Source organism: Gigantopelta aegis, chromosome 10, assembly GCF_016097555.1.
Source record: "Gigantopelta aegis isolate Gae_Host chromosome 10, Gae_host_genome, whole genome shotgun sequence".
NCBI classification, from domain to species: domain Eukaryota; kingdom Metazoa; phylum Mollusca; class Gastropoda; order Neomphalida; family Peltospiridae; genus Gigantopelta; species Gigantopelta aegis.
This window is the reverse complement of record NC_054708.1, coordinates 30,520,869-30,576,781: the sequence shown is the minus strand read 5'-3', so window position 1 is coordinate 30,576,781 and position 55,913 is coordinate 30,520,869. Positions and strand designations below refer to the sequence as shown.

The 55,913-nt window shown below is 39.9% G+C and overlaps 1 protein-coding gene across 1 annotated transcript; it reads right to left on the bottom strand.

The window, feature by feature from the left end:
* Positions 1-33,224: 33,224 nt before the first annotated feature.
* LOC121384430 lies at positions 33,225-51,378 on the bottom strand. Its single transcript, XM_041514824.1, has 6 exons — positions 51,224-51,378; positions 44,109-44,312; positions 43,451-43,677; positions 41,310-41,547; positions 34,032-37,153; positions 33,225-33,479 (listed from the first exon to the last, which is right to left on the bottom strand). The coding sequence occupies exons 1-6, from the start codon at positions 51,321-51,323 to the stop codon at positions 33,240-33,242; spliced, it is 4,131 nt and encodes a 1,376-aa protein (XP_041370758.1). The 5' UTR covers positions 51,324-51,378; the 3' UTR covers positions 33,225-33,239.
* Positions 51,379-55,913: the final 4,535 nt, after the last annotated feature.

Sequence of the window (55,913 nt, the reverse complement as noted above, 5' to 3'; positions counted from 1 at the left end):
GTAATCTTCAAAGAAAACCCTCTACTTTTCACCCGTTAGCAGGAAGGGATCTTTTTCATCTTCTTTCCTCACATACCACTACCTTTGGAATAATCGTCGTGTGGCACTGGTTGGGACGGGAAAACACAATCAGAGAATGAGTCCATTGACGGGCATTGCTTGTGGGACCTAATGTTTACCGACTGGACCAACTCTAAAATTACAAATACAGAACACGTAATACTTTATCGCAGTTGAATATCTCCAGCCACCGAAAGTCCTGTTATTTATTTTCAGCATAAATTTTCATATCTTCTGAGCAAGTCCGACAGAGACACAGATTGTACTATAATTATTCGCGTAACTTATAATCATGTTGTCAGAATTGCTAATAATAGTTGTCTCTGATAAGCGACTTACGCGTGTGGCTTGTTTTCGTGACGATTCGCAATAAAGTATACCTGGACTTAAACTGATCCACATTGATCGTTGCGCTTGCTGTGAAGTGGTTAATTCCCGTGATAACCAGTGACCCACTAGTGGCACATTAAAGGCCGTGGTATGTGCTGTTCTGTCTAAGGGAAAGTATATGTAAAATATCCTTTGCTGCTAATGGAAAAATGTACCTCGTTTCCTATAAAACCTACCAGTCAAAATAATTAACAAATGTTTGACTTCCAATAGCTGATTATTAATAATAAATCAATGAGATCTAGTGGTGTCGTTAAACAAAATAAACTTAAACTTTGCAGTGGTTAAGCTATCATACTTAAGATTGGTAAGTATTGGATTCACATCCCGGTATCGGTAACGGTTCTTTGGAAAAAGAGGTGAGTCTTCTGTGACTAACAACTGATCATTAGCCCACTCCACTGTCCTGAGCAAGACTGTCCAGATAGCTGAGGTTTCTGCCCAGGACAGCTTGTTTCAACCTTAACTGATTTAGTTTATGTATAAAGGATTTTCCACTAATGGTACATTTATGACCTCAAGTACAACGACAAAATTGTTAACGCACTCATACACGAATGGCTCTATACAAAGTACACAGCAGTCCAATCTTACCGCTATCACACACCCCCCCCCCTCCCCCCCCCCCCTTCCCACCGCACGGTTATATCCTGACCCATTTCGACAAAATATACCATACCAACATATGCTTTGGTTTTTATTTGACATATTAGTCTGTTTCGTATTTTTCGTTGAGAACTTTCAACCATAGATATCAGTTCATACGATTCTGAAATTGTTTTTATTTAGGGATTTGTTTTAGCCTATTTTGTTGCTTTCAAAAACAGCTTTTCCCTTTTTTGTGGGCTATTTTGTTACTTTCAAAAACAGCTTTCTCCTTTTTTTGTGGTCTATTTTGTTACTTTCAAAAACAGCTTTCTCCTTTTTTTGTGGCCTATTTTGTTACTTTCAATAACAGCTTCTTCTTTTTTTTCTCTATCTCCTTTTTTTAATTCATGTCCAGCAATAGACGAAGTTAGTGTTGGTTACACACACCGGAACAAGCGATGTACAGTGAGCATTGTGGAGATACAAAATCGATGGCGCGTCGCTGGAGAACTCCAATACCTCGTGGAAGTCTGAATCCGAGACTGATGGCCAGACAGCTTGACAGATTGGTCTTCACCACGTCTCTCAGATAGTGGTCCTGTCGTTACGGATATTCTCGCTGTCTTCATCGTCTTAAAGATGCAATCTCTTGCCCCCATTTCCGGCCTCGGTGGTGTAGTGGTTAAAGCAGAAGACGTAATGCTGATAGGTACTGGGTTCGCCTCCAGGTACCGGCTCCCACCGACTTTCTCTCTCATATAACAACTAACCCACTGTCCTTCTTGACGGGCAGCCCAAATAGCTGAGGTGCATGCACAGGACAGCGTGCTTGAACCGTAATTAGATATAAGTACAAAAATAAGTATAAATGAATGAATTTGCCTTCATTTCCAGTCGTGGAGTGGGACATTGCCCACTGGTAAAGCACTCGCCTGGTGTGCTGTCGGTCTAGGATCGATCTCCGTCGGTGGGCCCTGTGAGCTATTTTTGGTTCCAATCAGTGCTTCTGAACTGGTGTAACAAAGATCGTGGTATGTACTATCCTGTCTGTGCGATCCAGTATATAAAAGATCCCTTGCTGCTAATTATCGGAAAGAGTAGCCCATTGCGTGGCGGTAGCGGGTTTCCTCTCTCGTTATCTGTATTGTCCTTAACCATATGTCCAAAGCCACATAACCGCATAATCGTATAACCGTAATTAAAATATACTGCGCGTGCGTCGTTAAATAAAAAAATTCTTCCTTCCTTCTTCCTTTCAATGGTTCACTAGCAAAGGAAGGGAAATATTTCTTTGACGACACCTCAAAACATTTTTAAACTGTGGCTGTTAGTGTCTAACCATATATAGTTATGTCGACATTTGGCTCTCTAACCCGCCATATAGCTTACTCCTACTAAAAGCAGCAAGGGATATTTTCCAGACATGACAGTACATACCACGAGCTTTGATGTACCAGTCACATGGTTTGATTGGGACGGAGATTCAGTGTACCTCAGGAAAGTGTCATACTAGTAAGCTTTACCTCCTCAATCATTCACTAATCGAAATATATATACAACTACAGTTTTAATAAACTGTTGTTGTTTTTGTTTTTGTTTGTTTTTTTGGGGGGCGGGATGTAGCCCAGTGGTAACGCGCTCGCTTGATGCGCGGGTAGGTCTGGGATCGATACCCATCAGTGGGCCCATTGGGCTATTTTTCCTCACAGCCAGTGCACCACACCTGGTATATCAAAGGCGGTGGTATGAGCTATCCTGTCTGTGGGACGGTGCATATTATAAAAGACCCCTTGCTACTAATGGAAACATGTAGCGGGTTTCCTCTTTATGACTTTGTCAAAATGACCATATGTTTGACATCCAATAGCCGATGATTAATAAATCAATGTGTTCTAGTGGTGTCGTTAAACAAAACAAACTTTTGCTTTCGCTGTTCTGCCAGGCTCAGGCTGTTAAGTTGTAATTTTCCCCAAATCCCGACTTAGACGGATGCGCTCCGATTAAAAATTAATGCTAGGCTGGCTCAGACTTGTTACTGTCAGCTTGTCAACGTTCTGCTGTCGCGACTTCCACGACGGTTCAGTTGCTAGTCTGAGCGCATTTACAACTCGATTCTCGCCGTGTAACCCATTAGTTGTTAATCTGAGCGCAACCGTCGAATGTCGAGAGTTGTGTAAATTATAACGCAACCAAGTTCGTCGTAACAGTTGACACTCTGAGTCTTGCATATTGGGTTATACGACGACAATCGAGTTGCAAGAGCGCTCAGGCTAGCAACGGAAGAGTCGTAGATGATGATGATGATGATGATGATGACTAGTTTAACGTGCCCATATACCCACTAGGGTTTCGAACACGCCCATCCCGAGTCCGACCTCCGATAAGATCCGGGGGGGGGGGGGGGGGTAGTGTTGACAATGGCCAGAATTTTTAAAATAGCAATTAGTAAAAAGGTTAATAGAATAAATAAAACAATTAAAAAGTTACGAGCCAAAAATAAAAAGAATTGACTGCTCGACCGAATATTTATATAATTTGGAGCATTTTAGAAGGACAGTCCTAAAATAAATAAGAGAAAGAAGAGATGATCGGACTATTTAATAATATTTTTAAAAAAGAAGTAATTTCGACATAAAATTTTGAACGAAGGTCTAAATATTTAAAGTCCGATCTATATGTCCACGTGAGTGGCCTCGATAAGGCCGTTAGGTTGCGGAGGTTGAGCCTACGGTGAGCTGAGGAGCGGTGTCACACTCAGGGACGGGAGCAGATGACGTCTCGTGGCCAAGTCTTGGAGGACGACTTCGTAGCCGGCGCCGCAGATGGTCTTGACGATTCGATGGATGGTGGTGTTGTCCATTTCTGTCAGTAGAATCGGTAGATCTTCTGGCGCCGGTGGGTCACGATGAGTCCCGTCCTGTTCTTTAGTAGGCTGAGTGTGTGGAGCTCATAGTGGCATCCGTCTGGTAATGGTTTGCAGTTCTGGTTGGAAAACCGGCCTCTCAGCTTCGCTGTATCCGTGGTGTCACCCTGCACTTCGTCGTGGAACTGAGCCTTGAGTTTCCCCAAGGCCAAGTTCCAGTCATCTTTGCGTGCAGGGGCGTGAGACTGTCGCGCTGGCTGGACTGAAGGAGATGTTGTCTTCCTCTTTCCAGCCGCCGTCGTACCAACAACATCCACATGCGGCTCAACGGGAGTGGTCTGTAAAGTCGACCACTGCACCGGAGCAGGCATGGGCGTAGAAGTCGACACATGGGGCGGCGGCGGCGACTGGGTCATGGCGGTGTCCAGCAGGCCTGCCGTAGCATCGAAGGAAGTCTCCACTTGAGTCGTAGAAGTCGTGACAGCAGAAAGTTGGCCAACTTTGTTAGCAGTTGGTAGTCTAAGCCTAGCATAACAACATATCAATATTTCGAAAACACGTCGCTAAATAGATCAATATCAAAATGAATTATACATGATTGTGATGGTACATGCTCTTAATTTGTTTTCGCCTGTGGCGATTTTAATTGTGTTAGAGGGCCGTGTGCAGTTTCATTGCACTTAAGCCCAGATGGGCAACTTGTTACGTAATACTTCTGCGCGACGGTCCTCGATCGGTACGCCTAATACACACCCAGCCAGGTGCGGAGGCCATGTGGCTAGTAGTTACGTAATATCTCCGGTAGTGCTGTTTATGGCCAGGAGATTGCTCGCGGTTGGCGACAGCCAGACTGACGATCAGAGAGAAATATACCGACTCTAGTAGAGTTGGAATATGAGATGATACGTGAGGTACCGCCTTGTACCCCCAGGCAAAATCCTGATTTATAATAAATAGCTAGTGTTTTAGAGATATCGAGAGAACGGAAAAGGAAGCTTCCTGGGAACGTTAGTCCGTTTGGACTTTGGTAAATATATTATTTCTGCTCTGTGTATAACCTTGATGTGATTGATGTGACTTTTAAACATTTTAATACTGTATTATACCAATATTCTTTAGACAGTGTCTTCGGTCATCTGACGAAGTAAATCGTAGACTTCTTGTTCTAACATTATATGAGTATTTGGTAATATGAAGCTTAGCCAGTCTTCCTAGACGACCTAGGTACACTGTAAGTTATTGTCTTTATTGTGATCGGTACCAGTATTAATTCTGTGTTACAAGGTTACTGAATGAGTAGTTAGGGGTAATTAAAAATTAACCCGTTAGGAATAGAGCTATAATTCCTTTATTAATTAAGTTCCCCTGGAAGCGTTCCTAAATTATCACACGTTACTGAACGAGTAGTAAGGGTTAATTAAAAATTAACCAGTTAGGAATGGTGTTGTAATTCCTTTATTAATTAACTTCTCCTGGAAGCGTTTCTCAATTATCACACGTGTGGTGTAACGGTGAAGTGATTCGCATATTGTGTAACTAGACACCTAGAGATTAACTAATTAAGTGATCAGTTCTGGGTTGTTATTATTGCTGTTATTAATTAACTACTACGGCTGTACATTTGTCAGCATAGGATAATACAGATTCCAAAGTGTATTGTGTTTTTGTTGTGTTTATAGAGAACTAACGTACTATAATAATATATACTTATATAAGATCTTATCTCTGATCATACCTAGAGACGAGCCATACTAGGGTTTAACCGCCTGTTACAGAGAGATCTAATAGATATACAGTTAGGAGAGATATTTTGATAATCGTGTTCTATTCAGTTACGGGAATTATAGAATCCCCGTGACAATGATATATAGGCTATATCGTCTCTACACACGAGTAATCGAAGAAATAGTTGAGGGGGGGGGGGGGGGGGGGGGTCTTTGTTTTTGATAAAAGCCGTGATATGAATAAGGTGCTTTTAGTAAATATAAACGGGTCGATGCATTATTTACATACACCTACAATACATAGCGACTTTGATATTTGATATATTTTTTGTTTGCATCTGTACATTTCTGTCTGTCCGTCTGTCTGTCTCTGGCGTGTACGTTCCTGTCTGTGGGACAATGCATATAACAGATCCGTTTCTGCATTAGGGAAAATGTAACGGGTTTCCTCTGATGACTACGTGTCAGAATTACCAAATGTTCGACATCCTATAACCGATGATTAATTAATCAATGTGCCCCAGTGGTGTCGTTAAACAAACTGCCTCTGCCTGTCTCTGTCTCCCTCCCTCTTTATCTCCCCCTCTCCCCCCCCCCTCTCTCTCTCTCTCTCTCTCTCTCTCTCTCTCCCTCCCTCTCCCTCTCTCAATCTCTCTCTCTCTCTCTCTCTCTCTCTCTCTCTCTCTCTCTCTCTCTCTCTCTCTCTCTCTCTCTCTCTCTCTCTCTCTCTCTCTCTCTCTCTCTCTCTCTCTCTCTCTCTCTCTCTCACACACACACGTACATTTGGCTCCAAGTTAAATAGCTTTCCTGAGAGTAATCTAGCATTAAGGGAAAAACGCAGTAAAAAAACGCTCTCTGCTCTTCAAACAGGAAGGACATGATGCAAATCAAAGTGCTGCATCTTTACTTTTCATTTATTTGAGATGGCCAAATGACAGTCATGATCCACTTCTGATAGGAAGCTGAATGACTTGCAAACTAAACCAATGAAGCATCTCTGCAGATAAAAAAAGAAGAAAAGGCTAGTGTTTATAGGCCACTTGAAAAGAACCTGATTGCAAAGATTCAAATGCGCCCAATATCGATAGAAAACGCCATAGCAGTAGACAAACTGAAAGCTTTCATTTTAGAGAATGCTCAACCTTCCGGGGCAATGGAACTCATACGGGCAAAGAACATGCTACTTTAGTTCCGATTCATATGAATCACGGTTCGGATCTTGTGAATAGAAACTGACGAAAATGTTTAAAGTTGTCTTTCCGCTGTCTTGATAGCATTAAATAAGAGAAGGAAGACGAATCAACGTTAATTATTTTACTCTTCTGACTTGGTAACAACACTGAAAGTGTTGCATCCTTATGAAATCTTGGCATGTCTTCATTTTTACAAGTAATCCATTGCCTTTCGGTAGAAATCCTACTATAATGTTGGCATGTCTTCATTTTTACAAGTAATCCATCGCTTTTCGGTAGAAATCCTACTGTAATGTTGGCATGTCTTAATTTTTACAAGTAATCCATCGCTTTTCGGTAGAAATCCTACTGTAATGTTGGCATGTCTTTATTTTTACAAGTAATCCATCGCTTTTCGGTAGAAATCCTACTGTAATGTTGGCATGTCTTAATTTTTACAAGTAATCCATCGCTTTTCGGTAGAAATCCTACTGTAATGTTGGCATGTCTTAATTTTTACAAGTAATCCATCGCTTTTCGGTAGAAATCCTACTGTAATGTTGTCATGTCTTTATTTTTACAAGTAATCCATCGCTTTTCGGTAGAAATCCTACTGTAATGTTGGCATGTCTTTATTTTTACAAGTAATCCATCGCTTTTCGGTAGAAATCCTACTGTAATGTTGGCATGTCTTAATTTTTACAAGTAATCCATCGCTTTTCGGTAGAAATCCTACTGTAATGTTGGCATGTCTTCATTTTTACAAGTAATCCATTGATTTTCGGTAGAAATAGCCTATGTGGGAGTCAAGTGTTAAAATAACTATATATTAGATACCAAATAACATGGGTGGTAAAGCGCTCGCTTGATGCGCGGTCGGTCTGGGATCGATCCCCGTCGGTGGGCCCATTGGACTATTTCTAGTTCCAGCCAGTGCACCACGATTGGTATATCAAAGACCGTGGTATGTACTACCCTGTCTGTGGGATGGTGCATTTAAAAATCCCTTGCTACTAATCGTAAAGGAAGGAAATGTTTTATTTAACGACGCACTCAACACATTTTATTTACGGTTATATGGCGTCAGACATATGGTTTAAGAACCAGCCAATATTGAGAGAGGAAACCCGCTGTCGCCACTTCATGGGCTACTCTTTATCGATTAGCAGCGAGAGATCTTTTATATGCACCATCCCACATACAGGATAGTACATGCCACGGCCTTTGTTACATGAGTTGTGGAACACTGGCTGGAACGAGAAATAGTCCAATGGGTCCACCGACGGGGATCGATCCTAGACGGACCGCGCATTAAGCGAACGCTTTACCACTGGGCTACGTCCCGCCCCCCTAGTCGAAAAGAGTAGCCCATGAAGTGGCGGGTTTCCTCTCGCAATATATGTGAGGCCCTTAACGATATAACAAAATGTGTTGAGATCGTCGTTGAACAAAATATTTCCTTCCTCTAAACATACAGGGACGGGATATAGCCCAGCTTGATACGCGGTTGGTCTGAGGATCGATCCCCGTCGGTGGGCCTATTGGGCTATATTTCGACTGGTACATGTATATCAAAGGCCGTGGTATGTGCTATCATGTCTGTGGGATGGTGCATATAAAAGATCCCTTGCTGCTAACGGACACAATGTAGCGGGTTTCGTCTCTAAGCATGTATGTCAAAATGTGATTAATATATCAATATGCTCTAGTGGTGTCTTTAAACAAAACAGACGTTACTTTATTACTTTAGTAATAACACTGAAACTGTTGCACCATACCGTGATCTTCGCATGTCTTCACATTTACAAGTAATCTATTGCTTTTCGGTATAAATAGCCTATGTGGGGGCTATGTGTTAAAATAACTATATATTAGATACCAAAATAACTTCTGAATGTCGTTAAACATACATTTAATTATTTTGTCTTTATATAAAGCTATATGATAAAAAAGAGAAGTCCATCAGTTCAATGAAGTAAAGTCTGGTTTGTTTAACGACACGACTAGAGCACATTTTCCCATTACTAGCAAGGGATGTTTTATATGCACCATCCCACAGAGAGAATAGCACATATTACGTATTTTAATATATCAGTCGTGGTGCACTGGCTGGAACGAGAAATAGCCCAATGGGCCTACCAACGGGGATCAATTCTAGACCAACTGCGCTTTACCAATGGACCACGTCCCGCCTCAGTTCTATGGTACATTTATGCATTATGTCGAAATGTATAAAGCACAACAAAAGAAACGCGAACATTAATTTACTTTTCTATTAATATATACTCTTCAAAAAAAGAAACGCAAAAGGGTACAAATGGGTTATAACTCCGATTTTATGTTTCCTACCGGTTCATGCTTTGTGAATATAAGGTCATTGCATGTCCCAAACACATTCCCACGGTTACATTCGATAAAACGCAGCTACTGTACAATAAAGTTCCAAAATGTGAATATTCGCAAAAACGCAGCCACGTGCAAACCATGTCACCACTGCACGTGCGTTGTCTGCACGTGCAACATGAACACCGACAGTATAAAAGTGCAGGGTGTTCGCTTGCCTGGCCTCTGTATCTGGCCGACAGTTGACAATCCAGGACATGCCACGTCTCAGTGAACCGCAGAGAAACAATGCCATCGGCCGACTAGACGCAGGCGAATCCAGAACGGCCGTTGCCAGGGCATTCCATGTGTCCCCAAGCACCATCTCCAGACTGTGGGACCGTTACCAGCAACATGGATCAACACGTGACCTCCCTAGATCCGGTCGACCACGGGTCACTACCCCCGGGCAGGACCGCTACATCCGGGTACGCCACCTTCGGGAACGATTGACTACTGCCACCTCCACAGCCGCAGCAATACCAGGTTTGCGCAGGATATCCGACCAGACCGTACGGAACCGCCTACGTGAGGTAGGAATTCGTGCCAGACGTCCAGTTCGAGGTGTCATCTTAACACCACAACACCGTCGACTCCGACTGCAGTGGTGCCAGATTCATCGACAATGGCCTCAACTGCGATGGAGACAGGTGTGGTTCAGTGACGAGTCCCAATTTCTGCTCCGACGTCATGATGGAAGATGTCGCGTGTATAGGCGTCGTGGCGAACGTTATGCGGCAAACTGCGTGCAGGAAGTGGACAGATTCGGCGGGGGTAGTGTCATGGTGTGGGCAGCCATCTCACACACTGGCAGAACTGACCTGGTCCACGTGCAGGACAACCTGAATGCACAGGGCTACATTGACCAGATCCTCCGGCCACACATCGTTCCAGTTATGGCCAACGCCAACGCAGTGTTCCAACATGACAACGCCAGGCCTCACACAGCACGTCTCACAACGGCTTTCCTACAGAACAACAACATTAATGTCCTTCCTTGGCCATCGATATCACCGGATTTGAACCCAATTGAGCATCTATGGGACGAGTTGGACCGACGCCTCCGACAGCGACACCCACAGCCCCAGACCCTGCCCGAGCTGGCAGCAGCCTTGCAGGCCGAGTGGGCCACCATCCCCCGGGACGTCATCCGTACTCTGGTTGCTTCAATGGGCAGGCGGTGCCAGGCAGTTGTCAACACACGCGGAGGCCAGACTCGATATTGACTCCAGATGACCTTGACCTTGGTGGTGTGTCCTATCACTTACTCACAATGGACTAGAGTGAATTGTGAACAATCCTGCAACATTTGGTAATTATCGGACTCACCATTCAATAATTAAATCAATTCTCCAAATGTTACGACAATGTGGTTTTGCGTTTCTTCTTTTGAAGAGTATATTTAAAATTATTCAGTTTGAATCTGAAAAAGTTTTGTGTCTTGTGGATGTTTCAGGCCGATTTTGGCACTTTGTACACCGAATAATGTAGGTGGGTTTTTTGTGGGGTTTTTTTTTATTATTATTATTTTTTTTTTTTTTTTTTTTTTACAATATTTGCATTTATTGTGTCGTTCGGTATACCTGTTGGTCCAGCATCATAGGGATATCAGGCAGGGGAGGGAATCCACATCCCTATCCGAGGAACTAAATATGGGCGTCAATCGACCTCGGTGGCGTCGTGGTTAAGTCATCGGACATACAAGTGGCAGGCACAGGGTTCGCAGCCCGGTACCGGCTCCCACCCAGAGCGAGTTTTAACGACTCCATGGGTAGGTGTAAGACCACTATACACCCTCTTCTCTCTGACTAACCACTAACAAGTAACTCACTGTCCTCGACAGACAGCTCAGATAGCTGATGTGTGTGCCCAGGATAACGCACTTGAACCTTAATTGGATATAAGCACGAAAATAAGTTGAAATGAAATGAAAAAAAATTATGGTCATTCGGGCATCTGTGTTAATCAGTTACTTAATGAACTTAGGACAGAATATGGATGACTAAATTTCATGCTACAAACTAGTTCGAGAAAATATGCATGCCCGTTTTTTTTATGTCATAACACTCGTACATATGAACATTATCGTCGAGTTTACATTATCGTCGAGAAAACTAGTTATCCTGAAATGGAATGTCCTGCATTCTACAAGCAGATTAATCTCTGCCTTGAGATTTACTACCGATAATATTTCTAATTCAGAATTATTGGGGCGTGGGGGTGGGGTGGGGCTACAGCCCCCTGCCCCCTGCTCCGCCGTGCCTGCTACATAGTCTCTGTTTACTATGCATTTGACGATCGTATACATGTGGCTGTTTATGGCAGGATATTATATAGAAATGGGGGCAAGTAATGACTATTGATTGATCTAAGATTCGTAAAACAATAACTGAATGTAGTCCATCTAAAGATTCTATAAAAAGAAGTCGAAATAACCTCGACTGGCTTGGGAATCTCAAAACGTATATAGTCTATATAATTACATGCATAGACTGATTGAATAAAAGACGTCGACAGAAAAACTGGCTCATGAGCTATTTGCAATTTTGGGGAATCCCCTGTAGTCGATTTACATATCCTACGTGAGATCTTAGTGCATACGGGATTACCGTTAGCCTAGACTCGTCGGATGCAGAATGACAATGAACTGAGAACATTCAATGTCTTGTGGGCTCATGGAGGACACGTTTTATTTGAGATGAGACATGTTAATTATAATGGACATCAAACGTGAATCCAAAGGCGGGGGCGGTAATGGGATCACAGGGGTTCCATGACCCAGTCCCCTTTAGAGAAAGTTAAGGGCCGGCCACAAGTCTGCTATAATCCCTAAATAGCTAATCCTGTCTATGGGATGGTGCATATAAAAGATCCCTTGCTGCTAATCGAAAAGGGTAGCCCATGAAATGGCGACAGCGGATTTCCTCTCTCAATATCTGTGTGGTCCTTAACCATATGTTTGACGCCATTTAACCGTAAATAAAATGTGTTGAGTGCGTCGTTAAAGAAACCATTTCCTTCCTTCCTTCCTTCCCTAAATAGCTATAACCATGATCTTTTAAATACATTTTACCATAAGCATACGGACTCACCTTGTTGTAGAGGAGAGGGGCAGGCTGATGTTTGCCCGAATTCAACGAAAATTCCCGAATCTAGATAGCAACGTTTATTCACATTTGCATTCCTCCAAAAACCGAAACCATATGTCCGACGCCATATAACCGTAAATACAATGTGTTGAGTGCGTCGTTAAATAAAACATTTCCTTCCTTCCTACCACAACAGTTATATAAGCACATTTTTGTCATTGATTACAACTAATATTGTGAACAGAAGATACAAATACATGGTGAAACGTTTCCAAGCCAGCTCATTTTGTCTGAACGTCTCCATCGTTTTTGCACGATTTGCTCCAGCTCGGAGTGGTGGTGGGTGGGGTAGGTGTTGCGGGTGGAGTTGACCCCCTAACTCCCCAATACAATATCACGGGCTTTGGTGTCCTGTCGCAGTGGTTGGGATAGGAAAAGTACAAATCCATCGAAGAGTTTCGATTCTGTGACCCATCACACCTTAGATGGGCGATCTTTTGCTTTAGTACAAGAAACAGCATAGGGTTAACGAAGCACTTAACACATTTTATTTACGATAATATGGCGTCGAACTTATGGTTCAGTTCCACACAGATATTGAGAGAGGAAACCCGCTGTTGCCACTTCATGGGCTACTCCTTTCGATTAGCAGCAAGGGATCTTTTATATGAAGCATCACACAGACAGGATACACCAGGGCCCGTGCTTATAAAACTTAAAGTCTAGACTTTAGTAAAGTCCAGACTTTAACGTAATGCTATTTGAATGTCGTTGCCATGACGTTAAAGTCTGGACTTTATTAAAGTCTAGACTTTAAGGTTTATAAGCATGGGACAGTACTGTTGTGGAGCACTGGCTGGAACGAGATGGTTAGTAAGGATGCGTTCAGAAAGAATGTAAGACCAGAGGAGGGAGAGTGTGACGTATAGCGAGTATAGCTAAATGTTAGCGAAGAATGGCGCTTGACAGTAAGAACACGAATGTGGATGTTATACTCTAAATGATTAAATAATACATATAAACACCGAAATTGAAACTTTGAGATACATTTACTTAAAGGGACAGTCTCAAAGTTACATAAAGACAAAATTATGCATTTTTATTATTAAGAAACCCGTCAGCACCCCGTTTCAATAATGTTCCTGTTAACTACGTAGGTGCTGACGGTTGTTTTTTCTGTAGTGTGTGTATTAGTGATTATTATGTCAAATATTTGTTATTAGCGAACTCGAAAATGATCGATGTAAAGGAATTTAACGTCAGACATAGGATTGTTATGGTATTAGAGCGGGAATCGCTGACTACCGTTTCGTAGCCACAGATTGCGAAATTTCGATATATATATATATCCATATATATATATATATATATATATATATATATATATATATATATATATATATATAAACATATAAAGCGTATATAATAACTGTCCAAATGTGTCCGTCTTGCTCTCTTACGGTCAGAATACTCGGGATAAAACAAAGATCTAGCTGTAAAAAAAGAAATGTTTTACTTAACGACGCACTCAACACATTTCATCTACGGTTATATGGCGCCAGACATATATTCAAGGACCACACAGATATTGAGAGAGGAGGAAACCCCTGTCCCCACTTCATGGGCTACTGTTTTCGATTAGCAGCAAAAAATATTTTATATGCACCATCCCACAGACAGGATAGTACATACCATGCGTTTGTTACACCAGTTGTGGAGTACTGGCTGGAATGATAAATAGACCAATGGATCCACCGACGGGGATCGATCCTAGACCGGCCGCGTATCAAGCGAACGCTTTACCACTGGGTTACGTCCCGTCCCTGATCTATCTGTAATTTTAATGCATGGATATTTTTTTTATGCACTTTGTGTAATATTTTTTCGAATTATCAATCCTGCTATAACGGACAATGGATTATTATGGTACATAATTCTTCCCTATCTTTATTCCATGTCAGGCGCGGATCCGGTTGAACTCGCCGGGAGCGCGCACCCCTCTTAAATTACGAAGAAGTATTCCGAAAAATCCATTGTTTATCAGAGGAATACAGAGCAGGTTTATCCTAGTAGCACATGTAGCACATGCTACCGCACCCGCGTTTTAGGGGGCCCCGCTGTGATGCGCACATTTATTTTCCCCAGGTCATTTTTGCCCTCTCCTAGGTCAGGTCAGGTCAGAGAGTTTAATGTGCACATTCAGAACAAGCTGTTGTAGCGCACGCCCGTCCTGGTCATAAAAGGGGTGGGGTGGGTCGTAAGGGGGACCGCCTGCACTGGCAGGTGCAAGGGAGCACCAGCAGTCCGACCGTGGCCGGTAACAAGCGGAGGTTGGTATGGTGCTATGGAATTTGGAAAGTCCCGTAGGATTAAGCCAAAGAGAATGGGTGCGCATTTTTTAGAAGGAAATTAGGCGCAATTTTGAACGGTCCGCCAAAAATCAAAGATAGGGGAGCTACGTATAGTTTTCACAGGGGATAACTAATATGGCGGAGGACGCACATGATGAGTATTAATTAATGTAAATTTCCATTCTTAACGGGCATTTTTGAGATGTCCATATACAGAAACTTCATGAAATATATAAAATATGCACTCTTGAAGCATTCGTTTTTGAAAAATAGTATTTGGGAATTAGATAACGGGCATCAAAAATTGAGTGTGATGTTGGTAACTGAAAGTGTCAACATCATGAGTATGTGGGTATCTGTTGCGGTTGGATGAGGGTAACTGTTCGATGCAGAATGCCGTTCAAGTCACAAATAATAAAAAATTGGATGATTGATTATTTTAATTTGAATATCAGACGAAATGACGGTAATGTCTTAGTCTGTTCTGTAATAATATAATGTAGATTTATGTCTTTATAGTATTCTTGCAGTAACTTTCAAGACTGAAATAGTCCGACATATTACCCAAACTCTGAAAGATGAAAGGACAATTACCCCAAATGTTAATTTAATGTCAGATTATACCAAAATTAAAATTAAATTATACTCCTAATAGTTATGTATTTTGTTGTTGAACATCGAAATGCCCCGGAAAAGGAGAATAAAAAAAATAAAAAAACAATAATAAAAAAAATAAAAAAATAGAGCTTAGCTCGGCAGCAGCCAAATGTACGGTTCTGTTCAACGTCTTTAGGCTTGAATGCTTCAACTAAACTTAGTTTTGCTATTTAATATAGTTATTAGCTGTTGAAATGCAGAGCGTCAGTTTGGCCGTGACCGTGGACTAGGACCATAAGACATTCGAGCTACTGTTCAGGCAGTACAAATGCATGACAGCCACATACGTATCAAGGCATCCGTAACCAACAAATTGCATACGGTGAAATCATTTTTGTCTGAGAAACTTGATAGAAAGTAAGTTGCCTTCTTGCCCCTCTTTTGAAGGAAATGTTTGCCTTGGTGCCCCTCCAACTTAACTTAGTGCCCCAGTGCCGCACCCCCCCCCCCCCCCCCCCCCCCCCCCGTTATTCACAATGTGGCCGTTCAAATACTACGTAACGCTATTATGTAACAATTAGGCACCCTCCACCACCCCTCTTTAGTACATCGCGGTGGAAGAGAAAGAAAGAAAGAAGTGTTTTATTTAACGACGCACTCAACACATTTTATTTACGGTTATGTGGCGTCAGACATATGGTTAAGGACCACACAGATTTTGAGAGGAAACCCGCTGTCGCCACATAGGCTACTCTTTTACGACAGGCAGCAAGGGATCTTTTATTTGCGCTTCCCACAGGCAGGATAGCACAAACCATGGCCTATGTTGAACCAGTTATGGATCACTGGTCGGTGCAAGTGGTTTACACCTACCCACTGAGCCTTGCGGAGCACTCACTCAGGGTTTGGAGTCGGTATCTGGATTAAAAAACCCATGCCTCGACTGGGATCCGAACCCAGTACCTACCAGCCTGTAGACCGATGGCTAACCACGACGCCACCGAGGCCGGTCGCGGTGGAAGAGATACCCACGTGATATTTATCGTCTCTTAACATGTGAAAATACATCTTTTGAGAGGTGTCACACAGAACAACTCCGCATAGATGATATGCAAAAAAGTGTGCATATGGTTCTTTCGATTCATATTTTAAAATCGGAAAAATACCTGCTATATATAATTAATGTTAGCAGCATAATTTAACAAAATATATTTTTTTTAAATTTAGTTTAGCCTTGAACATGTTTATAATATTGTCTGTGCAAACGTCATTGATAGATGTGTGGCGTAGGAATGCAAAGTTTCATTGATAGGCTAAATAGCTAAGTGAAGTAGCCATATGACGTCATTTTTGTTTGGCGACAGCGGGTTTCCTCTCAAAATCTGTGTGGTCTTTAACCATATATCTGACGCCATATAACCGTAAATAAAATGTGTTGAGTGCGTCCTTAAATACAATATTTCTTTCTTTCTTTTTTTTCATTTTTGTTCATTGATGTGCGATGTAATAAATGAAATACTACACTCGTTCCCGTGTGAGACCGTTTATATTACAACTCGTAATGTATGATTAAAAATATTCTCGTAATATAAACGGTCTCACACTGGAACTCGTTTAGTTTTCTCTATGTAACGCCCCCAAAATATTACGTAATTTTAACGTACTGTTTTGCAATTTGGGAAAGCCAGATACCCATTTCAACTTGATTAATAATCCTTATTAAGTGTATACGTCTGGCTATAACTAAGCCTACGTTAAACACTGTCGCTATGACAGAGCGTTTATGAAAAAAACTAACAATAAAAACAGTGCGTTACATAACGCTGTTAAATACACCCATCCCCTCTAACGCCACATAACATTTAGACCTCCACCCAACCACCCCCTTGAGCGTTACGTAATATCTGAATGGACGCAGTGTGCATTTTGATGGTGTGTGTTAAAATAGTATTGGCTCGGGCGGATGATGTATAGCACAAATAACGCATGTAATAATCTGAAAAAGAAAATGATGGGGAAAACATATGAATAATGTTTTTTACTCATTGTTTATAGACGCACATGGCGATCATTAGTTATGAGGAGACAACTACAGCAGTTACTGTCATCCTACAGTTACGCTCATCATTGCAGTTAACCGCATCCCTTTTATCAGATACCCACATCCCATCTGAAACTGACTAGAGAGTTACCTACATCATCGCTTCGAAGTTACCGTCATCATGCCTAACTTTGTGATTTCATTATCAGCCGAATTAAACAACTTATCCTTAGTGCATCGATTCAAAATATATTTATACTAAACCAACTGCCGATACACTCTATTAAAATGTGAATGTACTGCTTAGAAATACGGACATTCACATTGATTAATACTCATCATGTGCGTCTTCCGCCATACTGGATGCGAGTAACTACAGTTACCCGCATGCGGTTATCCCCTGTGAGTTTTGGAGGATTAGTATGCCGAGAGTAGCTCGTTAAGTGGACCTAGATGGCGTTGAGTTGTCTCTCTAGGTTGCCCATAGGGGCCCTTAAAAGGGCCTGATCTGTTCAGATCCTCTTCTCCCCGAGGTGGTTGCCAAATGGGGGCCCCGCTGTTATTTGTGCTACAGGCTCCACGGAATCTTAAACCGACTCTGGAGGAATATGGCCTACAATAAATCCATCCATTCGTTGTTAGCGAGTGGCAGGCAAATTGATATATTTATGATTGCTCTCTAACTTTTCAGTTTTAACACAACACCAGTCTTATTCTATGTAGGCTATACTTACCAGATCACCCACACGTTTCCATTGTCATGACGTCATATCAGTATCGCTTTCACGTGACGTCAACAATGCTTTTACGTTTTAATTAATATGCTTATCGATGTCAAAGCGATACTACGTACATTTTTATGAAGATAGTTCAACTTCAGATATGTCCGAGCAGAATCACTGTTTGACATTTATAAGCATATTTATTTTAAATGTGTATAAATCTGTTTTAATGTGCGTGTATCTAATATTAGTACCTGAGGACGACTGCTAACTACTGTGCTGTTCTGTTGTAATATTTTCTACAAGACTAGTGTTGAGTGGATGTATCAATACAGGTAAGAGTTTGATTGTTTGTTTATTTGTTTGTTTGTTCGATTGATTGATTGTTTATTCATCAGAACCATTGAAATCGGAGGTAGAGTGCGTAGGCATTGCAACTTTTGAACTTTAATACGGCATGCACTCGAACAGCTTTTGAGGAAACATTTCATGGGCAGATTATGGATCATTGATTATTTTAATTTGAATATAAGACGAAATGACTGGACGGTAATGTCATAGTCTATTCTGTAATAATATAATGTAGATTTATGTCTTTATAGTATTCTTGCATTAACTTTCAAGACTGAAATAGTCCGACATATTACCCAAACTCTGAAAGATGAAAGGACAATTACCCCAAATGGAAATTTAATGTCAGATTATACCAAAATTAAAATTAAAATATACTCCTAATAGTTATGTATTTTGTTGTTGAACATCGAAATGCTCCGGAAAGGGAGAATATTAAAAAAAGAAGAAGAAAAAAAAAATAGAGCTTAGCTCGGCAGCAGCCAAATGTGCGATGCTGTTCAACGTCTTTAGGTATGAGTGCTTCAACTAAACTTAGTTTTGCTATTTGATATAGTTATTAGCTGTTGAAATGCAGAGCGTGAGTTTGGCCGTGACCGTGGACTAGGACCAGAAGACATTCGAACTACTATTCAGGCAGTACAAATGCATTACAACAACACACGTATCAAGGCATCCGTAATCAACAAATTGCATAGGCTAGAGTCCAAGATCATAAGGTGAAATAATTTTTTTCTAAGAAACTTGATAGAAAGTAAGTTGCCTTCTTGCCCCTCTTTTGAAGGAAATGTTTGCGTTGGTGCCCCTCCAACTTACCTTAGTGCCCAATGTTTGTTATTAAACCGAAGGCAACACTTTCCGCCGCACCCTCCCCCTCCCCCCTCCCCGTTATTCACAATGTGGCCGTTCAAATATTACGTAACGCTATTATGTAACAATTAGGCACCCTCCACCACCCCTCTTTAGTAAATCGCGGTGGAAGAGATACCCACGTGATATTTATCGTCTCTTCACATGTGAAAATACATTTTTTGAGAGGTGTCACAAAGAACAACTCCGCATAGATGTTATGCAAAAAGTGTGCACATGGTTCTTTCGATTCATATTTTTAAATCGGAAAAATACTTGCTGTATATAATTAATGTTAGCAGCATAATTTAACAAAATATATATTTTTAAAATTTAGTTTAGCCTTGAACATGTTTATAATATTGTTTGTGCAAACTTCATTGATAGATGTGTGGCGTAGGAATGCAAAGTTTCATTGATAGGCTAAATAGCTAAGTGAAGTAGCCACATGACGTCATTTTTGTTTGGCGACAGCGGGTTTCCTCTCAAAATCTGTGTGGTCCTTAACCATATGTCTGACGCCATATAACCGTAAATAAAATTGTGTTGAATGCGCCCTTAAATAAAACATTTCTTTCTTTCTTTTTTTCATTTTTGTTGTGGTGTAATAAATGAAATACTACACTCGATTCCGTGTGAGACCGTTTATATTACAATGTATGATTAAAAATATTCTCGTAATATAAACTGTCTCACACTGGAACTCGTTTAGTTTTCTCTATGTAACACTCCGTAATGTTTGACCATACGCCCCCAAAATATTACGTTCACATTCATAAACAAGTCAGCGATGGATGTAATGTAATTTTAACGTACTGTTTTGCAATTGGGGAAAGCCAGATACCCATTTCAACTCGATTAATAATCCTTATTGAGTGTACACGTCTGGCTATAACTAAGCCTATGTTAAACACTGTCGCTATGACAGAGCGTTTACAAAAAAAAGTAATAATAAAAACAGTGCGTTACATAACGCTGTTAAACACACCCACCCCCTCTAACGCCACATAACATTTAGACCTCCACCCAACCACTGACACCATATAACCGTAAACAAAATGTGTTGAGTGCGTCGTTAAATAAAACATTCCCTTTCCTTCCACCCAACCACCCCCTTGAGCTTTACGTAATATCTGAATGGACGCAGTGTGCATTTTGATGGTGTGTGTTAAAATAGTATTGGCTCGGGCGGATGATGTATCGCACAAATAGCGCATGTAATAATCTGAAAAAGAAAATGATGGGGAAAACATATGAATAATGTTTTCTACTAACTGTTTCTAGACGCACATGGCGATCATTAGTTATGAGGAGACAACTACAGCAGTTACTCTCATAGTGTGGTATGACATGTATTTTCGTAGGATTTGAATGCTGAAATTGGTTTTTTTACTTGTTTGGGTTCATTTGGGGTCAAACTATCGGAAAATGATGGGGTTCAAATTTTCAGAGCCCTCCACCCCCTGCCAATTACACAATTTCTATTTCCTCTAATACTGAACCGATCTTTGTGATCTTAGTGTCCTTTTAGGGGTTCTAGCTAATGTTGAGGCTATTTATGATAATTTCGAAGCTACCGGAAGTGCCCATCACTGACTTCCGGTTTAGGACATCAGCAAAATCAAGGTCGTTATCACGGTAGCGATAAACCTATACATGTAGTACCTCTTTTTCAGGGTTTTCAGGCACGAGAAACCGATTGGTGCATGATGCATATTTGTACAGTTCTGTGAATTTATCTGACATTTTAAGTTGCGTAAAAGTGTATGCACGCTTAATTTCAATATAAGTAAAAATTAATATTCGAAATTGCACACAAATTTATCAACATCACAGAAAAATTGGCTACATAATAATACCTCGTGGAGTTTACAATAAGGAATAATGGAAATTAATTCAAATAGCACAAGTGTATCACAATCATCGTTAGTGCATGACAATACACCAGGGACACAAAATGTAAATAATAAAAATAATATAAAAACTACAGGGACAGAAAACGTAAATAATAAAAATAATATAACAATTACATAACTAGATAATAATATAACTAGATGTATTGTCTAAGTCACTGGATGGAGCTACAGATGGCTGGATGGATTACTCATCCATATCCTCCTCGTGGAAATCGTCCTTGAACACATTCGCACATTCACCAATATAGCACTTGCAGAGGGGGGTGCACGGAAGACTATTCTTGCGACAACTGCACCTTCCCCAGCATCCTGATTTACAGGCACATTTGGTCAACTCGACCACAGCGCGAGGGGCAGGCAGGTTGAGACACCCGACAGGAACATGAACTCCTTCCTCGACGTGCCAGCCATTTTGTTCAATTGGAAGAAGAGTCGGAGATTTAGTTGTGTAGGATTTATCACGCATGGCGATGTAGTTCACGCGTATGATATGTGGCACCAAGGCTGCACGCGTAGGAGGCAGCATCTCTCCCTCCAAGTTCTTGGAACGAAACAGCTCCCATCTCAGCTCTGGTATCGTTGTGGGACCTGTCGGCCAGTAGACGCGGCACACAAACCGCTTCAAAGCCTTGACCTGCAGTGGCAGTTGACCATTGACTACCTCTGTCTGGATATGATGGTCCCCAAGCTCCCGGAAACAGTTGATGACAGGGTCATCTTCATCTAACTTCATGTAGGCGTCAACCTAGGTCTTCTTGGTAATGCCCACCAATTTTCCACCCCAGTCACCTCCAGAGAAAATTTAATTGTGAAGTCAAATAAGGCCTTGACATTTGTGTCGTCCAATTACTCGTACCCGCTCCACCACATCGATTTCACGGTATTTTGTTCGTCTGCCTGTAAGAAACTTCAGACGAGTGTGAGATCCTAGGCGACCATGGGACACGAGGTCAGCACGTCCATGTCGGGTGACCAAGCACATACTTCTTGCTCAGCATTCTCATCTGTAGCAGCCAGGACTTGATGAGGAATAAGCGTATAGGCCTCTTCATGGGAATGATTTTAATCAAAATCGTGGCCCTTGATATTTGTGACATACACGATAACGAGCTTGAAGGTGTTACTGCTGGAGAAGTGTTCCAGGAGGCCCCTAGCGAACATGGTTGTCAGACTACTCTTGGTCTTTGAAGCAGAGAGTATCTCCTTAATAGACATCGTGAGCTTCATTTCCGGGTGGATCTGGAATTCTGTGGATGTTACGGCTCTCTTCTGGCGTGTCTTGTTCTTTAATGACTGATCAATATAACGATCAAAGATCACTCGACCCTCATTGTAGTCGACCATCATCCATTCGATGCGGTTGATGAATGCCTCTTGAAGGTCAGATAGCTTCCGCATGGTCGGTGTTTTCTTCATGCTCTGAAGAACTGCCATGGCATCGACAATCAGTACTATGTACGGAATAGGCGCTTGATCAAGTGCAGGTGCAGCTTGTACAGGTTGAGCTTTCACTCCTTCAATGGCATGCATCAGGCTGGCCTTGTCTGTAGAGATGTACAGAGACCCATCAATGGCACACAGGGAGCGTGGCACCACTGACATCTCATACTCCCCAATCATCTCCTCTAATTTTGGCACCAGGTCGGGTCTGCTTCCTTGGATGATCAGAAATCGACCTAGCAGCTCACGTTACTTTCGCAGCTTGATGACTTTATCACCTAGGCGGACTTTCGTTTTTGCCATCCAGTTCGAGAACGTCTTCAGTTTGAGTTTTTTCATAGGATCCCATACTGAGAGCGTTGACGTCGGCAACAATCTGTCGTGAATGAAGTGTTCAAATCGCTGATGTCCCTTCTCTGTAAAATGCGGAATGTCGTCCTTCGTATCTGCTGGTATAAGAGCTGATGAAACTAAGTTCTTCAAACGAGACTTAACTTTGAAAGGATTCCCAGAACAGTGCAACTCGATGGAGTGATGGAGCTTCAGTGCATTAGCTCTTAATCTTACTGCTACACTACCTGAGAGCTGGTAGTGTTCACTTCGCTTTGAAGATTTGGATGCTTGAGGGAAGCTGTGTAGGTAATTCTTCACTATACGTGCGAGATGGGGTGTTGTGGTAACAAGGCGGTCCAAAGCAGCTTCGTCTTGACTTAATCCAACCATGCCACCATGGCACTTCAACACCTTAATTTCTTGCTCGAGGGTCTGATCGGTATATAGGTGAGTGAAAGGAACTTCTGATTTTGCCACAACGAAATCTCCTGACTTCAGTGCTTCCCAGTTAGCTGGATCATCTCATTCGAGTGCGTTCATTTGTGCGAGGTGGACTGGCATCAGGCGAGCGTAGTTGAGGAGGTCGTGGGCGAAGAAATACTTGATCAGGTTCTCTAATGCACCCAAGTACTCTCCCCAGTCACCCGAGCGGCAGACAATGATAAGATTCAAGAGGCTTTCCACCTGTTCAACGTACTGCAATAGAAATTGGGCGAACTCGTCTTCCGTGCTTCCCCCTCTGCAAGTGATATATTGGTGAATGTGCGAATGTGTTCAAGGACGATTTCCACGAGGAAGAGGACATGGATGAGTAATCCACCCAGCAATCTGTAGCTCCATCCAGTTACTTAGACAATACATCTAGTTATATTATTATCTAGTTTTGTAATTGTTATATTATTTTTATTATTTACATTTTCTGTCCCTGTAATTATTATATTATTTTTATTATTTACATTTTCTGTCCCTGGTGTATTATCATGCACTGTAACGATGATTGGAATACACTTGTGCTATTTGAATTAATTTTCATTATGCTTTATTGTAGACTCCAAGAGGTATTATTATGTTGCCAATTTTGTCTGTGGTGTTGATAAATTTGTGTGCAATTTTGAATATTAGTTTTTACTTATATTGAAATTAACTTTTACGCAACTTAAAATGTCAGATAAATTCACAGAACAGTACACCATGCTTAAGCTTACGTACCCTTATTATGGCTATCTATTAACATGATAGTCTGATCGCAAAAAGGAATGCACGAATCGGTTTCTCGTGTCATACCACACTATCATCCTACAGTTACGTTTATCACTTGCAGTGATAATCCCTTTTATTTCGCTACCCACATCCCATCTCAAACTGACTAGAGATTACACTACATCGGTAACTTCGAAGTTATGATAAATAGACATCATGCCTCAGCTTGTGATTTCATTAAACAGCTAAGATCACACAACTTATCCTTAGTGGTCGAGATCAAAATATATTTGGGGGGTCCCGGAATGGAAAGGGCCTGCCGATAAGGGTCTATTAAAATTTGAACCCCATGTAATGTTTGACCCCAAATCACATTGACCTAACATGTGCAGAAAAAACATCAATTTCAGCAATAAAATCTGTACGGGAACAGTATACCGTGACATGTCATACCACACTATAATCCTACAGTTACGCTCATCATTGCAGTTACCCGCATCCCTTTTATCAGATACCCACATCCCATCTGAAACTGACTAGAGAGTTACCTACATCATCGCTTCGAAGTTACCTTCATCTGCCTAACTTTGTGATTTCATTATCAGCCGAATTACACAAGGGCCTCCTTAGTGCATCGATTCAAAATATATTTATACTAAACCAATAGGGCCGATAAACTCTATTAAAATGTGAATCGTTGCTTAGAAATACGGACATTCACATTGATTAATATTTCATCATGTGCGTCTCTAACCGCCATATTTTTGCGAGTAACTACAGAACTGTATTCTTTACCCTATATGCGGTTATCCCCTGTGAGTTTTGGAGGATTAGTATGTCGAGAGTAGCTCGTTAAGTGGACCTAGATGGCGTTGAGTTGTCTCTCTAGGTTGCCCATAGGGGCCCATAAAAGGGCCTATCTGTTCAGATCCCTTTCTTCCCGAGGTGGTTGCCAAATGGGGGCCCCGCTGTTATTTGTGCTACAGGCTCCACGAATCTTAAACGGACTCTGGAGGAATAGGGCCTACAATAAATCCATCTATTCGTTGTTAGCGAGTGGCATGCAAATTGATATATTTATGATTGCTCTCTAACTTTTAACTTTTAACACGACACTAATCTTATTCTTTGAAAGCTATACTTGCCAGATCATCCACACGTTTCGGAAAGGTTACTATAAAGAAACGTCAACGTTCCTTTGTCATGACGTCATATCAGTATCGCCTTCACGTGACGTCAACAATGCTTTTACGTTTTAATTAATATGCTTATCGATGTCAAAGCGATACTACGTACATTTTTATGAAGATAGTTCAACTTCAGAAATGTCCGAGCAGAATCGCTGTTTGACATATATAAGCATATTTATTTTAAATGTGTATACTTTTTAAAATATGCGTGGATCTAATACTTGAGTTTTGAGGATTGACTGCTAACTCACTGTGCTGTTCTGTTGTAATATTTCTCTTTGAGAATGGCCACATCACAGCACAAATGGAAGTTTAGAGTAAAATTATCCCGTAAAAATCTACAAGACTAATAGAGTGGATGTATCAATAGAGGTAAGAGTTTAATTGATTGTTTGTTTATTTCTTTGTTCGATTGATTGATTGTTTGTTCATCAGGACCATTGAAGTCGAGTCGACCATTGAGTGCGTAGGCATTGCAACTTTTGAACTTTAATACGGCACACTCGAACAACAGCATTTGAGAAAATATTTTAGGGGTGGATTATGAGGGGGGTCCCAGTTGCACGGAACTAAATCCCCACACACCCCACCCCACCCACCCCCCGCCGCTAAAAAAAAACCCAACCTCACCACGTAGATCTAAATTGATGTCCACGTAAAATTTATAATTTCAAATTATAAACATCTATATATTGTTTCGGAAACCCCCCTTACCTAAAGTATAATCCGCCCCTGTATTTTACAATTGGTATTTACAATGACAAACAGAAGTTCTTGGTAGAATATATTTATACTATAATACGCAAGGCCGTTTGTTTCGATCGCTTCTTCTCTTTTGATTTATACTGCCGACCGCTTTCTTTGAACAGGGGCGTAGGCTGGGAGGGGGTTCGGTGGTTTCGGACGACCCCCCCTCCCCCCCCCCCTGAAGCAAATGGTCCGCTTTCAGCACTAAAACATACAGGTTTATACACGTGAACATGTCGTATACCCTCAGGATAATTAGGAATATTTTCAAATTATTTTCAAATCACTGGCATGATTCTGCAAGTAAGGTTTTGATTGGTGGACATGAGCTCCAACTGGCTGCTGTTAGATCCACATGTAATAGTGGAGCTAATTTTAATTAGATTGGGCGCACACGAGACGCATCCGTTAAAAAAACGCTCGTTTGCGCCGGGCATAAGTCCAATCGACTACTGTACACACATCGTGCTAAATATTGCGTAAAAAAAAAAAGAAAAAAAAAAAAAAAGCTTGTAATCTTAGAAATTAATTTAGAATTTTTACGGAGGGTGCTTATGCTATTACAATTAAATCGTACTTTGAATTTTAGTTTACTAGGTTTTTATAATAATGTAGCTTTATAAGTGTTCATAAAAATAATTACATTTAAATAAGTAGTGATATCCATCTTCAATAACATTTCCTTCGCACAATGTACATAAATCTGTTTTTGACGAGGGCGCTTTCCATGGGTCACTAATGGTGTACTAGGCACGGGAGTTAGCTCAGTCGGTCGGGTGCTCGCTTGAGGTGCTTGCGTCGCAGGATCGAACCACCTCGGTGTTCATTCAGCTCATTGTTCGTTTTCTCGTTCCAACCAGTGCACCACAACTGGACAAAGACCGTGGTATGTGATTTTCTGTCTGTGGGAAAGTGCATATAAAAGATCCCTTGCTGCATTAGAAAAAATTTACCGGGTTTCCTCTGATGACTACAAGTCAGATTTATCAAATGTTTGACATCCAGTAGCCGATGATTAATTAATCGATGTGCTCCAGTTGTGTCGTTAAACAAAACAAACTGGGTTGGGGGTTTTTAACGATGTACTAATGGTCACATGTTTTGAATTTCAGGTAATTTAGTAAATAATTTTCCAATATTAAAAAAAAAATGTAATAAACTAATTGTGAGAATTCGTTATTTACAGGGGCTTGATGTAGCCCAGTAGTACAGCGCTCGCTCGATGCGCGGTCGGTGTGAGATCGATCCCCGTCGGTGGCCGCGTTACGCTATTTCTCGTTCCAGCCAGTGCACCACGACTGGTATATCAAAGGTCATGGTATGTACTACCCTGTCTGTGGGACGGTGAATGTAAAATATCCCTTGCTGCTAATTGAAAAGAGTAGCCCATGAAGTGGCGACAGCGGATTGCCTCTCTCAGTATCTGTGTGGTCCTTAACCATATGCCTGACGCCATATAACCGTAAATAAAATGTGTTGAGTGCGTCGTTAAATGAAACATTTCCTTCTTGTTTTTTCTTTCGTTATTTACTGGGGCGGGACGTAGCCCTGTGGCAAAGCGCTAGCCTAATGCGCGATCGGTCAAGAATCGATCGGCGTCGGTGGACTCATTGGGCTATGTCTCGTTCCAGCCAGCTTCACAACCACGTTTTGACCTCTGCTAGATGTTACTCTGGATCCGCCAATGCATCTTATTTCCAATCTGCTTGTAAAAAGACATCTTTGTTCATTACTTTATTACACACCAGTGTAAAATATTGCTCGTCATAAAAATCACTTAAAGTGACAGACCCTAGTTTCAACCCGTGAAAATTAACACTAAGTTTAATTAATCTACAAACCTGTAACACATATGGATAAAGTTACAACTGAGTGAAACACGAGTCTGTGACTCTGAAATGGTGAAATACCCTCTAAAATAGACTAAAACTCGTTTCCATAACTGTTACTTATCAGACGCACGTGCGTTTTTAAATTATGAGAAATGCATTTTGTGATATTAAAAACACCACGATGACCAAAAACACTTCGAATCTAAGTAAAGTATGATTTCAGTTATCAAAAACGGCTATAATAATACAAAATATGCCTTAGTGTTTAAAAACTAGGGTGAGTCCCTTTAATATCTAACTAGTGAGCGTGACGTAGATCACTTGCTGACTCAATTCGTAGACAAATAACGTGTAGTAGGTCTGCTTATTTCTGCGTTGCGGACTGTTTGCAGTTGGTTTGTAATAAATAAAATACTAAACTAGCTTGCCTGTCATACCATTTTTATGAAACTCGTGAACAGTGTTGGTATCTGACTCGCTCTCGCTTTCGCTCGTCAGATACCAAAACTGTTCACTCATTTCATAAAAATGGTATGGCAGGCAAGCTCGTTTAGTGTTCTATATATAACAACCTTATTTGAGAAATTCCCGTGTCCAGGACCCCGCAAACACACACTGCAGTTGTTTGTGGATTCTCAGTGTTAATATTCATTTCTATATTTATAGTTTCTTGCACACCCGTTGATGAGAACATCATTCGTTATTTTTGGTAACACATACTTGTTTACAGATGTACGTGTGTTAACACTTTCAAGACATACGACTGGCTGCTCCTAGGTGATGACCAGGTCACCAATGCCAAATATCCAATGAAAAAAAGCACAGTCGAAATAGATTACACTGTGACATATAGTTAACCTGACAATCATTTGTCTGTGACGCGTAAGTTAGCTATAAGTGCTAAGGCTGGTAATATCTTTTAGTAAAAAAGATGTTAAAATTTGCTTAAAACCTGGGGTTTTTGAGGATATGTTAGAAATAAAATAATGCATTCGTGTCCGTTAGATACCATTTATCTTACAACTCGTTTCTTACAACGTATCAAACTCGCTTTCGCTCGTTAAATACATTTTAAAACAACTCTAAGATAAATGGTATCTAACGGCCACTCATGTAGTATTCTCTATCTCTCTCTCTATGTGGGTGACGACGTGTAGACAGAGCTCTATATAACGTGATTTATCCACCAGTAAAAGGAAGACACAAAACCGCCTGCAATTATATTCCTTGGCGAGCAAACATGGATTAGTTATTGCTCAGGCTTATATGGCTTTTTGTAGAAATATCTATTAGCGCTTTAAATATTATAAACATTGAAAACTAAAACTGCTATATTGTGTTAGAAGTACATGTTGTATGCGAGGTGATAGTCAACTGCTTAACATGGTCCGTTCGAACTACTGAAGAAAATGGACTCAGTTTAATTCAATTCGATTTAATTTAATTGAGTTAAAGGGACACACCCTAGTTACGGCAAGTTGTTAACCATTACGGCGTTGTTTTTCGCTATTAAACCCATTTTTCACAAATAAAATTGCACTTTACTTACCGTTTATTATTTAGAATATACATTTCCATTCACCTGAAGTGTTTTTTGGTAATCCTGGTAATCCTGGTGTTTGTAATACCACAAAATGCATTTTTCGTATTTCTGAAAAACGAACGCACGTTCGAGAAAAAACCGTTGAGCAGACAAGGTCTAATCTATTTTTAGACTTGATATTTCCATTTTAATGTCACAGACGTTGGTATACCACGTGACCGTTATAATTTTGGTTCGGTTTGTTTTCTCGTGCACGGTTCGCGCAATGAACATCCGATTTGTTGTTGTTCATTTGTGAGATTTTTCTTTACAGTTCGTGAACATTTTCAGTAACAATAAAGTTCAGACAAGTAAGTATCTCAATACAAAACGTTACAAACCCTTAAAACCAATAATTTTGCTAAGTCCTACGATATTTGGAGAGGGGATACAACCAGGACAGAACAGTTGGAACAAGTCGAGGAGAGGTGAAAAGAACGCATCCCAAGTCTGTGAAATTTGTCGTGACATCAATCTAATTAAAATTAGATCCACTATTGTAGGTGGATCTAAAGACAGCCAGTTGGAGCTCATGTCCACCAATCAAAACCTTACTTGCAGAATCCGTGGTATGTGCCATCATGTCTGTGGGATGGTGCATATAAAAGATCCATTGCTGCTAATGGAAAAATGTAGTGGGTTTCCTCTTAAGAGTATATGTCAAAATTACCAATGTATGACATCCAATAGCTGATGATTAATAAATCATTAAAAAAAAGTTGGGTGCACCTTGAACTTTATTTGGTAGGTTTTCAAGCATCCATCACATGAAGGTCACGACTAAACAAACTATTGATCTTGTATCGCATTCAGAACCAAAAACTGGTAACTTGGTAGGGCATCCCAGAATGAAGAAAGCTTCACACAAGATAACAAACAGTCAATAAGTTTTATTCTGTAAACAAAACGAAAGAAAGAAATGTTTTATTTAATGATGCACACAACACATTTTGATTACGGTTATATGACGTCGGGCATATCGGGCCGAATTTACAAGACCTGTTTATGTCTTACACGCATGTAACTATGTACATTTACAATGCTTAAAAACCTGCGTTTAAGAAAAAACAGGCGTCTTAAATTCCGCCCAATATCGTTAAGGTCCTTAATAAGGACCATACAGATGAGATACGAATCCTGTTTCCCTCACTTAAAGTAAGAAACCCTCGTTTTTAAACACTACGACATATGTTTCACTATTAAAGCCGTTTTTGATCATTTAAATTAGAAGTACTTACATTGAATTATTTACAATAGTGATTTCCGTACACCTGAAGTGGTTCTGGTCGTCCCGGTTTTTGCAATACACCAAAATGCATTTTTCATAATTCTAAAACCGCACGTTCGTCTGAGAAGTAATGGTTATCGAGACAAGCTCTAGTTAGTTTTAAACGGCATTTTCCCCGTTTGAACATCACAGACTTTAACTTCTCTCTGTTGTGACCTTATCCAAATGTGTTGCAGGTTTGTAGATTAACTAAACTTAGTGTCCATTTTCATGGGCTGAAACTAGGATCTGCGCCTTTAAGATCCTTAATATGGACCACGCAGATGATGAAAAATCCTGCATCCGTCACTTAATGGTTTTAGTGTTTCGGATTAGTAACAAGTCCCACACACAGGATAGTACATAGCACGGCCTATGTTACACCAGTTGTGGAGAACTGGCTGAAACAAGAAATGACCGACTGGGATCGATCCTGAATCGATCACGTTTCAGGCGATCGATTTACCACTTAGCGACGATGTAATCAAACACTAGAATACAACAACTAAACAGTGTGGGTTTTTTTGTTTAACGACACCACTAAAGCACATTGATTTATTAATAATCGGCTGTTGGCTGTCAAACCTTTGGTATGACGCAGGTACTGGGACAATCTGACTACAATTAGCTCTACTGGTCTACCAGCAGATCTAACAGCGTTGTGTGGACTCCCATGTCCAGGTGACATTTCATCTATAAATAACAATTTAAATATCGACCAATTACACTTCGCCTTTTATAACGTTATTTGGAAGCATACAAATTTTCGTGCTGGGGTGTCAATAAACATTCATTCATTCATTTGTGCATACAAATTCTAAAAATATTGGGTGAGACAATAGGCGAACTTGTTGGTCTATTTCAACATTAAAAAAAACAGGAGGGAAAGTGTGGTAATAAACTCTGGATTGTATAATAGTATAAACAGATTTTATGGCTATACCATCACGGTTTTTTTTTTTCGTCTTGAAACGAATTTTATATAAATTTTATATTGAAATTAGTCTCCGGCATACTTCGTAATTCACCCGAATCACTTCGTATACTCTTGGCATAATCTCGAATGTTTTCAAAAAAAATTCAAATCACTGGCATGATTTTGCAAAAAAGGTTTTGATTGGTCAAATGAAAGGTCAACTGGACATGAGCTCCAACGGGGTGCTGTTAGATCCACAGGTAACAGTAATTAACCAGTGGAGCTAATTTTAATTTGATTGGTACTGGGAGAGACCATGAAACCGAGACCGAAAGACAAAGACAGCGAGAAGGCTAATAAGTTGTATAACTTGTGTCTAATCCATTTGTTCTCTAACAAACAATAACATGTCTCAATGAAAGACAGTGAGAGAGAGAGAGCTACAGGTCAATTTCATTTTCTAGACAAAACAAATATTATACAGAAACGTTTTGACTAGAATAACATCAGAACTTCAACTATAGATTGTGTATATATGCATATATCTAACACCGGGTGTACATGTATTTTGGTGCTACTTAGGCCCCACAAATACAGATGGAAACGCACGTACGCACACACACATGCATGCGAACGCACACACACATTTACACATAATAAGCTGGCATGTATATTTAAATTATACACCAGGACCCCGTTCCACGAAGCGATCTTAGCGCTAAGATCGCTTTAAGTGTATAAAGGTAGCTATGCACTTAGGTAATCTTAGGGCTAAGGTCGTTTCGTGGAACGTGGCCCTGTTATATTTAAAAAAACATAAAAATAATAATAATAATAATAATAATAATAATAATAATAATAAAAATATCGGGAAGGAGGATGCGTAGGACGCAGTTATGAAACCTGTAATTTTATAGTCCGTCCCACAGGGAACGCCTTTTTATCGTACTATGGAATTTACTACAAATTATTTATTTCGGAACCGACTGATTTCAAAATTGCACACAAAAATAATAGTTTTGTCTTATTTCCAAAACACTTTTACGTGTCTTCTTACGTGAAACCAAACTGACGTTATTTACAAAAAAAAACATTTTTATAGAATGATGGGACGGACTATAGTTTAGAAGTTCTCTTGTTGTCCATTTGTTCAGACTCCTCTCTATTGTTCTCCAGTTATTGCTTTTACTGCTCCCCCACCCCACCCCGTAATTATTTTTGGCTAGCTACGGGCCGCCAGGAGTGCTAGTTATGGGTGTTAAGGAGACGCCATACGATACCAGCGTCTCGTACGGGAATAACCATGAACATAACCAATTGCACAGCAACCGATGAAATCATAATCTTTGTCTTGTTAATCGGCTATTCTCGTACAAGGCACTCGTATCGTGTGGAGCCGCCTTTATTCTGAGGCTCGGAGAGTAGTTCAAAGTTAGGCAACGAGTCACGACTCCTCTCCTTAAGGCCAGGACTCACCTCTGGAGAACTGCCGCTGCTAGTTCGCCACCTTAGCCCTGTCATCCCCATCCACTGATACATACACCCCACGCGTGCAATTCATACACCCTTTGCGCCTCCTCCCCACCCCACCCCACCCCCCCCCCCTCCGCTCAGCACACTGACATACATTGAGCGTGTCAATCATCGTCAATGTGTTCATCATCGACGCATGCTATTTTCACAATGAACGGACTGTTGTGTAGCGGCGAGTTGTTCCACTTGATGAAGACGAGGTACAGTCCGGGCATGGTGACCGAGTACGTGACCTCGTACAGGTTGTCTCCCGTGTACGTCGTAGACGTCTCTGTCACGCAGTGTGGGCGTGGCCCGCGCACCCCGACCATTAGATTTCCTACATCCGGATCTTCCACCCATACCTATAAATTACATTATGAATGTGTAAGTAATTTTGCTTTATACATCTGACATGGAAATAACAGTAATTTAATATTAATTAATAAATATTGTTGGCGACTTGCATGCGAAAATAAATAATTAAAAACAAGGAAAACAGACACAACAAACCAAACAGAACGAACCTCGGCTACTCAACCGACCAAACAGAATACAGAAAGACGCACGCACGCACGCACGCACACACACACACACACACACACACACACAGAGAGAGAGAGAGAGAGAGAGAGAGAGAGAGAGAGAGAGAGAGAGAGAGAGAGAGAGAGAGAGAGAGGGTGGGCTAAATATAGTAATTGCGATTCTAGCAAAAAGTACCAAAAAAGGTTTGTACCAGCTATTGACTATTAAAATGGTAAAATAGTAATGATGCATCTATTTAAAAACAATTACAAAAACAATATGTTTAACTGTCTATAAACTATACAGGAAATGAAACTAAATACAATTGTATTTAGTGTACACTTATACGAAGATAACAGTATAAAAGAAACAAATATATATTATATATGTACCTGAAAATTGTTTTGTATCCCGACGTAACCGTACTTCAGACCGAAACCAGAGGCGACACAACCTTCGGAAATTTCTGAACTAGCCCAATAATCATCCTCCGTGGCGTAACCGTGAATATCCTCATCTGTTTTATCTAGCATATCATCTGGAAAACTTGTATCTGTGTCAACTGAAATGTCTTGTCCAGAAAATCCAAACACGTGAACTAGAGCCGGTTTGCCAGATTCAGTTGCATCAGCTTGGTTTGGCGAAATCTTAACCAGTTCTGCTATAATATCAGATTCGAGTTCTAGATGTGACACTGGTTTGATTTTCGTTTCTTTGGGTGTTTCACATACCACTATGTTTCCTCTATTATGGTTTACTAGCATTGGGTTGCTGCTGATCTGGCTGTCTAGATTTGTGGTGTCATTGGAAAGGGCGAGATCCTGAAATGATCTGATTTCATTCAGAAATTCGTGTCGTTGTTCTGCCAGGACACCAAATCCATCGTAACCTTCTTCAGGCGTAGACAAAGCAGATGGCAGACTCTCATTAAGAGGAATGTTTCCAGTACGTATCACTAGACATTTATTTTGTACAAGCCGATGTTCCAGTACGCCGTCATTTGGTACATGTTGCAAATGGCTTGCATTATCTGGAACTATTTGGTGTTTGCTTTCGGCGTAATCACAGGGCAGGTTTTGAATGTTTTTCACACAGGGGTTTTTAATCATCAATTCAGAATCTGGTACAAAATACGATTTGATTTTATGTTCACTTTCTTTATGTAATTTGGCAGACGGGTTTGGCAAACTGTGACCCTTGGACTTCATACATGCATGTCTTTGTCTCAGGAAATAAGGGGCAGCAGCACTTGGCGAATGTCTGATCTTCGGTATTCTGCTTATCACATCATGGTCCAGGTTTTCGACATCTTGCCGCATGAATTTTGTCTTTGCAAAGAGTTTCCGTTTCTGTTTGAGAATGGACGGCGCACATTGCAGTTCCGAATCTGAGACACACACGGACCCACTCGATCCAGTTCCGGTCTCCTTCGGGCGAACATTCGTCAACGATTCACTCGGTATCCCACTAGCAGAATGCTCGTCGTTCTGAGTCCCATGTTTTGGTAGTATGGTGGAGTCTGTCCTTATCTGTTGATTCGTCGTCCCCGCTTGCATGGTCGGTCTCGTGTTACTGAGGTGTGTTTTAAAGAGTTGATTCAATCCTGCAGTTTCATCTGATATCCCACTGTCGTCCGTTAACTGTCTGGCAGGCCGCATGGCTCCATGTGACTGACTGTTTTGAAGCCAGCGTTGAACTCGACACGTCGGTTGTTCAGATAATGTCTTGTTAATACCAAACTCTCTGCTCGTTTCGATTCTCTGTACATGGGAAACCTTTTCGTCTGGAACCTGGCGTTCATTCTTCTTCGTCGCACGTTTCAAATGGTAGTCCTTTATTTTCCTGGCCATGTCTTCTTCAGACGAGCAAGGGATTCTTCGTCTTCTTCTAACTACCCGCCTGCCCCATTTGGTTTCATTCTTGATTTCGTCTGATGTCACTTGCGTCCACTTGTCTACTGCCCATTTAGGTTTACTCCACTTGAATTCCGAGTGTTTGTCATTGCTACTGGAATGGTTACTGGCGTGTGGCGGTCTCTTCTCGTTGATGTCACCAATCTGCTCCTGTATAACCACTAAGCCATCGTTGCATTTCGAATCTTCTCTTATTTGTAACTTTGTGCACTGATCCTTCGGCTTTGCTGACGGTGAAACGTTCTCAACAGCTTGCGTTTTATTTCTCATGTTTTCGTCAACTAGTGCAGAATGCAGGATCGAATGGGTAGGATGACTTGCGGCTTTCTCAAACCATTGGTTATCATCATGCAAACGTTTGTGATTATTTTCAGTAAGATCTAATTCGGTATGTTCTGTTTTGTTTGATTGTGTTTTTTGATGATCAGATGGTGCATCATTAACCCCAGCCTCTGTGTCAGCACTTAGAAATGAGACCTTCGGCGAGCTATCTTCAGAAAACCTTGTAAATGGGTTCCTTTCAGCTGGCTTTGATCCGAAACTGAACGTCACAGCTCTCTGCAATGCAAACCGATGATCATTTTGTTGTTGCTCAAAGTGTGAGCTCGTAGAAGTTGACGCCATTGTGTTGTTATCGTCTTGTGCTGGTCTCTTACATCTAGTCTGATCAGACGTGTTTGTCATCTCTATCACCTTTGCGATTTCTGCATTGCTCTCGGTATTATTCACGTCCCCATGACGATCACTCGACGAGCTGGTGTTACTGTCGGACAGACCGCCACTGCTTCTCCGGCTGAAGCTGCAGAGGCTAACGGTGTCTGGAGAAAACGGTCTTGCCACTAAACAGTTCGCACTTCCCTTGCACTGTGCTTTGTTGTTGGAGTCGTCACGCGGTATGATTTGCGACTGCGCCCTCGAGCCTTTCTGTTTCCTGTTCCAATCCGAGTCATGATGGTCCAGATCCACGCTGCTGCCTCTCGAGGTTCCCGGAGTTGAATTGTGGTCCGTTATCACGATCTCCTGTCCATTTCTCGTTATCATCCTTTTGATCACCCGCCTCTTTGTCACGGTGTATTGCCGCAATAGTCTCGGTTGGTCTAGCTTGGAAGCGCGTCCTTCTGCGAAAGCGCCACCATGTAGATCCTCATCATCACGATCCACTTCCTCCACGTACGTCCTTCTGTTGAGCATCAGCAGTTTCTTCTTTGACACTTTGTCCCACGAGGTCATCGTATTGGTAACCGTCACCTCAAACGGACTCCCTTGTATACTCTCTCCACTCGAGAAGATGTCTATCACGTATGTGCCAATACTGCTGGGAACATAAGCCACGACAAAGCTCTGGTCGTCAATGAACTGATAGTCGAAAGGGATGATGTTCATCACATCGTCCTCGAGACTTCTCTGTCGGACCACGGTGTTACCAAGCGTGTCCTCCATATAGTGGAACGACGTCTGACGGTCCATGTGTTTGGAACGCGCGTCCTCCTCCAGTCTGTATACACTGCACGTTCTTATATCATTCGGTGATATCTTCGTTATCTTTTCGCAGTTTCTTTCGTTATTCGGGCCACGTATTTCAATATTCAAATCCAACGAGTCTGTAAGAAACAGTAATGAATGTAGTTACTTTTATAGCATTATTAATAGCATCATCTCACAAAAATACAAACCAAACACATGGCCGTCCCTAGTCTAAAATACTATAAAATTAGTTAAGCGCAGTATAATCTTTGGCGGAGTCGGGATTTAGCTCAGTCGGTTGAGTGCTCGCTTGAGGTGCTTTCGTTGCAGGACCGAACCACCTCGGTGTATCCATTCAGCTGATGTTTTTTTCTCGTTCCAACCAGTGTACCACAACTGGACAAAGGCCGTGGTATGTGCCTTCCTGTCTGTGTGAAAGTACAATAAAAGATCCCTGGCTTCATTAGGAAAAATGTAGCGGGTATCCTCTGATGACTACGAGTCAGAATTACCAAATTTTTTACATCCAATAGCCGATGATTCATTAATCAATGTGCTCCAGTGGTGTCGTTAAATAAAAAAAAACCTTTATAATTTTTGGTGAATTTTGCTAGTGTTATATTGTTAGGTTTTGATCACAGGTGATTTGTGAACGTCAGCTGTGTAAACAATGATCATAAATGCAAGCTTTGTGTGCTTTGTAAAACCAAAAACAAATTTATTTTGTACCATGTATTAAAAGAATGCCAAAAATATCTGCTGCCCATTAATTTATTTGAGTATATCTAACAATAAACACAGAATCGAGACACAATAATGGAGAGTCGTCTCCAGCTACAAAAGAGGCATTTTTTAATTACTAAAAGGACATTATTTTTCGGAGGTGGATAGCTGTCCCCTTCTAACCCACCCTACTAGATACGATCCTGAAGAAGAGAAGGGGAAAAAAAGATTTACAAAAACACCCAAACACAACAATAACAACAAAGAAAACAAGAACAAAAACTCTTCTTTTTTTCACGGCGAGGTTTGTCAAAACTATCCCTACTCCTAACCTTAGACTGATTCCTAATGTTTGAAATGAACAAATAATTAGGACCTAGTATTTAGACAGCAATAAAATTACAATGTAGTGGGAATGTTTTGTGTGCCAGTTTCATATTAGCCTTTAACACAAGTATGCCCGCACACGCATACACGAATCAGTAGATAAAAGTGTGTTTTGTTTAACGACCCCACTGGAGCACATTGATTAATTAATTGTCGGCTATTAGATGTCAAACATTTGGTAATTCTGACTAAACCCGCTATATTTTTTTCTAATGCAGCAAGGGATATTTTATATGAACTTTCCAACAGACAGGAAAGCACATACCACGGCCTTTGTCCATTTGTGGTGCACTGGTTGGAACGAGAATAAAACAACCAGCTGAATGGATCCACCGAGGTGATTCGATCCTGCGACGCAAGCACCTACCCACTGAGTCAATAAAACTTGCTCTGGTGGGAGCCGGTACCGGGCTGCGAACCCAGTACCTACCAGCATTATGTCCAATGGCCACCTAGGCCGGTATTTCCACGTCAGTTTTTAACACCAACGTGGGTTTTTTAACCGGCCTCGGTGGCGTCGTGGTTAGGCCATCGGTCAACAGGCTGGTAGGTACTGGGTTCGGATCCCAGTCGACGCATGGGATTTTTAATCCAGATACCGACTCCAAACCCTGAGTGAGTGCTCCGCAAGGCTCAATGGGTAGGTGTAAACCACTTGCACCGACCAGTGATCCATAACTGGTTCAACAAAGGCCATGGTTTGTGCTATCCATGCCTGTGGGAAGCGCAAATAAAAGATCCCTTGCTGCTAATCGGAAAGAGTAGCCAATGTAGTGGCGACAGCGGGTTTTCTCTCAAAATCTGTGTGGTCCTTAACCATATGTCTGACGCCATATAACCGTAAATAAAATGTGTTGAGTGCGTCATTAAATAAAACATTTTTTTTTTTTTTTTTTCCAACGGGGTTTTTTTCGTGAAAGGGGAATAACCTGAAACATAATTATGTAACTATCGAAGTACGTTAATTCTTAAGAGTTACCTCCCTTTTAAAGAAATTGAACATTGTAGTCATTAGTTTGCTTATAACATAATACCGCTTTTTACTTATTTATGGTGCGTCCCACTGGGAACGCCTTTTTTCATACCAAGTTATTTATTTCTGAGCTGATTGATTTGTAAATTGCACACAGAAATAGTATTTTTCTGTTATTTCTGTTATTTCTAAAACACTTTTACTTTTCTTCTTACGTCAAACCACACTGAAATTATTTATTTGATAGAATGATGGGATGGCAGTGGCGGATCTAGAAAATAATAACAGGGGGTGGCTGGATTGGGATCGAGTGAACCGACGGGGGCTGAGCCATGGTGAAGGTTTCGGAGGCATAGCCCCTGAAGTTTCGGTATTCTGGACATTTTAGAGCCTTATTTCACTGATTTTCGAGGATCTAATACTTAATTAATAATTTCATAAAGTTGATAAATTGTTTGCCGTTTTCCTGATTCACAACAAAATATATCGAAAACGATTTAATTTTGTCCTTGTCGATGTAAGTCATACTCGGTTCAATTGTACACCTGATTGACAACGGGCGATGCATATTATTTTCGCTAACAGAATGGCTTTATTTGCATCTTCCTGAACAAAACTTTGAAGTAACAGTATATTTTTGGAATGAAAAAAAAAATTGCCCAGGAAGGGAGGGGGTGGCTAGCCACCCTATTCACCCCCCTGGATCCGCCACTGGATGGACTATAAATTTCAATTAAATGTATTATGTTTCTTATTTAGAATGTATGTTTATTGTCTTCCTACAGGGTTGAAAATTAGCAGTCGCCCGGTCGCCCACCAACGAGGATCGATCCCAAACCGACCGCACATCAAGCGAGCGCTTTACCATTGGGACCGCCCTCGGTGGCGTCGTGGTTAGGCCATCGGTCTACAGGCTGGTAGGTACTGGGTTCGGATCCCAGTCGAGGCATGGGCTTTTTAATCCAGATACCGACTCCAAATCCTGAGTGAGTGTTCCACAAGACTCAATGGGTAGGTGTAAACCACTTGCACTGACCAGTGTTCAATAACTGGTTCAACAAAGGTCATGGTTTGTGCTATTCTGCCTGTGGGAAGCGCAAATAAAAGATCCCTTGCTGCTAATCGGAAAGAGTAGCCAATGTAGTGGCGGCAGCGGGTTTCCTCTCAAAATCTGTGTGGTCCTTAACCATATGTCTAACGCCATATAACCGTAAATAAAATGTGTTGAGTGCGTCGTTAAATAAAACATTTCTTTCTTTCTTTTTTTCCTCAAAAACCAAAAGCAAAAAAAAAACCCACCCCAAAAACACCAGCAGGGGCGCATCTAATTTTTAGTTTGCTTCTATTTAATACGTTTGTATGACATAATACCGCCTTTTTACTTATTTATGGTCCGTCCCACTGGGAACGCCTTTTTTCATACCAGGAAATTTACTACAAGTTATTTATTTCTGAGCCGACTGATTTGTAAATTGCACACAGAAATAGTATTTTTATGTTATTTCTAAAACACTTTTACTTTTCTTCCACGTCAAACCACACTGAAATTATTTATTTTATAGAATGATGGGATGGACTATAAATTTCAAGTTAAATGTATTTTGTTTCTTATTTAGAATATATGTTTGTTGTCTTCCTAATGTTTGTAGTAGTTTAAATTGGTATTCTAAAACAACAAAAGCAAATGTATTTAATCTATAATTTTAGTCGTCAACACGGCTGTATTAGACGGAAAGATCTTGTACGATGGCGGCAAACTCAATATAGTCTTTTGAGTCGGTTGAGTGTTCGCTTGAGGTCCTTGCGTCGCAGGGTCGAACCACCTCAGTGGATCCATTCAACTGATTGTTGGGGGTTTTTGTCGTTCGAACCAATGCACCACAACTGGTCAAAAGACGTGGTATGTGTTTTCCTGTCTTGGGAAAGTGCATATAAAAGATCCCTTGCTGCATTCAAAATTTTATCAGTCCTGGACATAGGCCAGAACCTGTGTCCATACTCTGAATGTGAACGTAAAACCCTATGACCTGACCTGACCTGATTAGGAAAAATGTAGCGGTCTATCTCTCATGACTACGTGTCATAATTACCAAATGTTTGACATCCACTAGCCGATGATTAAATAATCAATGTGCTCTATCGGTATCGTTAAAGAAAAAAAAACCCTTTTCACTTGAACTTTAACCGCGAGTAGTTGATGTCATACTTACCGTTGTTTTCCGTGAATATAGTGAATGTCGCTCTTTTCCCGACAACAGCCGTGGTAAGGCCATGCCCGCGTGCCTCGTAGACGTTGTGTTTTGCATTTTCTTTGGCAGAAGAGTTCTCGTGAGTTGTCTTCGACTTCAGACGTCTTTGATGCCGCCATTTTATCAACTGTACCAGGTGCAGGATGAATTTCTCTGTTTCTGGCCTAGCTGTGGCCATTATGTCCGGACTTATGAACATCTGCGTCAAAATAAAATCTACATGATAAAAAAGTAAAGTAAATTTTGTTTTATTTAACGACGCCACTAGATCACATTGATTGATTTTTTTTTTATCTTATCATCGGCTATTGGGCGTCAAACATATGGTCATTCTAACACTGTGTTTCTGGTCGTCTTAATATTTGTAAAAAGCCAAACTGGATTTTGTCTACAAATAATTTCGTACGTACGAAAAAGTCTTTTTTAGGAAATAAAATGAAATTTAACATAGTACAAATATTAGAACGATCAGAAACACGTTTAATATACAGCCACTAATATTTTATGCAGAAAAAATATATTTGATATTGTGACGGAACATGCTCTTAATTAGTTTTCGCCTGTGGCGATATTAATTGTTTTAGAGGGCCGTGTGCAGTTCCAAATTGCACTTAAGCCCAGATGGGCAACTTGTTACGTGATACCTTTGCGCGACGGTCGTCGAGCTTTTCTAATACACACCTAGCGCAGATGTGGAGGCCAGGTGGCCAGTAGTTACGTAATAACTCCGCTAGTGCTGTTTATGACCAGGGGATTGCTCGCGGAATGGCGACATCAAGTCTGACGATCAGAGAAAGATATGCCGTCTTGGTCGCTGTGGAAATTCAGATGATACGTGAGGTACCGCCTTGTGCCCCCAGGCGATATTCGCTGTCTCTGAGAGTTTTGAATAAATAGCTAGGATTTTACATATATCGAGGATTTTACATATATCGAGGAGAAACATTTGGAAGTATCCAGGGGCACGGACGTCGTCCACTGAACGATCTATATTAGTTCAGACGGGACTTTGGTAAATATATATTTTCTGCTCTGTGTATAACCTTGATGTGATTGATGTGACTTTAAATATTTTAATACTGTATTATACCAATATTATTTAGACGGTGCTGCCGGTCATCTGACGCAGTAATCTGTAGGCTCACTGTCCTAAATAATTATAAAAAGCTTAGCCAGTCATCCTGGAGGACCTAGGTAAACTGTAGGTTATTGTCTTTATTGTGATACCAGTATTAATTCTGTGGTACAAGGTTACTGAATGAGTAGTTAGGGGTTAATTAAATATTAACCAGTTAGGAATAGAGTGTAATTCCTTTATTAATTAAGTTCCCCTGGAAGCGTTTCTCAATTATCACACGTTATTGAACGAGTAGTAAGGGTTAATTAAAAATTAACCAGTTAGGAATAGTTGTAATTCCTTTATTAATTAAGTTCTCCTGGAAGCGTTTCTCAATTATCACACGTGTGGGTGTTGTGTTACGGTGAAGTGATTAGCATATTGTGTAAACTAGACACCTAGAGATTAACTAATTAAGTGATCAGTTCTGGGTTGTTATTATTTGTTGTTGTTAATTAACTACTGCGGCAGTACATTTGTCAGCGTAGGTTAATACAGATTCCAAAGTGTATTGTGTTTTTGTTGTGTTTTCTAGTGAACTAAACGTGCTATAATAATATATACTTTATATAAGATCTTATCTCTGATCATACCTAAAGACGAGCCACAGCGGGTATAACTGCCTGTTACAGAGAGATCTAATAGATATACAGTTAGGAGAGATGTTTGGACAATCGTGTTTCATTCGGTTACGGGTATTATAGGATCCCCGTGACAGATATGTAATTACAGTCGTCTAAACGTCTCTGTTAATTGATAACATCTTAAAAATTGCAGTAAACTCAGGAATGTCCCTTTAAATCGAATATTACATAATATTTTGTATCTAAAAAGTTACCAAAACAACATATCTTTCCTTCGTGTTTGGCGGATTACATTATCGTCAATCAATACAGATAATTATAACTTCACATACTGCTAGTCGATATTTGCTGGATTAATGTATTACGTCGGCATGATAAAAAAAAAAAAAAAAAAAAAAAACCTTCTGCATTGATAGATACTTCTGCGCCATCTTGATTCCAAGCTGACAGTTGCTTTTGCTGTATTCCGACTTCAGCTTCTTTAGCTGCGGACAGAAACCCGGCGACACACCCTCTAACAGGGAGCACAGTGCTATCCCGTCATGCCAACTGTCTGTGAAGTTGTCGATGACAACCCCTCCGGTCATTCCTTGAACCCATTTCAGCAGTACGGCTTTACGTTTTGCATCTTAAAACGAAAAAAAAAAAAATAAAGACTTGAATTTTTTTTATGAATTTAGAACGTTTTAACGAGAAATGATTTGCATTTTATACCTTATAGCGCTTAGTCTAGTAAATATAGGGCTGGATCCAAAACAAGTTGCAATACAAATTTTCTTTACAATTCAAAGCAGGGATGTTCCTTGAACAATTAAAAATGCACAAAAATCTTCCACGGGAAAATATGCCTTATTTGCATAAATCCAAGATGGCAACCAACGTATTGAATTTTGCAATGTGATCGAATTTAGAGAACAATTATAAGCCGTTCAAACATGAAAAATATGCTTGGGTGGATGAGGAAGTTGTTTAATAAATTCCTAGTTTGATCTGACACTTTCCTTAATTTGCATAATTCCAATATGGTTGTTCTTCTTTATGTTGGCGTCAGTGTTGTACCTGATAAAATGATATTACAAATGACATCGGTCCATCTCGGTCTAGCGACGGCGTTGTCGTCTGTAGCCATGTAGTAGAGTTTAGCATGACGTCGTCTGATGATGCTCACGGGGTTGAGGTTCCACAGATGGAAGACTGATGTCAAGCACCACCAGAGTGCGTTTTTCAACGCCAGCCAAGCTCGCTTATTTGTAACCATTTTGTCTGAAATAGAAAACAAAATCAAGTTAAAAATATTAGGCGTCAAATATATAATCATAATGAAAACATATTTCAGTTGACTGACTGACTCATGGTTAGTAGATCCGTATATACGTCTGTTCGTCCGTTCATTCATTCCATTCGTTAACTAATTTACATATATGGCGATGATTGTCTATATATATTTATGGAAGCCTCAATAGCTCAAAAAGGTATCGTGGAAGGTCATTAATCACTGTAGAAAATTATTTCTGTCAATCGTTTTCATTCTGTTTATCATACAGTTGTTATTCTTTTGTGTTTAGTCATTTTTATTGTTTTAATTTGCGATTTACTGATAAAGAAACGTCAACTTTCAAATTTCACTCCTGACCCCAATCGTCCTTCAAGATCTTTGGTGGTCATAAAACCTACTGTAATACTGAACTACCGGTTGTAATGTTTGCCCAATTAATTCACTATTATCATATAACCATTCTCTACAGCTAATATACCTTACAATTTTGGCAATTGTAAATTCTTATTAGAGTTCCCCCTAAGTTTTTGAAGAGTATATATAGATATTCATACATCAATATATACACAAATACATTCATGTACATATACAGATATATATATATATATATATATATATATACATAGATAGATAGATATATGTGTGTATATATATATATATATATATATATATATATATATATATATATATATATATATATATATATATATAGATATATTATATATATGTATATATATATATATATATATAGATATATATATATATATATATATATATATATATATATATATATATATATATATATATATATATATATATATATATATATATATATATATATAAAGCTTTGTGGCCGCAATGGTCCTCGGGTAAATACTGGCTTCCAGTTACCATGGCAAAACGAAGTATATGCAGTAGCAGTATCGTTAACGTTATGTGCAGAAGATTGATTTTTAACGCCAGTGTTCTCTCTCAGTCTCTCGCGGGAAAGTCGCGGAAACAAATGATCGCTCTAATATATATACCTGTGAGTGTAATAATTAAAGTACTGGCCACATGTTCACAATACTAAATAATACATGTCTGTGAGTGTATTAGAAATATTCAATCTATCATTATTGGGGAGTATTCTTCGATTGTAATGATGGTGAATGTGGAATAATCTCTATAATCGAGCAAAGAGGTCCTTGATGATGCACACAATTGCAACCCAGAGTCTTGAGCCATTCTGAGGGGAGGGGGGGGGGGGACATTTGAAAAACTATATGTGGGACAGACGGACGGATGGACAGAAAGACAGACAGACATTCAGAAGGACGGAACGAAAGAAAGAAATGGTTTATTTAAAGACGCACTCAATACATTTTATTTACGGGTATATGGCGTCAGACATATGGTTAAGGACCACACAGATATTGAGCGAGGAAACCCGCTGTCGCCACTTCATGGGCTACTCTTTTCGATTAGCAGCAATGGATATTTTATATGCACCATCTCACAGACAGGGTAGTACATACCACGGTCTTTGCTATACCAGTCGTGGTGCACTGGATGGAATGAGACATAGCCCAATGGGCCCACCGACGTGGATCGATACAGAAGGACGGAGACGAAATCTATAATCCCCTCCGGCTGGACCGGTAGGGGAATAGTAATAACAAACATTCTGAGAGTACTGTTAAAGCAATGCATGTCCCCTACCGGTATGTACTTAGTTCAAGGATAATATCCTTGTCATTTAATGGGTAAATCGCCATGAAATTCAACAGTGCATGACATATATATTTTTGAAATTTCAGCTTAGTATCTTGAGACATTCCGAAAAATAAATTACAGGTTAAAACAAATTTTCGTATCAGTCTTAAGTTCAAGGGCCATAGCTCTGTCAAAAATGGATAAATCGCCATGAAAGTCAAACTTAATCTATAACAGTACTTGATAAAGCTATAGACGAAATTTCATTTTAATATTGAATCAAATAGAATTACATCCCCCCCCCCAAAAAAAAAAAAACTACAAAAAAAAAAAAAAAAAAAAAACAAAAAAACACCTTTAAAAAACACAACAACAAACAAACAACAACAACAACAACAAAAAAACTTTAAAAAACAAACAAAATACCATATATTAAATGCATGAATACATGAACTAACGAATGAACGATATGAATGAATACCAATCTAGGAAATATCAATAGAATGACAAAAATAATTAATAAAACCAAAACAAAACAAATAAAAACGTATTACAGCTAAAAACCACCGTCATACGAACTGGTAAACACATGCACACGCGCCTGCAAAAAGCCCAAAACACACACACACACACACACACACACACACACATACATACACCAAGGTTGAAAATTAACATGAAAACCATGGTTGCCAACAGGGCCAGTTGAAGAAAAATCTTCTCAAATTCAACTAGCCCTCCAATTTAACTGCACAGCGGAAATCAAAAGTAGAATTTTCTTTATTGAATAATAACCATGTATAATAATAACCATGTATATAGTCTATTTGCGTTAAAAGGAAAACGATGAATTGGCGTGTAACTTCATAATGAATAAAGTTAAAATTCATATTAAAAAACATATTATTAAGTTTTAAACCCATACCAAACCAAATAAAAATAATTGAAAAAAGAAAATTCATTATATATAAAAATGGTTCTTTACAAAATAGCATTAAATGATGCAGATTAAATATAATTTTTAATACAGGTGTAAAGAAAAATGCTACAACAGCCAATTTATGCAGCTTCACTTGCATTGTCTCTGAAGTAATCGGTAATACAGTACAAAGAGACTAAAAATAAATTAAAAGGTAGAACTGCGCGTTTTGGTAAATTAGTCTGGAAGTGGCAGTCCTCGTTGTGGCGATGCAAGAGGGATGAACTATCCAGTAAAGTGGCTGTCTTCCTATAGACAAGACATTAGATAATGATTGATGGAATTATCCACTCTTTTGCCAAATACCTATTCAAAAATCGTCTATACCGCAATATCATGATACAGGGGGGAAATAGTAATTAAAGGGACATTCCTGATTTTGCTGCATTGTTAGATGTTTCCCACTAATAAAATAGTTCTACGATTAAACTTACATATTAAATATATTTTCTTGTTTAGAATATCAGTGTCTGTATATTCAATGTGTTTCTGGTCATCTTAATATTTGTAAGAAGCCCAAACTGGATTTTGTCTTCAAATAATTTCGTACATACGAAAAACAATTTTTTTAGGAAATAAAATGAAATTTAACCTATTACAAATAGTAGAACGATCAGAAACACGTTTAATATACAGCCACTAATATTTTAGGCAGAAAAATATATGTGATATGTAATTACAATCGTTAAAAAGTCTCTGTTAGTCGATAACATCTTACAAATTGCAGCAAACTCAGGAATGTCCCTTTAAATAGATTTGCTGTTATATTTTTTTTAATCCTGCAATCAATATAATAATATCAATATAATAATATAATATAAATAATGGAAAGATAATTTCGTACATTTTTCGTACGATTGCAGGATAAATAAAATAAACTGTGTATAAGTTGTCTCTCTTAGCTTGCTTCAGTCCCACCTCGGTTTCGAAGTCTCTGCCCATAAGTTTTGGTAAATGCTACCTTAAAGGGACATTCCTGAGTTTGCTGCATTGTAAGATGTTTCCGACTAATAAAATATTTCTACGATTAAACTTACATATTAAATATATTTTCTTGTTTAGAATATCAGTGTCTGTATATTCAATGTGTTTCTGGTCGTCTTAATATTTGTAAGAAGCTCAAACTGGATTTTGTCTTCAGATAATTTCCCCTGCGCGTGCTTTAACCTCACCGTGGTGCAGGGGTGTAACATTTTCTTTGAAAATGGCCAATACAGCACAAAATTGAAATTTTGAGTAAAAGTCAGTATCTATCTGTGATATTTGTGTTTTTGCACAGTTCTTTACACTGTGATTTTATTTAAATCTTGAATTTTTATATTATGTTGATCATCATTTTATTTGTTTGCATTACCATAGTTTGACACCCAATAGCCGATGTATTTTTCGTGTTGGGGTGTCGGTAAACATTCATTCATTCATTCATTCAAATAATTTCGTACGTACGAATTTTTTTTTTTTTTTAGAAATAAAATGAACTTTAACATAGTACAAATATTAGAACGATCAGATAAAACGTTTAATATACAGCCACTCATATTTTATGCAGAAAAATATATTTGATATGTAATTACAATCATTAAAAATCTCTCTTAGTCGATAACATCTTAAAAATTGCAGCATTATATGTATTTCGTAATACATTTATAGTCCGTCCTATACTCCTATACAATTTTTTTTTTTAAATGATTTCAGTTTTGTTTGACGTAAGAAAAAAAGTAAACGTTTTTTGGAAATAACAACAACAAAAAAAACCCTAAAAAACCCAACCTATTTTGGTGTCCAATTTAGAAAACAATAGCTAAAAAATACATAACTTGTAGTCAATTCGATAGCATGAAAAATGGCGTTCCCTGTGGGATGGACTATAGATTCTTATGTAATGCCCGTTTCATTATTTCCGCCGTAAGTAACAAACTTTTTGGCAGTCTACAGCAGTCATTTCCAATTGAAATGTTACAAAAATGGTTAGATAAAACAGAGGCGCATACAAGGGTGTGGAGGACAAGGGACACGTCCCCCATAAATATATTCAAGTGCCTCTTTTTGTTGACAGGCCTCGGTGGCGTCGTGGCAGGCCATCGGTCTACAGGCTGGTAGGTACTGGGTTCGGATCCCAGTCGAGGCATGGGATTTTTAATCCAGATACCGACTCCAAACCCTGAGTGAGTGCTCCGCAAGGCTCAATGGGTAGATGTAAACCACTTGCACCGACCAGTGATCCATAACTGGTTCAACAAAGGCCATGGTTTGTGCTATCCTGCCTGTGGGAAGCGCAAATAAAAGATCCCTTGCTGCCTGTCGTAAAAGAGTAGCCTATGTGGCGACCGCGGGTTTCCTCTAAAAACAGTGTCAGAATGAACATATGTTTGACGTCCAATAGCCGATGATAAGATAAAAAATCAATGTGCTCTAGTGGTGTCGTTAAATAAAAGAAAGTTTACTTTTTACTTTTTGTTGAATTTTTACAAAACATTTCATTGGGATGCCGTTTTCACGCGTTGGTCCATGTGCCACTTTCACCTTAGTCATCCCCCCAAATACACGTATACATACATACATTCATACAATATATAGATATTCCTACATCAATACATCAATACATACATACATACATACATACATACATACATTCATACAATATATAGATATTCATACATCAATACATACATACATACATACATATATTCATATATACATACATACATACATACATATATTCATATATACATACATACATACATACATACATACATACATACATACAGAATGCCAGAAAGGATTTAATTATCCCCTGCGCCAGTGCGTTAATATCTATATATGTAACAGTCAACCTCGACATACATACAATATATAGATATCCATACATCAATACATACTAGCCAGTGCCAGGTCTGCCCACTGTTTCATGCACGTAAGCGGGATCGACCGCGTAACTTGTAGGCCCCATGCATATGGCTGAGTAACGAGAATCCATTTTTATGAATGCCTCAATAGTTCAGAAGGTATCGTGGCAAGTCTACAATTTGCGGGCGATTCGGTGTCATAGGTTCGAGTCCCAGCAACGGCATGGAACAATGTGTGAGGCCAGAAAGGATTTAATTATCCTTTGCGCCAGTGCGTTAATATCTATATATGTAATCGTCAACCTCGACATACATACAATATATAGATATCCATAGATCAGTATATGAATACATACATACATGAATACATTCATGAATACATACATACATACATACTATATATTTATATATATATATATTATATATTATATATATATATATATATATATATAATATATATATATATATATATAGATATATATATATATATATATATAGATATATATATATATCATATATATATATATCTATATATATATCTATATATATATATATATATATTATATATATATCTATATAGATATATCTATAGACTGACTATATATATATATAGAGAGAGAGAGAGAGAGAGAGAGAGAGAGAGAGAGAGAGAGAGAGAGAGAGAGAGAGAGAGAGAGAGAGAGAGAGAGAGAGAGAGAGAGAGAGAGAGAGATATATATATATAATATATGTAGTCGCCAAAAAGGCTGCAAACTCAAGGTAATCCCTTTAAAATGGACACATATTGCTCGACAAAATAATTACTCGTTAACAAATATAATATATGTTCTCGGTCTTACCGTATATTCTGAAAAAAACTCTTTGGCCCAGACACAGCTAGCTGATCACCGAATAGTTCAAAAATTCTCTTAATAATAAACTTTGGTAAAACTACATTAACATTACAAAAGTTTTCCATATCCTGTTGCAAACCAAACTGGCGAATATATTGTAATTACTATTCTTAAATAGTATATTATGAAGTAGTTCTGTTCATAATTATAATAATACGTTTGTTAAGCCTTCTATTATTCTTATCTACACACGTCTGCTTCACCGTCCAAAAACCGTCTTCCACGAAAACATTTTTAATGAACTCTATCTCATCTTCGCATTTTACATCCGTATTATGACTGTAATTATTTCTCAACCCCAAGAAAAAATAATTACACTCTATACGATTTCTACTGAATTCTGAACATAATGATCATTGACCTATCATGGTCATTTCTGGACTATAAACCACCTGGACATAACATAATGATGACAACAGCGGGAGAAAAAACAACAAAGGTTATCAGGTCAAGGTCACGGAATTACACAATATTCGAATTCTCACCTGCTCTTCGTTTCTGCGCACTCTGCGCGCTCTGCCGTCTGCCCCTCGCGGCATCACTCTGTTCCTCCAAGATGGACTTCATCTTTACCAAGGGCTTCATCTTGCCTGGGAACCACGCCTGTACTACTGGTACACGGCAACGCGAGAAATCATGTCTTGTGTCATCGTGTTATCGTGTAGGCTCTGTTATTGATCTCTCTCACGTTTCCTGTCTAAATGATCGGATCGATCGATTCAGCAGGTGTGCTGTGCTGCGAGTCGCCGTGTTTATGAAAGAAAATTAGCCGCCAGGAGTTTTAATCAGCGGCGGTGATGTCAACCATGTTCGTGAATATTGATTAAATTTAATGTTGTTTGTTTTAATACGGTATTCTATGTCTGACTGTGTGTGTGTGTGTGTGTGTGTGTGTGTGTGTGTGTGTGTGTGTGTGTTTGTTTGTATGTGTCCACAAAATTAAGCCCTAAGTTCAACCAGCGAACGTTTCGGTAACAAACCAGTCTAGCGGGATCGGTCTGGCTGAAAGAAGCCCAGAAATGGGTGTGGTCGCTTCACTAGCCATTTCCGGGAAACTTAAATTTAATTTGAGTGGTAAAGCGTTCGCTTGATGCGCAGTCGGTCTAGGATCGATTCCCGTCGGTGGGCCCATTGGGCTATTTCTCGTCCCACCCAGTGCACCACGACTGGTATATCAAAGGCCGTGGTATGTGCTATCCTGTCTGTGGGATGGTGCATATATAAGACCCCTTGCTACTAAAAGTAAAGTTTCTTTTATTTAACGACGCCACTAGAGCACATTGATTTTTTATCTTATCATCGGTTATTGGACGTCAAACATATGGTCATTCTGACACTGTTTTTTTAGAGGAAACCCGCTGTCGCCACATAGGCTACTCTTTTTACGACAGGCAGCAAGGGATCTTTTATTTGCACTTCCCATAGGCAGGATAGCACAAACCATGGCCTTTGTTGAACCAGTTATGGATCACTGGTCGGTGTAAGTGGTTTACACCTACCCATTGAGCCTTGCGGAGCACTCACTCAGGGTTTGGAGTCGGTATCTGAAATTCCATGCCTCGACTGGGATCCGAACCCAGTACCTACCAGCCTGTAGACCGATGGCTAACCACGACGCTACCGAGGCCGGTTCCTTGCTACTAATGGAAAAATGTAGCGGGTTGTTTCCTCTGTAAGACTATTGTGACGGTACATGCTCTTAATTTCTTTTCGCCTGTGGCGATATTAATTGTTTTAGAGGGCCGTGTGCAGTTCCAAATTGCACTTAGCCCAGATGGGCAACTTGTTACATGATACCTTTGCGCGACTGTCGTCGAGCTTTTCTAATACACACCTAGCGCAGGTGTGGAGGCCATGTGGCCAGTAGTTACGTAATAACTCCGCTAGTGCTGTTTATGACCAGGGGATTGCTCGCTGAATGGCGACATCCAGTCTGACGATCAGAGAAAAATATACCGACTCTGGGGGAGGTGGAAATATCAGATGATAGGTGAGGTACCGCGTTGTGACCCCAGGCGATATTCGCTGTCTCTGAGAGTTTTGAATAAATAGCTAGGGTTTTAGAGATATCGGAAACAGCTTGCTCTGAATGTGCACGTAAACCCTATGACATGACATGACATGACATGACATGACATGAGATATCGGGGAAAAACATAGGATGGCTTCCAGGGAACGTTAGTCCGTTAGGACTTGGTAAATATCATTTCTGCTCTGTTGTATAACCTTGATGTGATTGATGTGACTTTAAATATTTTAATACTGTATTATACCAATATTATTTAGACGGTGCTGCCGGTCATCTGACGCAGTAATCTGTAGGCTCACTGTCCTAAATAATTATAAAAAGCTTAACCAGTCATCCTAGAGGACCTAGGTAAACTGTAGGTTATTGTCTTTATTGTGATAGGTACCAGTATTAAGTCTGTATTACAAGGTTATTGAATGAGTAGTTAAGGGTTAATTAAAAATTAACCAGTTAGGAATAGAGTGGTAATTCCTTTATTAATTAAGTTCCCCTGGAAGCGTTTCTCAATTATCACACGTGTGGGTGTTGTGTCACGGTGAAGTGATTAGCATATTGTGTAAACTAGACACCTAGAGATTAACTAATTAGGTGATCAGTTCTGGGTTATTATTATTGTTGTTATTAATTAACTACTGCGGCAGTACATTTGTCAGCGTAGGTTAATACAGATTCCAAAGTGTATTGTGTTTTGTTGTGTTTTCTAGTGAACTAAACGTGCTATAATAATATTACTTTATATAAGATCGTATCTCTGATCATACCTAGAGACGAGCCACAGCGGGTATAACTGCCTGTTACAGAGAGATCTAATAGATATACAGTTAGGAGAGATGTTTGGACAATCGTGTTTCATTCAGTTACGGGTATTATAGTATCCCCGTGACAGGAGTAGAAAATTGGGGCGCTCGTCCCGGATCTGAAACGGGACATGCATATTTAAAAAAGTATTGTTTGTAAATGGGGGCTTTATAAATAATTTTTACAAATAACTAGAAGTAGCAACGTTGTTCACTAGAAAATTAATTAATAATAAGTGCGTCATATCTAAACATGGATAAGAATTTGCTGGATAGGCCTACGCTCAGTGTAGTGGAGATTAAGCGAGCACGTAAGGCCGAGTTAGTTGAAATCGCGGGTGAGCGAGAAATTTATTTAACATCAGCTAAAACCTTAGGAGATATAAGGACAATTATTATCCAGGAAGTTTTTGGTGATAGTCCTGTTATGGAAGACAGTGAGATTGTTCCAGAGATAGAGATAAATGAGTTAAGTGTGGAACAACAATTAGCTTTTAAAAGACTTGAGTACGAAAGAGAAGAACGTGCATTAGATAGAGAGAGAGAGAGAGAGAGAGAGAGAGAGAGAGAGAGAGAGAGAGAGAGAGAGAGAGAGAGAGAGAGAGAGAGAAGAGAGAGGGATAGAGAAGATAGAGATAGGGAAGATAGAGAGAGGGAGAGAGAAAGGGAGAGAGAAAAAGAAGAGAGGGATAGAGAGAGAGAGAGAGAGAGAGAGAGAGAGAGAGAGAGAGAGAGAGAGAGAGAGAGAGAGAGAGAGAGAGAAGATAGGGATAGAGAATTCCAGTTAGCTAAATTAAAAGTGGAACATGAGTTAAAGTTGAATACTGAAGAAGTTAGACGGGAAGCCGGAAATGGGTTTAACATGTCGGAGGCTTATAGATCAGTGCCTGTATTTGACGACCAGGAGGTAGATATGTTCTTCCAACTTTTTGAACGGGCCGCTAAGCAGCTAAATTGGCCGCAGTCTAAGTGGACATTGTTAGCCGTGTCTAAATTTAAGGGGAAGGCTAGTGTAGCTTATAATTCAATGAGTGATGAGCGAGCAAGTCAGTACGACCTAGTTAAGGCGGCAGTGTTGAGGGCTTATGAATTACGACCTGAGGATTATCGTTTACGGTATAGCGAGTTGAGAAAAACGCAGGGTCAGTCTTATAGTGAGTTTGTGGCTAAGAAGGCAGGGATGTTTGATAAATGGGCGGTGTCTCATCAGGTAGAGTCATATACCGAGTTACGGGAGTTGTTGATCTTACAGGACATTAAAAATGGATTACCAGTTAGCTTACGTATTCATTTAGAGGATCGTGATGTCAAAAAGATAGAGGAGGCAGGCATAGTGGCAGATGACTACGTGTTAATACACAAAACTCAGGCAGTACAGGGTAGCTCTATACAACAGGGTGATAAGAAGAAATTTCAGCCAGGTTTTTCCCGGGAAGGTAACTATCGGGGAGAGTCAGCTAGTTGGTCAGCTAGTCAGGCAAGGAATGCACCTGGTGGGCAAAGTAAGGATAAGCCTGCATTATCAGCCAATGCACGAACTTTTCGTCCACATTGCAGTTACTGTAAAAAGGATAACCATCTTGTCGGGGACTGTTTTAAAAGGAAACGCGATAATGCGCAAGTGGTCGGTTTAGTGAGGTCAGCTCTGTTAGCGAGAGACTTAATGGTTAGTTCCATGGCAGAGAAAGTAAACCCGTATGTGTCCACTGGTATGGTTTGTGATGTGAAACAGGAATTGAGTCCTAAGGCAATATCAATCTATCGAGATACAGGCTGTAGTCAGTCACTGATCATGTCGGAGTGTTTAGCTGGTATTAAGAATTCAGATGCAGGACGTAGTTTGGCTTTAACCTCGGTTACTGGAGAAAATATGGTTGTCCGGTTACATAACGTTTTCTTGTGTTCGAAGTTTGTGACGGGACCAGTCATTATGGGTGTTGTGAAGGACTTGCCTTTTGAAAACATAGGAGTTTTGTTGGGTAATGATTTGACTAGTCAATGTTGTCAGCCGCAATGTGACCAATTGTTAATTGAAGATAGCCCTTTACCCATAGAAGAGTGTGAGGTTGATGAGACTAGATATCCTGCGTGTGTAATGACTAGGGCTATGGCCAGAAGGGTAACACGAGACCCAGAGGATATTTGTGATTTGTCTGATACGTGTGTGAGCCATGAAATTGGAGTGGATGAGGTTATCAGTAAAATGGTAGATAAGTCAACTGAGGAATTAAATGTGGTGGAACCTGTTGATCTCCCGCAGAGGGGAATTGAACCAGTTGTGTTTGATAGAGGGGATTTACCTTGTAATAGACAAGAGTTAATTCTAGAGCAGGGGGCTGATCCAAAATT

Coding starts and splice junctions, on each gene's coding strand:
- LOC121384430 (XM_041514824.1), bottom strand. CDS start 51,323: ATGAAGCCCTTGGTAAAGATGAAGTCCATCTTGGAGGAACAGAGTGAT. Junction 44,313..51,223: donor TGCGCAGAAACGAAGAGCAG/GTGAGAATTCGA, acceptor TTTCTATTTCAG/ACAAAATGGTTACAAATAAG. Junction 33,480..34,031: donor GGATACAAAACAATTTTCAG/GTACATATATAA, acceptor TGTAATTTATAG/GTATGGGTGGAAGATCCGGA.